Here is a 54722-nt window from a genome sequence, read left to right on the forward strand (position 1 = left end):
TCGGTCATGGCCTTGGGGGTCTGCCATTTGTTGTCACTCTGGCCTTGGCCTAATACACCTGAATCCAATAATGAATGTTTCACTAAGATCCTAAAGCTGAGTGGGGTGTGCTGAGTTGGGGCGCTGCAGTGCGGTGGACCCCTAGGGGCAGGATGGGGCAATCCAGCTATTTTGTGTGCAAGTAAAAAGAGCTCAACAGTACTATTAGGCCTATATGATTTACAGTGCCCTCTGTAATTATTGGGACAGTGAAGCATTTTTTATTATTTTGGCTCTATACTCCAAGTTTGGATTTGAAATCAAACAATGACAATGAAGTTGAAGTGCAGACTGTCAGCTTTAATTTGAGGGGGTATGTTTATCAATATCGGGTGAACCGTTTTAGAGATTAGAACACTTTTTGTACATAGTTCCCCCATTTTAGGAGATTAAACGTTTTGGGACAAATTCACTTGTATGTGTATTTAAAGTAGTAAAAAGTTAAATATTTGGTCCCACATTCATAGCACGCAATGATTACATCTAGTTTGAGACTCTACAAATTTGTTGGATGCATTTGCTGTTTGTTTTGGTTGTGTTTCAGATTATTTTGTGCCCAATAGAAAATAATGGTAAATAATGTATTGTGTCATTTTGTAGTCACGTTTATTGTAAATAAAAATGTTTCTAAACACTTCTACATAAATGTGGATGCTACCATGATTACGGATAATCCTGACTGAATCGTGAATGATAATCAGTGAGAAAGTTAGACACACAAATATCATACCCCCAAGACATGTTAACCTCTAACCATTACAATAACAGGGGAGGTTAGCATTTTTTATGGGGTATGATATTTGTGCGTCTATAACTTTCTCACTCAACATTATTCATGATTAATTCAGGATTGTCTATACAGTGCCTTTAGAAAGTATTCAGACTCTAAAATGGATTAAATTGTTTTTTCCCCCTCATCAATCTACACACAATACACCATAATGACAACGCAAAAACAGGTTTGTAGAAAATTTTGCAAATTTATAAAAACAAAAATATATATATCACATTTACATAAGTATTCAGACCCTTTACTCAGTACTTTGTTGAAGCGCCTTTGGCAGCGATTACAGCATCGAGTCTTCTTGGCTATGACGCTACAAGCTTGGAACATCTGTATTTGGGGAGTTTCTCCCATTCTTCTCTGCAGATCCTCTCAAGCACTGTCAGGATGGATGGGGAGCGTTGCTGCACAGCTATTTTCAGGTCTCTCCAGAGATGTTCGATCGGATTCAAGTCCGGGCTCTGGCTGGGCCACTCAAGGACATCCAGAGACTTGTCCCAAAGCCACTCCTGTGTTGTCTTAGCTGTGTGCTTAGGGTTGTTGTCCTGTTGGAAGGTGAACCTTTGCCCCAGTCTGAGGTCCTGAGCGCTCAGGAGCAGGTTTTCATCAAGGATCTCTCAGTACTTTTCTCCGTTCATCTTTTCCTCGATGCTGACTAGTCTCCCAGACCCTGCCGCTCAAAAACATCCCCACATTAAGATGCTGCCACCACCATGCTTCACCATAGGGATGGTGCCAGGTTTCCTCCAGATGTGACGCTTGGCATTCAGGCCAAAGAGAGCTGTCATGTGCCTTTTACTGAGGAGTGGCTTCCGTCTGGCCCCTTTACCATAAAGGCCTGATTGGTGGAGTGCTGCAGAGATGGTTGTCCTTCTGGGAGGTTCTCCCATCTCCACAGAGGAACTCTAGAGCTCTGTCAGAGTGACCATTGGGTTCTTGGTCACCTCCCTGACCAAGGCCCTTTTCCCCCGATTACTCAGTTTGACCGGGCGGCCAGCTCTAGGAAGAGTCTTGGTGGTTCCAAACTTCTTCCATTCGATGCCTCGACATAATCCTGTCTCGGAGAGCTACAGACAATTATTTCGACCTCATGGCTTGGTTTTTGCTCTGACATGCACTGTCAATTGTGGGACCTTATATAGAGTGGTGTGTGTGCCTTTCCAAATCAAGTCCAATCAATTGAATTTACCACAGGTGGACTCCAAGTTGTAGAAACATCTCAAGGATGATCAATGGAAACAGGATGCACCTGAGCTCAATTTCGATAGCAAAGGGTCTGAATACTTATGTAAATAGGGTATTTCTGTTTTTTATTTTTTATAAATCAGGAAAAATGTCTAAACCTTTTCGCTTTGTCATTATGGGGTATTGTGTGTAGATTGCTGAGGATTGTTTTTTAAAATCCATTTTAGAATAAGGCTGTAACAAAATGTGGAAAAGGTCAAGGGGTCTGAATACTTTCCAAAGGCACTGTAATCATGGTAGCATCCACATTCATGTAGAAGTGTTTCGAAACATATTATATTCTTTACAATAGAAATGACCCCAAAAAGGTCATATTAGATTGTGTAGAAATGCAGGAAATTAACTTTAGATGCCCAAGAAAAGTCTGAGGGAGGACCACCAAACCCCCCGCCAGGTTATGTCCCCCCCCCCCACTTTTAAAACCAAAGTTGCGCCTCTGGTCACGTGTCCTACTTATATCAGTACACTTGTAACAACCTAAGCATTACGAAACTTCTATTTGAGCAAATAAGCCATTCAATTTCTTGTTGACCAAATTCGACACTCTTATTGACCACCATACAAAAACTCCTCGCTTGGTTAGCAAAAGAAACGAAACAACGGCACCTGCTAGAGAAGACAGACTTTTGGCCAAGTTGGGACTCTCGCTTTGCCTCTTCCTCTCTGACCCCCTTTGAATCAGCTATTGTTTTCTTGAAGTAGAAAAGCATGCTAACATTTAAAAATGATATGCTACTTGTCCTTATATCCCAAAAGAATATTGCACAACTAGCTACATTTGTTTTGATATCTTTATGCTGTACATTTATTTTGGGATTCCACCCTCTAAACATAATTTAGCTAATGACATGCGGTTGGAGGAGTCTCTCATTTCATACAAGCACATTTTCGCCCACTTTCCATCTCCTCATCAACTCTCAACTTTCTTTGACCTATTCCCAAAAAGGCCAGAGAGGATGGAGAGAGGACGCAGGAGTTGAGCAAATCCAATTGAGAAAAGCCCTAGGGTGAGGGATGGAGGTTTACAGCTACCCAGTCGTCTCAGGTTTGTAAAGGGGAGTGAAAAAGGGCAGGGGATGCTATAAAATAAAAAAATTAAATGCAACCCAGACTTTAAGACATTCCCTCAGTCCCAGAACAACTCAGCTCCACACAGAGCCAGACATTCCAGTCTTACAGGCAGGCTGGCTTCTGAGGAGCACAGGGAGAATTCCTCTCTCTAGCATTCCTTCACCCTGTAACAGCGAAATCAATGTTAGAAATATGCCATCATTCGCAGTAATGGAGCCTACGGCATTCTCTTCCCAGGCAGAGACTTGTAGGAACGGCCTACCGCTGTGGTTGCGGTGCCACCACTTACCCACTACCACAATCCTCACCGTTGTTTGGCAAAAAGAAAAAGAAACAATTTTACAATCTTTGGATCTTTCCCATGAACGCATGGATCATTTTGTGTCTTGAAATCCACAAAACATAAGCCATGATGACTCAAATAACGACGAGGATGCTTCAATTTTCTTATCCTTTATTCTCATACATAGGAAAATAGCTTTTCTGATATTTGAAAAAATAGAACCTGTATTTCAGCAGACATACAGTACAGTTGAGTGTGTGTGTATACTTCGGATGATATAGTTATTGGGAGAGAGAAACCCATAGTTAAAGGTAAGGCAGGAAGGGGAACACACAACAGGACTGAATCAGAGGGACTAGACCAGCCATGGACACACAGCTGGGTCAGACTTCTGAGTGGGATTGTGTGGTCGTGATCTATTCGAACTAGTCATGCTCAAAGAACAACAAACTGTTTAAGAGGCCATGTGATGGTGATGATAATTGCCAGCGATGCTGTTGATGAAGGGCGGTGGTATGTTGGAGTGCTCAATTCTGAGTTTACCCATCCAAGGGCAACGCGTTTTAACCAAAAGTTCTGAACCACTGTGATGGGTGGCAAATGTGAGTACAGTTCTCTCAAGGGATGTTGGCCAAGACTCTGCTACCCTGAAAAGTCCATAGTTCTCTATATGATTTACTAAGTGCAGTAGCCTGTTGAAAAATTACCTTTTACCATCTTAAACCCAAACCCATAGATACAGCTTACATACCATAACAGAGCCCTCCAGTCCTTGGTATAGCATTTATCCATGCTAAACCCCCTCCTGCTGAAATACCTGCTAACATACAGTAAGTGCACTTGAGAACAGAGGGCTCATCTTGATGTTAACTCAATGTTAGTGGGTCTCATAATTAATTCCTGTCTGGCTGACCTGATAACCCCTCAATAACATTCTACAGGTTCACCAAGCTACGCTACATGAGAGAATCAAGCACAGACACCACTGGATAGCTTAATATACTGACGGGGGTTGTCTCTGGATAGGAGCTTCTACATGTTCTGTAAATGTGATATTTGACGGATAAAGATCAGCTGCTCTTTTCAGGTACAGTTGGCTACTATACTGTAAATGATTAGCTTTGCTTGCTGGCCTAACCTACTAACCTATACTACTGTAAATTACTAAGCAGTTCCTTACAAAATCGGTTACTTTGCATTGTAAAGCCAATGTATAAAACACAGTATACACAACTAGCTTTAGCCAAGTCACTTTTGTCATTTCAACACTGATTTCAAAGACATAGAAAGAAAGTAAAATAGCTGATAGGTTCTACATCATACAATGTGTGAGCAGTTCGCACAAAAAGGTGACTGAAAAGTCAAATAGGACTTTTGGTTTGGCTTCTTCTTTTTTACTCATACCAGTCGTTTAAGAGCATGGACCAGGACGGCTGCGGTGTCTGCTGGTTTTCACTCAGTCACTCTTACCCTTCAATCAGCATCTGATGCAAACCTGGGAAACCAGGTGGGTGTGAGTGGACTCTTAACTAACCAGTTATTACATAATGGAACAGAGCAGCACCATGGTGAAAACCAACAGACTAGTCTGCAGCCCCGAGGTCTTTTGTGGAGTGGGAGGAGGCACGAGGTCAGGGAAGCAGTGGTAAAAGCACTGGATTGGCCCTTGTAGGGTCAGGTAGGGATGTGATTGGGACAGAGGTTTAGTACTGTGGGGAGCAGGAGGGGATATGTAAGAGATTTAGACTCATCACCTGTTCTCTGAGAGAATCTCTAAACTCACATATCAACACAGTACTTCCAACTGGGCTAATAGCACAGATTATAGGCTAGAATGAGCTGGGTTATTTACGGTGCATTGACCTCTAAAACCGTCTTGAAAAGGGAGTAACTCATGAAGCAGATTCACAGAACAATAGAATATGTAGAATAGAATGTGTGAGTGACCGTGTAGGGTTTTAAACTCAAATTACATTTAAAACACTGTTATACAGTGAGCAACTGCCTGTCACATATTTGTCATCTGCTCAGGGTAACGAGGTGTGTGTATATGTATGTGTATGGCGGGGGGGGGGGGGGGGGGGAGCAAGATGCAATTTAGCCTAAAGGCCTGAAATCCGCTTTAAAGGAGAAGTTCACTTTATTTGAACCAAATCTGTATGTAAATAGCATGTTATAGAAGTGCCCAGACAGTTTTGTGCAATCTCAGTTGTTTTTGAGAAACTTACACCACCAGCGATATACTTCCTCATGCTCGTTCAGCAGTTGCAGGGTTGCAAATTAAACATGAACAAAAGCTCCAAAAACACTCAAATCCGTCATTTTAGAAACTGCAACGCTCTCAGTATAGTGATGCAGGTCTTTTAGATGTTTTAGACATGAAATTGTGTAATTGCGAACTTTATCCACAACGTTATATTCCATTTTGTGCGACTCGTGCGATAATTCTCTGTGTAACCCACAATACTTTTCCATGTACGCATGTGCGTGCTACACGGAGAAGCAGCACAGCTGGATCAGGGAAACCGCTTGAGTCACACAAAATTGAATATAACGTTGCGGATAAAGTTTGGAATGACACAATTTCATGTGTCTGGGCACTTTTACAACATGCCATTTACATTCAAAATACAGATTTGGTTCAAATAAAGTGAACTTCTTCTTTAAGCTGAACAATCGCATCCCTGAGATGGCCGTTACCTGTTAGTTCACTGTGTAGCACCAGGACAAGCCCTCATCTGCTCCGGCTGAATCAGATTCAGAGCCCTACTCCAGGGTTTCCCAAACTCGGTCCTGGGGCCCCCTCTGGGTGCACGTTTTGGTTTTTACCCTAGCACTACACAGCTGATTCAAATAACCAACTCATCATCAAGCTTTGATTATTTGAATCAGCTGTGTAGTGCTAGGGCAAAAACCAAAACGTGCACCAATGGGGGGCCCCAGGACCAAGTTTGGGAAACCATGCCCTACTCTACGTTCTGGCCCAGGTCTGCTTCTGTAGCACCAGAGTCCTGATGAGGACTCAAGACTCCCTGGCGTGGCCTCCCTGGGGCAGGGCTGGGTGGATGAGTCTGATGAGTCTGTCAGCCCGAGGTCAGGTTGAGATTGGACTGAGCTAGGTTGGGCTGGGCAGGCACAGCCAGGGTAAAGGTAGGGGACCAGGCTGCTCTGAATTCTGGATGCAGGTTCTTATAATTCTGCCATCCTGGTCAAGGGCTGCAACAGGTTTAAGGGTGAGTGAGAGTGGAATCAGGATCCCGACTGGGCTGGCTGGGTCAGACGGTAGTTCTGATGTTTTTGCCAGGCCGGGGGCTGCGGTGCACCTTGGTGTGTTTGGAGAGGTGGTCGCTGCGGGCAAACTTCTTCTCACACAGAGAGCACTCGTAGGGCTTGACCCCAGAGTGGGAGCGCCGGTGACGAGACAGCTCATCAGAACGAGAGAACCTACAGAGATAGAGGAGCACAGGTCAACACCCAAACACCCTGAGAAAAGTCCTGAGATAAAACACATTGGTGTTTTGATCATTTCTTTTAATTCTAATTGTTTCTAAGTTAAACAGCCAAGTGTGTCAGGAGGCCGGTTATTCCCACTGTTTGATAGCCCGCAGACTAGCGCTCAGACTCAACTCTGGAGGTAAATAGGAACACTAAATGGTGGGTCAAACAGTATTTACAATATACACAGTGTACAAAACATTAGGAACACATTCCTAATATTGAGTTGCAGCCCTTATGTCCTGAGAACAGCCTCAATTCATCGGGGCATGGACTCCACAAGGTGTCGAAAGCATTCCACAGGGTTGCTGGCCCATGTTGACTCCAATGCTTCCCACAGTTGTGTCAAGTTGGCTGGATGTCCTTTGGGTGGTGGACCATTCTTGATACACACAGGAAACTGTTGAGCATGAAAAATCCAGCATTGTTGCAGTTCTTGACACACTCAAACTGGTGCACCTGGCACCTACTAAAATACCCCGTTCAAAAGCCACATAAATCTTTTGTATTGCCCATTCACCCTCAATGGCACACATACACAATCCATGTCTCAAGGCTTAAAAATCCTTCTTTAACCCGTCTCCTCCCCTTCATCTACACTGATTGAAGTGGATATAACAGTTTACATCAATAAGGGATCATAGCTTTCACCTGGATTAACCTGGTCAGTCTATGTAATGGTAAGACCAGGTGTTCCTAATGTTTTGTACACTCAGTGTACAAACAACATATCCTCTAACTACCTCAATAACCCGAACCCCAATCCTTTCCTTAGGGAGCTCACTGCAGTTGCTTATTGGGATATTAGAAACTGTGAGTGTTGTAATATCTCATATTTGCGGAGCCTCTATATTGTTACTGTCTTATACCAGCTCTATTCCCTACCTCCGCAGACAGATTTTTTTTTCTTCTTTATGTTAAATTTACAGTGGAATACTGTGTCAATATCCTAACAAGGGGTATAGAGCATATTTTCTACTGTCATCATTATACCCACTTCATTTTGAACCAGTCATTACAGGCTTTTCTTTCTTCTCTCAGTTGTATTATCCTATCACGTTAATGACTAGGCTATATGATAATGAACTAAACAAACCTAAGCTTCCTGTGTTTTCTGCATGTTGACTAGCATTGTTATGATATAACCCACCTCCAGCCACAGTCAGGCCAGCTGCAGGTGTAGGGCTTCTCTCCTGTGTGTCTGCGGAAGTGGGCCTTCAGATGGCTGCTCTTGGTGTACATCTTCTCACAGCCTGGATGAGAACACTTGTGCACCCTCAGCGTCTCTATAGGAGGGTGTCTGTTCACCCTATGGGGGGCCACAGCTTTCACCACAGCCCCTCCACTGTGACCCCCAACCACCGTTGCCCCAACAAGCCTCACAGTGATCGGTAGAGGGGCAATCTTCACGTACTTCTGGTCTGGAGCTCCGGCGTCCATGCTGGCTACGTTGAGAAGGGTGGCTGGGGCGGAGGGCACCTGTGAGGCAAGCAGGGTAAAGTTCTGCCCTCCGTGGAGCCCCAAGACCAGGTGGGCCAATCTCAGCCCGCTGGACGCCCCAGGAGGAGAGCCTGTCTGGGGGAGAGGCTGTGCCAGCGGCAGCGACTGGACCTGGAGTAACAAGGGTGCTCCCAGGAGCACTGAGGGGGTGGAGGGGGACGGGGAGGGGCATGGGGCTGCTGGGCTGTGAGGGATGTTGGGGGTTTGTGGGGTGGGGGGTGACAGGGCAGCGCTGGTCCCTGGGTCACTTTGTCCCCCTGGGGAGGAGAGAGGATGTTCCATGGAGCTGGAAGGGGAGGGAGCGGGCTCCTCAATGGGTTCACTAGAGAAGAGAACCCCCTCTCTCACCAGCTCCATCTTCTCCCTGAGGAATTCCTCAATGTCCTCAAGGGTGGGAGAGAAGGGCGAAGGCAGGCGGGGGCTGAAGTTAGGCAGCCTGGGGTCCTGCAGCATGTCTTCTTCTCGCTTCTCTCTATCCCGCTCTGTGGGGGTCAAATAGAGTCGGAGCAGGCCCCCTTCATCATCCTCCTCCTCCTCCTCTCCAGGGCTGAAGCTGAGCCGAGCACCCATGTCCCCGGCATCTGGGCTGTAACCGGAGGCAAAGCTACCCCCCTCGCTCCTCCCCTCACTGCCCTCTCCCTCCTCAAGCTCCAAGGAGACCAGGCTAGCACTGTCCCTAAAGAGGTCATTATCAGGGACCAGCGCTCTGCTGCTTAACGACACCATTGAAACAGTCCATATACAGTCCAAATAAACAGGAGATGAGCAGGGAACCACACTTCTCACTACACCTGCACAGAAAATGTGAGGGATACCACAGTTAAAAATGTGAATAGTTAAACATGAATAAGAACGTAATATTTAATACTGAAACGCAGTTTAGGAAGGTTGCACCTAGCCGTATTTGTAGGAACAATGGAAATGTGGAATGGTCCAATGGAAATGCGAGTGCAAGGTGAGAGGATGTGTCATAGCCAAGGTGGTGTGTGAAAACAGCAGGGTGCAACTTTGCGAAACTGTGCACTGTAACAGAGCTAGGTAATAATAGGCTAACTGAAAGCTGACAATCAACAAATTATTAGGCCAAACATCTCATCCGAATGGGATCAAGGCCTAAACGCATGTACTGAAACAGAGCAAATATATCTGTCATCAAATGAAAAATAAACCTATCAGTGTTATTTAATATAATTAATTCGACCATCATCACAATGCAGCAACAAGCGGGATAATTAAATGGATACATTGTGCATAATGACGCGTCCAGCGTAAACACTGCCCACATGACGCCCGTATGTGTCTCGGGCGCAAAACAACATGGTGCAGAACTGTAACAAGTGCGTAATTACACCAAAGTGAATAATGTTATACAATCGATACGTTCTTCGAAGTCAGCAAACACTATTATTTAAAACTTCAACTGCTTTTAAACTCAGCGCATGGGCAGGCGAGGCGCATGGCAAGCCACCTGACTACAACAGCCAGACAGGAATTCACGAGTCTCAAACTCGAAGCGTTCTATAAATACAAATCTAAGCATCCAGCGCAAAAGAAAAGAGCAACTACCACTAGTAATGGCGAACTTACCGTCTATAATCATGAAATATATTAAGCGCTTTCGAAATGCACCGTCCTCGAAGTTTTTCTCCGTCGTGTTATTGTTGCAGAGAGAGATCCCGTCACTGCCAAGGTTCCATGTTGGCATTTTTTATGCGCCCATCACATGACTGCATTTCTGTACGCTCAGAGGCAAGGATCCAATTCCGGCGGTCTGGTTGGCTAAAGTTACGGAGGCTCGCCCTAAAACAAGGGATTTAATTGGTTTCCGCTTGATGGACGCTGTTTTTCCCCCAATATTTTGGAAACGTCATTGATCTAGGCCTACTGTCCCTATGCCACCGGGAAAATTACAATTAAAGCCACCACAGTTATGTATCCAGTGTTCTCAAAATGATATCACACATACAACGTAGCTCATTTAGAAACCATGTCAGTCATGAACTGAACAAGATGGCAGAGCATTGAACTGCAGCAGGTGGTACAATGGACATTTTGTTTAATTAAAGCCTATGCATTGCTTAATTAGGATTAAGAATGATAGCCTTTTTCATGGTTAACAAAATGTTGGGGTGTCTGTCAGCCCTTTGGAGAGCACATGTATAAACACTAGACTCAGACTGGTCTCATAGACTAGACGTAGCATAGTTAATGTAAATCCGGGATACTCAAATTATTATGATATGTTAGGTTTGGTATGGTTACATAAGATAGAAGGTTACTTAAGGCAAAAACGAAAGGAGAGTGGTTGGTCGGGGTGGGTGGGCGTATGACGCAAACATCTAGCAACCCTCGGGTTGGGTTGGGGCGTAATAAAGCGATTGACAAGCAAGCCAAAGGTTGCATGTTCGAATTTCATCACGGACAATTTTAGCTAATTAGCAACTTTGCAACTACTTACTACTTTTTCGCTACTTTGCAACTTAATTAGCTGTTAGCTAACCCTTCACCTAACCCTAACCTTAACCATTTTATCTAACCCGTCCTCTAACCCTAACCTTACCCTAACTCCTAGAGCTAGCTAACGTTAGCGTTAGCCACCTAGCTAACGTTAGCCACAACAAATTGGAATTCATAACATATCATACATTTAGAAAATTCGTGACATATTGTATGTTTTCAAATCACTAACATATTGTACGAATTGCAATTCATAAATATGATACGAATTGTAAATCATAACATATCATACGAAGTGGATGATGGACATCAACAAATGAATACATACCATAGGAAACATAAATATCATATTAAATGGATTGTCACTGATTTACGTACAGAATATTACGAAATGCTTTGAGACCACATTCCAAGACTAGAGAGCCTACCTCCATTATCGTGTTTGGGAGTGTGGTAGCGATACAACGGGGACCTCTGCTGGGGATTCAGGATATTGGCCACAATGATCCAGAGTCAGCTGGGTTTTTAATCCCTTCATTGTGTTGGTGTGGATTTGGGTGGTGTAATCTGATTCCAGACAAGTCCTTATGAACAACTTCTGTATCAAACATAAAGGACAGTCAAACTCATATAATTTAGTTTACATATGAAAAATAATGTTTGATGTTTAAAATATTGTATTCAGGAAGGAGAAATAATGCTTGCATATAAAAATGAAATAATGTAAGGCACTACTACCTACTATCACCTTGTGTAACAACTGAACCTTTCCCTTGATACAATTACAAACGATTTAAAATCATAAAAAGCTATAAAACAAACCAATATATTATTAAAAAATATATATTCCTCTTTTTTTTTTTTTTACGTTTGCGCATTAGGTAAAAACACGTCCAAGACAAGAAAACATTGAATAACTACATGTTCAACATGATGACAATGTATTGTATTACATTCAAGTACATGGTTTAAAAGTAAGGCATGCAGCAGCCTACAACGGAAACTGATTTACCTGCACTGACTTCCCTGAGGAAAACAATGTTATACTTCATGCCCAATACAAACACACAATTTCACTCATTTCAAGTAATTATGATATCTTATCATAGTGTATAAAAACAGAAGATTTTCACACGTTGTGTTAAGACATAGAGGGACAAAGACATTCTCTAGTATCGTATTATCCAAAGCACAATTGGCACTGTTCATATGACTACCTAGTTATTTATGTCGGAAAGTATTCAGACCCCTTGACTTTTTCCACATTTTGTTACGTTACAGCCTTATTCTAAAGTCGATTAAAGAAATACAACTCCTCAGCAATCTACACACAATACCCCATAATGACAAAGTGAAAACAGGTTTTTAGAAATGTTTGCTAATATATTACAAATAAAAAACAGAAATACCTTATTTACATAAGTATTCAGAACCTTTGCTATAATAATAAATAATAATATGCCATTTAGCAGACGCTTTTATCCAAAGCGACTTACAGTCATGCGTGCATACATTTTTGTGTATGGGTGGTCCCGGGGATCGAACCCACTACCTTGGCGTTACAAGCGCTGTGCTCTACCAGCTGAGACTCAAAATTGAGCTCAGGTGCATCCTGTTTCTATTGATCATCCTTGAGATGTTTCTACAACTTGATTGAAGTTTGGAACCACAAAGAGCTGGCCAAACTGAGCAATCGGGGGAGAAGGGCCTTGGTCAGGGAGGTGACCAAGAACCTGATGGTCACTCTGACAGAGCTCTAGAGTTCCTCTGTGGAGATGGGAGAACCTTCCAGAAGGACAACCATCTCTGCAGCACTCCACCAATCAGGCCTTCATGGTAGAGTGGCCAGACGAAATCCACTCCTCAGTGAAAGGCACATGACAGCCCACTTGGAGTTTGCCAAAAGGTACCTAAAGACTCTCAGACCATGAGAAATAAGATTCTCTGGTCTGATGAAACCAAGATTGAACTCTTTGGCCTGAATGCCAAGCGCCACGTCTGGAGTAAACCTGGCACCATCCCTACGGTGAAGCATAGTGGTGGCAGCATCATGCTGTGGTGATGTTTTTCAGCGGCAGGAACAGGGAGACTAGTCAGGATCGAGGGAAAGATGAACGGAGCAGTACAGTGAGATCCTTGATGAAAACCTGCTCCAGAGCACTCCGGACCTCAGACTGGGACAAATGTTCACCTTCCAATAGGACAACGACCCTAAGCCCACAGCCAAGACAACGCAGGAGTGGCTTTGGGACAAGTCTCTGGATGTCCTTGAGTGGCCCAGCCAGAGCCCGGACTTGAACCCGATCAAACATCTCTGGAAAGACCTGAAAATAGCTGTACAGCAACACTCCCCATCCAACCTGACAGAGCTTGAGAGGATCTGCAGAGAAGAATGGGAGAAACTCCTCAAATACAGATGTGCCAAGCTTGTAGCGTCATACCCAAGAAGACTCAAAGCAATTTCTATTTATTTATAAATTAGCAAACATTTCTAAAAACCTGTTTTTGCTTTTTCATAATGGGGTATTGTGTGTAGATTGATGAGGAAAGAAAAACAATTTTATCAATTTTAGAATAAGGCTGTAACATAACAAAATGTGGGAAAAGTAAAGGGGTCTGAATACTTTCCGAAGGCACTGTATGTAACTATAACAATATGATTCTATTGCTGGAAGAGAAAAGTATGTGAAGAAAAAACGGTCTGAAATTTCTGTTTTTTTCACTGATATACAGTACCTATCTGATGTGGTTGAGGACGTACTTTGATTTCCTCAGATATCAAAATTAAGAATGGGACACTATTGTATGACTGACTATCTTATTACTACCCACCCATAGTAACGCCTCTGGCAGTAGGAACCAGCAAGTCACAAACAGTGAACATTCCCTTTGCTATAAGTTACCAATGACTTACTAACACAGTGGTTCCCAACGTTTTTATGTGGTATTTAGAATGGTATGAGTGGACGTGTTGTGTATCTCATAGCTGGAATGTGGTGAACCTGGCTCTGACTCCTGCAGCTACATCCCGTCAGGATGAAAATGCCTTAACATCAGGGGTTGGAATCAAAATTATTTTCCAATCGTTTCGTTCTGAACAGAACAATATTTTTTTCCTACTCCGACCAGCAAAATAAAGTTCTGAACTGGTTCGAACCCCCAAAAATATTGGTTTATATTGTTCCTTTCTGTTCCTTTTATAACCTATGGAAATATACTTTTTTATTTTAACATTTGGCTCGACATTAAATTACTTCCCCCATCAGAGCGGATAGAGCAGCTTGCTGTGGAGCGGGTTTGTATTTAATCTGTAGCCTATAGGAAAGTCGTTAAGAGCTAATTGTATTTTGCCGTAACAGCATGGTTTAATCATAATGAAAGACAAACATACACACTGCTGCCAGTCACAGTTTAGGGTGCGAGATGCATCTGACATTTTGAGGGTGTAGATAGCGAGAGAGGATGGAGGAAGCTTGCCTAAAAGCCCTGGGAATCTTGTTATGACATGCATTATCTGAATTAGGCCCACAGAATTACCCTTACAAAAAAATATTGCCGTTTTGAAACTGCAGTAAAAGTGCAATCGACTGTGGTATTTTGGATGCAGTAATTGCAGAATAACAGCAGTGTACTGCAGTTATACTGCACTCTAACTGCAGTTACACTGCAAAATTACTGCAGTAAAAAAACAGTTATTTTGGAAGTAGTATTTGCAGCATACTGCAGTTATACTGCACTCTAACTGCAACCTTTTTTCGTAAGGGTATACCTACGGAGGAGCGGCTTCTATGGAGGAACTTTTAATGTCTTTGAACTTCTGAGTTGGTTTATCCTTTAACACATTTTGGTTCTGGGAACGTACCCTGAAAGTTGTGAGACCGTTCCCTGAACGTTGCACCAATGTTACCTAAAGGTTCAAACAGATCGTTTTCTTAATGTTCTTTGAACGTTCTCTTTTGGTTGTATGAAGGTAGTGGGGAACGTTCTGGGAATGTTCTCTAAATGTTCTCTGACGGTTACCAATGTTCCCTAAAGGTTCCAAAGGATGGTTTTCTTAACGTTCTTTGAATGTTCTCTGAAGGTAGCGGGTAAAGTTCTGCGAACGTTCTCTGAAGGTTACAAAATTGGGAACACACACGCCCAGGATTACACAATTAAATATGAGCAATTAACACAAATATAATGTAAGTTATCCATTTGTTTTACAAAACGGGTTCGTAGAAATCTGCAATCTGATTGGCACACACACACACACACACACACAAGCTGGCACAATTAAATATTAAACGTTAGTTCTTATATTTATTCTCGGAAGACATGAAAAAAAATAAGTATACTCGGTCATAGCTGACTTTGCATGTGCAAATTAAACTCATAGAATAAAAAGGAAAGTTTTAAGTCTTCCAAGACTTAAAAATAACTGATGTTGGCACAAGATGGAAGGAATGTTGGAACATCACTAACGAAATTACACTTAACAAAAATGTACACTTAATCCAGTATTAACTAATGTATAGAATTTATTATACAAGAGAAAAATCACAAATTGTACAGCACAACGGCAGAGTCATGTCTTAAGTGTAAAACTAACAATAATTCAATAATCCATGCCTTCTGTGAATGTCATAACTATCACAATGTACTATAAATGTACTTTTAATCCGTCTGTCTGCATATTTCAAGACATGGCATATGAGTGAGCAGTGAGATACCCAACGGGTTAGACGATACTTTTCTCATCAATCATCTTGAAAAAATGCACACTTAACTGGAAATCAACCAATCCTCCATCACTAACACAATGAAAAGGTCAAATACTTTATCTAAATGTTGAAAGTGCGTGGGCGACAGAGGGACACAAAATGGTGCCGCTTGAGACCATGTGGCGGAGAGTGATGCCAGCCGTGGAGATGGATGGAGGTGTGAACAGGTGGGTCTGGCCAGGTGTGATGTCGTTGATGTTTGTGTGCGTTTGTATGCTGTCGTTTGTATGTTCATGTTTTGTATTGTTTGAAAAAAATTAATACAGTCTTACAAAAAAAATGAAATGTTAACAGTTAACACATTCATATTTTTAGTTAACAATTCAGAAATCTGCAATCTGATTGACACACACACACATAACACATACAGGATTACACAATTGTCCTGTCTGAACACCGTCTATGGTACAGGGGAGTCAAGAGCTCACTCCTCCACAACCTCCTCTGCAACCCTCTCTGCAACCTGTAAAACAAAGAGTTTGTAATTAGTTCAATACTATTATCAGGGTTCTTAAGGGTATTGTATCCTTCCCAAAAGTTTTGCATTGTATATTGGTAGTTCATTGGTATTTAGCTTTTGCTTTAAAAAAATTCAGTGCTTTGATCAGAAAAATCTGAAATCATATGCATTTGCTGCGTTTTAAATCCTAACCAGAATAGAAAAATAAAACATGACTCAATCCAATGCTTTAATGAGGGGTGCCATTGGTGCACACTTAAGGAGGTAGAGCAGTGTTTCTTAAACTAAGTGGGCCCTGGGTATGTAAGAGGTGGATCTCAAGTTAATACATTTATAATCACATATAATACTATTTCTTCTTAATTTGGGTAGTTGGAGGACAGTTAATTCCAAATTTGGGTCTCAAACTGAACCCCTGAGGTAGATAATTGGGACATAACACAAATCATGTCACATCCACATACACACAAAGGTGATGAGAGAGAAAATGCTGTACTGATCAGAAAGCAGACTGGGAGCAGAACCCTGACCGGGAAAGACGGTCACCACCTGGGCCAAATTATTGTCACTGAATGTTGGTGTACTTTGTAAGAGTCATTTTGCCAGTCGTGATTCAAGAAAACTGCACAGCGCAGTGAGGATGATGACTTTCTGTGCAGCAGTGACATTGGTTGTGATGGCAGGGTGTCAAATTCTGCAATCAAAGGATCAAGGAGGGGAAGCCTTTATCCTGCATCATCAAAAGTCTCTGCACTCACAATGACTAAGGCAGGGATGGCAACTCTTGCTGTACATGCTCCTGCTCTTGAAGATAAACTTGTGTTGAAGGAATAAGAGAGAAAACAAACAGAAGGAAAAGTAGGCAGCTTGAACTGGACATCAAATACAGTATCTAGGAATAGTAGTGCCCCCAATGCCCCCAATGTTTAAAAGCAGTGAGGAGAGGAGCGACATGAGGGGCGACATGAAAGCTCCCACTAGGATGGACTCACAACAAAAAAACTCATTGCTCAATGGCTAACACTGAGAAGAAAAAAAAAACAATCTGTGTCACACACTCAGAATGTGCAGCCTAAGGATTGGATATACACACAGGAGGACCAAGGACAATATTAATCCTCCTCCAGACCCCCTGACTCTCTTAGGCCTCTGGCCCATGTCTCAATCAGACCCCCAGAAATGTTTGGGCTCAACCATGTATCAGCCAGAGCCCTTGATTCCACCAGTAGACTTAGGCCTCTCTTAGACCACATAAGTCAAACTCTCCTAACGCTAACTGAAAATACACCCCATGTATCTAGTTTAATTTGTGAAGATGGTCACTCAGTGGAGCAGTGTACAAAAGAAATGAAATGCACAAGGAGAATATCACCTTTCTATAGGAAGGGGGATCTATTCTGGCTGCTCATAGGAATCTTGCTGCCTGCCTTTCAACCAAACTAATAGCCAATAGCCCTTGCTAACCAACAAACATCTGGTCATGTTGGGGACAGGAAGCAAGTGTAAGAATTGGACACGCACTGAGGAAGGCGCAAGCTGAAACATATCTGTGTAGTGTATTAAGACATTCTGCTACTATGAATTTAAGAAAATAAACAAAGCTTTAACTTCAAATCATATCAAGTGAGTGCTGGTCCTTTCCTAATTTTTATCTGAGCAGGTTAAACCATTTGCTAGACCAGCAGGATAACACCCTAGAGTCGATTGACACACCAGCCCAGTACAGCTTAGCTTGGCTCAGTTTTTGTTCTGTAGTGTGAAAACGAACCTTTCTGTTTCTTCCCTCCATTTCGGCAGGGCACCATCTTCAGTAGGGCTCCAATGACCTCCTCCCCTTCAGCGTTCGGAACTTTTTAAAAGTTAAGTTGCCACATTCCTATAGTAACAACATACAGAAGGGGAGTTATAGAGACAGGATTGTAGGAACAAATGAGAAAAAAACTACAGAAAAAATGATCTTTCTATTACGTTCTGTAAAAAAAATACACTACCTTCGGAAAGTTTTCAGATCCCTTGACTTTTTCCACATTTTGTTATGATACAGCCTTATTCTAAAATGGATTAAATAAATAAAAATCCTCAGCAATTTACACACAATACCCCATAATGACAAAGCATTGTGTCGAGTACTGAGTATACGAAGAGGCAGGATTTTTTTATTATCTTAAATTTTTTCAGGGGGTAGATCAGCTTTAATATTTCAGATAGATTGTAACTTCCATCAATGTAATTGTCTGCATCACTTCCAATCCCCCATATGTTTTTTTCTCTCGCATAAATATATATATATATATATATATATATATATATATATATACATACACACACACACATATACACACACGTACACACACACATATACATCCAGACACACACACATATCCTTTTTTAAATTATATTTCCCTTCATTACTTTCCAACCCCACCACCCCTTCCCCAATTGGAGTAAACTAGTGAATAACAACGCTTAGGCCTCTACTTCCAGCCCATATATTTTACAATAATTATATTTTGTTTGTTTTTACTCCTGAACTTCCTCCGATCATTTTCATGATGTCCATCTGGTTTGCTTCTATATGCCATATTTTTCTAACTGTGCTCTTTCACAAAAGCTCTCAACCTATAACCTATATACTTATTATGGACGCAGTATGCTTTACATTAGTTATCTTGTTATTAGTTGTTGTTATTAGTCCCATCCTTCAGCTCCATTCAATACCTCCCATCTATCTCTTAACACCATCCATATTCGATTTCTATTTGCCATATATTTTTCAACTGTACTGTGATGTTTTACAAAAGTTCTGAACCTTTCTATTGTCATTGTTTCTACAGATCGTAAATTGAAAATAAACATTTTTGCTAAAAGTATTATTATATTATTGATCGATTGACTATGACTTTTCAGATCACCCAGTAGTGCTATCTGCAGGGTTAGGTCCAGGTAAATATTGCAATCCTTTAGCCATTCCTGGACCTGTGTCCAAAAACAAGTTACAAATGGACAGTACCAAAACAAATGATCTAATGATTCTGTCTCTTCGCAGCAAAATCTGCAGAGCTGGGAAGATTGTATCCACCATATAAATAACATTCTATTGGTAGCAAGAATTTTATATAATCATTTAAATTGAAAGATTCTAAGTTTTGAATCCGGCGTATTTTGCGTATCAATTCATAAACACTATGCCATGGAATCGGTACGTCAAAAATCTCTTCCCAACTATTTTGCAATCAATATGGGACGGCTGTCAATCCTTTGGTCCTTAAATGAAACTGGTATAACGCAGGAATTAACAAGGTCAAGGTTTACTAAAACAATGACAGAGGGAAATAACAAAGATAGAGTACACGACACGAAGCTAAACAACCACACACAACATCATAAGGAACAGTCCAGGGCTAAATTGGGGTGGTGATGAGATGATGAGGTGCAGGTGCGCTGGAGGTGATTGGGTTTCCATTCCGGTGTTGCCGAGGTGGTGCGCTCAGACCGGTGGCTCAGTAGACCGGCGAATCAGAGCACCGGAGGGGAGCAACGGGAGGAGACGTGACAAGCATAAACAGGTTTTTAGAAATTTAGCAAATGTATTAAAAATAAAAAACAGAAATACCTTATTTACATAAGTATTCAGACCCTTTAATATGAGACTCGAAATTTAGCTCAGGTGCATCTTGTTTCCATTGATCATCCTTGAGATGTTTCTACAACTTGATTGGAGTCCACCTGTGGTAAATTCAATTGATTGGACATGATTTGGAAAGGCACACACCTGTCTATATAAGGTCCTACATTTGACAATGCATGTCAGAGCAAAAACCATGCCATGAGGTCGAAGGAATTGTCCGTAGAGCTCAGAGACAGGATTGTGTCCGAATGGGTACCAAAACATTTATGCAGCATTGAAGGTCCCCAAGAGCACAGTGGCCTCCATCATTCTTAAATGGAAGAAGTTTGGACCACCAAGACTCTTTCTAGATCTGGCCGCCCGGCCAAACTGAGCAATCGTGGGAGAAGGGCCTTAGTCAGGGAGGTGACCGAGAACCCGATGGTCACTCTGACAGAGCTCTAGAGTTCCTCTGTGGAGATGGGAGAACCTTCCAGAAGGACAACCATCTCTGCAGCACTCCACCAATCAGGTCTTTATGGTAGAGTGGCCAGACGGAAGCCACTCCTCAGTGAAAGGCACATGACAGCCCACTTGGAGTTTGCCAAAAGGCACCTAAAGACTCTCAGATCATTAGAAACAAGATTCTCTGGTCTGATGAAACCAAGATTGAACTCTTTGGCCTGAATGCCAAGCGTCACATCTGGAGGAAACCTGGCACCATCCCTACAGTGAAGCATGGTGGTGGCAGCATCATGCTGTGGGGATGTTTTTCAGCGAAAGGGACTGGGAGACTAGTCAGGATCGAGGGAACGATGAACAGAGCAAAGTACAGAGGGATCCTTGATGAAAACCTACTCCAGAGCGCTCAGGACCTCAGACTGGGGGCGAAGGTTCACCTTCCAACAGGACAACGACCATAAGCACACAGCCAAGACAACGCAGGAGTGGCTTTGGGACAAGTCTCTGAATGTCCTTGAGTGGCCCAGCTAGAGCCCGGACTTGAACCCGATCGAACATCTATGGAGAGACCTGAATATAGCTGTGCAGCAACGTTCCCCATCCAACCTGACAGAGCTTGAGAGGATCTGCAGAGAAGAATGGGAGAAACTCCCCAAATACAGGTGTGCCAAGCTTGTAGCGTCATACCCAAGAAGACTCAAGGCTTGCGTACGATGGTGTTGAGGTCCCTTCCCCCCAGGGAAAGGAAGTAATGGATCTAAAATGACAGACAAAATTGAGTGGCAGTTATCCCATCATCCTGAATACTGTGATTTACAACAGATCGTTGTGGGAAGTTCTGGGAACATTTTCAAAGATTAAGATACTTACCATCTCTTTATGTCTTGTGGTGGCCTCCTCCAGACTTTTGCAGAGGTCCTCTAACTCCTACTACTTGGTCCTACAAGGTCTATGCAGGACCTCTCCCGAGCCCGTTGGGGAGTTGCAGCGATGATACAAGATCATGAAAAAGGGGGTAAAATTACAACAAATAAAAAGCTCTCCACCCTCTGGAGAGCCCTGCGGTTGTGTGCGGTGCAGTTGCCGTACCAGGCGGTTCTTTATTCCTGTCTGCGCGATGTACTGAGAACCCAGCTGGCTGTATGGACAGGGACAGTATATCCGGAGAGAGCCATGATTCCGTGAAACAGAGTATGTTACAGTCCTTGATGTCTTTCTGGAAGGATATCCTCGCCCTGAGCTCATCTACTTTATTGTCCAAGGACTGAACATTAGCGAGTAAAATACTCGGAAGCAGTGGATGGTGTGCACGCCTCCTGAGTCGGACTAGAAGTCCACTCCGAATACCTCTTCTCCGCTGGTGGCGTCTTGGAGCAGCCTCTGGGATAAGTTCAATTGCCCTGGGGGGTACGAACAAAGGATCCAATTCAGGAAAGTTGTATTTCTGGTCATAATGCTGGTGAGTTACCGCCGCTCTGATATCCAAAAATTCTTACAGTCCTTGATGTCTCTCTGGAATAAGGCTGTAACGTAACAAAATGTGGAAAAAATCAAGGGGTCTGAATGCTTTCCAAATGCACTGTATTTACATGACGGGTCATGTGACTTGGTTACCATTGTCAGGTACTAGCCAAGTAGCCTAGTCATTCAACAAATCAAATCTATCGTCATCCGTTTCAAAATACTCAAATTATAACCCAATTTATGACATAGCAAGAGGTTTATCAGACCTCATTTGTCACTCTCCATGGAAACACGTTTTTAAAATAGTTAGCTAATTTAGGCAACAACCAAAAAATCCTAAATACCTTTGTTACCCCCTAACATCCCAGGTAACAAGGAACGTAACTGAGACATTTGTAACATTCCCCTTAAGTCTTCCAGAGGTACTGAATGTAATAGCGCGTTTGGGACATTATAGGCACATTCATAACGTTTCTAATAAGTATTATAGAGGTTATAAATATCCGGTCGCTATACAGACATCATGGGAACATTAAAAACGTTCCTTGTTAGTCCATGAAAGGTTCTGAATATCATGTTATTTTGGAGATATCATAGGAATATTTAATAACGTTACATTTAGAGCTATGGTTTGTCTTCATATAACGTTTCAATTGGAATGATAGAATACATTTTGGAACATGGTCTGTATGTCAAGTGGGGGTACACTTGTAACGTTGTCTTTCTAAGTGTGTAGGAACATTTGTTACGTTGGAAATAAGTACTTTAGAGGTTCTGAATGTCAGGAGACTTTACAAAGAGACATTTGTAACATTCCCCTTAAATCTTCCAGAGGTACTGAATGTCAAAGCCCGTTTGGGACATTATAGGCACATTCATAATGTTTCTAATAAGTATTATAGAGGTTATACATATCTGGTTGCTATACAGACATCATGGGAACTTTTAAAAAGTTCCTTGGTAGTCCATGAAAGTGTCACGATCGTCTTGAGAAGTGGACCAATGCGCAGCGTGGAATGTGAACATACTTATTTATTAATTCACCACACGAACAAAACAACAAACGATACGAAACTTGAAGTCCTTGGTTACAATACAAACCATACGGAACAAGATCCCACAACACACTGTGGAAAACAGGCTGCCTAAGTATGGTTCCCAATCAGAGACAACAAGCAACAGCTGATACACGTTGCCTCTGATTGAGAACCACACCGGCCAACATAGAAACAAAAGAACTAGATAATAACCCTAGCACACATAGAAACAACACACCCTGGCTCAACATAACAGAGTCCCAGAGCCAGGGTGTGACAGAAAGGTTCTGAATATCATGTTATTTTGGAGATATCCTAGGAACATTTCATAACGTTACATTTAGAGCTAGGGTTTTTGTCTTCATATAACGTTACAATCGGAATGATAGAAATACATTTTGGAACGTCGTCTGTAAGTCCAGTGGTGGTACACTTATAACGTTGTCTTTCTAAGTGTGTAGGAACATTTGTTACGTTCTAAATAAGTACTTTAGATCCCAAGATATTGGGGCCAGCATACTTGTGCTTGGAGTAAAGGAAGTGGATCCAGCTCTTCCCCTCCGCAATTTATTTTTTCCATAATTCTACCGATGTAATAAATGTATGGAAATCCATAATGTAATTTTGACCTCAGTATAGGCCTATGGAAGAGGGAACGATACCTACAAATAATATGTTTTATTATATTAATTTATGAATGTAGCCTATAACAATAATAACAATTTCCTGAAAATTTCCTTTTGACTCCATTATCTGTAATTGCAAATATAAAAGTGGGTGTGGCAACTAACAATACTGAGGCTGGAGCCAGAAAGAAACACCTACGGTACTAATTGGTCAAAGTGAAACAACAAAGCTGAACAGCGAAGACGCCATCGACTCCGACTGACCGAACACAGTTCACCTCTTGGAAGTTTTTACGAAAGGTAAGTTATCCAGCGTGTACTATTTAAACCAAGTAAGTTAGTGTACTCCCAGCTCCCCAGATAAAGACATTTTGATGATGTCAGGCTATCTAACTAGTGAGGAAGCTTGCCAGTTAGCTAAGTAGCCAGTTGGCTAATAGATAGTTTAGCCTAGCTACGTTACTTGGATAGTGCCGCGTGTAACCACAGCCTGTGTTACAGGGTTCAGTAATCGTGTTCTTAGGTCCTGATGAAGAATAATATTGACAAGTGTTCTTGGTCTATTACTAGCATAAGCACGTAAAAAAATATAATGCAGGATATGGCTTGATACAGTGGGGAAAAAATGTATTTAGTCAGCCACCAATTGTGCAAGTTCTCCCACTTAAAAAGATGAGAGAGGCCTGTAATTTTTATCATAGGTACACGTCAACTATGACAGACAAATAGAGAATTTTTTCTCTCCAGAAAATCACATTGTAGGATTTTTAATGAATTTATTTGCAAATTATGGTGGAAAATAAGTATTTGGTCACCTACAAACAAGCAAGATTTCTGGCTCTCACAGACCTGTAACTTCTTCTTTAAGAGGCTCCTCTGTCCTCCACTCGTTACCTGTATTAATTGCACCTGTTTGAACTTGTTATCAGTATAAAAGACACCTGTCCACAACCTCAAACAGTCACACTCCAAACTCCACTATGGCCAAGACCAAAGAGCTGTCAAAGGACACCAGAAACAAAATTGTAGACCTGCACCAGGCTGAGAAGACTGAATCTGCAATAGGTAAGCAGCTTGGTTTGAAGAAATCAACTGTGGGAGCAATTATTAGGAAATGGAAGACATACAAGACCACTGATAATGTCCCTCGATCTGGGGCTCCACGCAAGATCTCACCCCGTGGGGTCAAAATGATCACAAGAACGGTGAGCAAAAATCCCAGAACCACACGGGGGACCTAGTGAATGACCTGCAGAGAGCTGGGACCAAAGTAACAAAGCCTACCATCAGTAACACACTACGCCGCCAGGGACTCAAATCCTGCAGTGCAAGACGTGTCCCCCTGCTTAAGCCAGTACATGTCCAGGCCCGTCTGAAGTTTGCTAGAGTGCATTTGGATGATCCAGAAGAGGATTGGGAGAATGTCATATGGTCAGATGAAACCAAAATAGAACTTTTTGGTAAAAACTCAACTCGTCGTGTTTGGAGGACAAAGAATGCTGAGTTGCATCCAAAGAACACCATACCTACTGTGAAGCATGGGGGTGGAAACATCATGCTTTGGGGCTGTTTTTCTGCAAAGGGACCAGGACGACTGATCCGTGTAAAGGAAAGAATGAATGGGGCCATGTATCGTGAGATTTTGAGTGAAAACCTCCTTCCATCAGCAAGGGCATTGAAGATGAAACGTGGCTGGGTCTTTCAGCATGACAATGATCCCAAACACACCGCCCGGGCAACGAAGGAATGGCTTCGTAAGAAGCATTTCAAGGTCCTGGAGTGGCCTAGCCAGTCTCCAGATCTCAACCCCATAGAAAATCTTTGGAGGGAGTTGAAAGTCCGTGTTGCCCAGCGACAGCCCCAAAACATCACTGCTCTAGAGGAGATCTGCATGGAGGAATGGGCCAAAATACCAGCAACAGTGTGTGAAAACCTTGTGAAGACTTACAGAAAACGTTTGACCTGTGTCATTGCCAACAAAGGGTATATAACAAAGTATTGAGAAACTTTTGTTATTGACCAAATACTTATTTTCCACCATAATCTGCAAATAAATTCATTTAAAATCCTACAATGCGATTTTCTGGAGAATTTTTTTTCTCATTTTGTCTGTCATAGTTGACGTGTACCTATGATGAAAATTACAGGCCTCTCTCATCTTTTTAAGTGGGAGAACTTGCACAATTGGTGGCTGACTAAATACTTTTTTCCCCCACTGTACATTTTTACTAAAGGGCTGACTAAATTTAAACAATCCAGATAATGAAAAGTGCAATTTATCTGTTCTATAACACCAACATTATTCAAATACCTTGCAGTGTCACGATAGCCTGAGAAGCTGTAGTCACCTCTTTCCTCATTTAAGTTCTGATTCAAGATGGATATTATGGATAAAGTCTTGGGTAGTAGAGATTAATGTTCTTTCCGTTTATTTACTTAGTGTTCTGAAGATTGAAAATGTCTTCAAAAAAGGTAAACCTATGTGTTGTCTAACTGGTTATTCATTTTAAATTGACAAGTCAGGCAGTCCAATTTCATTTTGTACTGTATGTGTAGAGCCATTGTCATCATTGTTTAATCATTTTCAGACTGTTAAATCCGCTGGTGTAACACGGATGTCGAGTACTTCAAGAAAGAGAGAATACAATAGAATCTGGACTAAATTGTCAAGGGAGAAAACCAACCTTAAGAAAAAAAGGGTAGAGAAGGAAGACAATGAAAGTGGATCTAGTCTCATCAGCCAGTCTGACACCAAGAGTGAAGATACCAGTTCTACTGAATCTGAGAGCAAAATTGAGTCAGATAGTGAAGTTGAGGCAGTGGAAGGTACTCCTCCAAGACTGCCAACACACACTGAGGAAGAGTCAGATGGTGAACATGAGGCAATAGGTGGTACTAAGCCAAGACTGCCATCACACAGTGACATAGATTCAGAGACTGAAGCCAATGCTGGTTGTGCAATTCAGGAGACAACTGACTCTTACAATGATGATGTTGAAAAAGATTATACCTTCAGAGAGGACCTGGCAACCTGGATAAGTGATTTCCAAGTGAAACACAATGCTGTTGATGCACTTCTGAAGATGCTGCAGTCTAAAGGTCACCCAGATTTGCCTTCCACTGCTAGAACTCTCCTAGAAAAGACCAATGTTTTTGTTGAAGTCAAGTCTAATGTGGAGTTTTTCAGATTTAAAGTGAAGGTGGAGTTAGTGAAACATCTAAGTGTCTATCCTCAATCTGTTGTTGGAGATTTGAATGTTTTAGAAATATCCCTTAATCTGGATGGTCTCCCTTTGTTCAAAAGTACCAATAAGTCTTTATGGCCACGCTTGTGCTCCATCAAATTATCACCACCCACAGTGTTTCCTCTGTCACTTGCAATGGCATCATCGAAACCAAGCTCCCTGGAATTCCTCAATGACACTTTGCTGGAGCTTAAAGAGTTGATGCAGATTGGCTTGAAGTGGGGAGACACAACACTGCAAGTGAAAATGTGTTCTGTAACGTGATGCACCTGCAAAAGCCATGGTAAAATGCATAAAGATGTATTCTGGCTACTATTGCTGTGACCGGTGCACACAAAAAGGCAGGTATGATGGGAGGATGACGTACCCGCAGGTAAAAAACCTGTGTCTCAGAACTGACAAATCCTTCAGGGAATTGGTACAGCCAGAACATCACCATGAAGGGAAAACCTCTCAGTTTTTCATCCTCCTCATTGATATGGTGAAGTCATTCCCAATTGACTATATGCACCTTTGTTGCCTCGGAGTAACCCGGAAGCTCTTGATGATGTGGACTAGGGGAAAGACTGGGGCCAGGTTGTCGTTGGTGCAAGTCAAGGAGGTCACTCAACAACTAAACCGACTAAAGGATTCAATTCCAGACTGCTTCGCTCGGAAATCACGGGGATTGGATGACCTTGACCATTGGAAGGCCACAGAATTCAGACAGTTTCTAATCTATACTGGGAAAGTAGTGCTGAGAAGAATCTTGTCTAAAGAACAGTACACACACTTCATGGCCTTCAGTGTGGCCATGTGCATTTTGGTTTCTCCTCAACTTTCTTCAATCCACAGTGCCTATGCTCATGCTTTACTGTACGTCTTTGTGGAGCAGGGAAGGGTTTTGTATGGAGACACATTTCTCGTGTATAATGTTCACTCCCTCCTACACCTCACTGCTGATGCTGAAGAACATGGCTGCCTTGACAACTGTAATACTTTCACATTTGAGAACTACTTGCAACAACTAAAGAAGATGGTCTGTTCAGGGAGGCGGCCACTTGTGCAAATTTGTAAAAGAGTGCAAGAACGCACAGTTGGAGCTTCTCCCCGCCAACAGGTCATCAAAATGAGACGGCCAAACAATGCCTACATACTTAATGATAGGTCATGCTGTGAGGTAGTGAGCCAAGAAGATGCCTCTGATACTTACCTCTGCAGGGTGTTTCAGCATTTGGAATCTTACACGCTGAGTCCTTGTGACTCAAGACTGAATTGGACTTTCCGCAACACTACGAGGAGCACACAAATGCATCTCATTGCAAAGAGCAGTCTTGTTAAGCAAGCTATTATACTTGAGGAGGACCATGGCACTCGTGTTGTGCTTACCATCTTGCACAGCCTGTAGCAAGCCCCATTTAGCTACAGCCAAGTTTTGCAAACTATCTTGGCTGGTAAATCAAGAGACTGAGCAGTGTGGAATTGGTGTTTAGTTTTTCTGCACAGGGCACACAGCGTTATTATGTTGTACATTTTGTAAAAGAGAACACTGTTGAAGTTGTACCAGAGCAGTGGGTGGAGAAGAGAGATGAGATGAGTTGATCAGTTAAATGGTTTGCTCTTTTCAGGCAAAGAGATGGATAAATAGTTAACTTTAAACAGTGTCTCATATCTTGCAGGTCCTGTGTTGCTACTGGCCAATAAATGCCAGCGCAACAATGATTAAGAGAGGAGACCGGCCTGACAAAATATTATGGGAGAAGTACAGAATTTCCATCTTTTCATCCACTGGTAAAATAATATTTTACTGTATCCATCCACTCCCGTTGATATTGCAATGTATGCTTGGTTGTGTGGCTCTGGAGCAGGTTGCATCAGTTGAACATACTCCTATACGTAAAGCTAGTTCCAACGTAGAATATGTTCTAAGCCAGGCGTAAATCTGTCACCACCTGGTTGTAAGTAATAGCTTTTGCTACACCAGGGTGTAAAAACTAAGTGTAATGTGGGGTAGACGTATAGTATACATCTATAACTAGTTTCCAAGGTAAGTGTTTCATGACTAGTAATGGCGCATCTTGTTCAATTTTCTAAATCATTATGTTGGGCGTAGGTAGGCCCAACTTCTCTTATACCTTATTAGCGTCTAACTGGTGCAACCCACTCCTGGTCAGTAGAGTCAGTAACTTCCCCCTCTTAAGTACTATATGTATTTGCTGAAAGTATTACTATGTGAATTACAAATACTCAATACCCTGTTTTGCCAGTGTTAATAGGAAAGTATTTATGACTATGTTTATTGCACGTACAGACAATTACTCTATGGCAGAGCAACGAGCAAAACAGGGGGTTGACACCTCCAAAGTTGAATCTGACGAGGAACCAGCGAAGAGGGCGGTGACCAAACCAATCAGATTCCGTGTAGAGCCACCTGGTGAGGATTTCTTAACTACTCTTATTCCATTGTGTGTATTACATGCATCAGGAAGTAGATTAAATAAATTACTTTTTTTTTGTATTGTGCTTTGTAAGATGATGATGATGGAACTGAAGCACTCCAGAAAAAGACAAATGAACCCAGACAAGCCCAGCTTACAGTTCCCCAGCTTCCACCAGCCCCTAGTGGTATGATCCTGCATTAGGCTACTAGGTCATTAAATGTATTATCAGCAAGTTGATGGTAAGTTTGACACACATTCAAGTATGTGGGTGAAGAAAAGCTTACAGTTAATGCAAGTACTAGTCTTAAATTGAGACGGCATGAAATCATAACCTAATGACAGTTGATATGACAAGAAATTACCACACCCATCTGATCTTGACATACTTGATTATTAGTCACATTACCAAAGTGTAACAGTTCTTTACTTTTTATTTTTTTTAACTTCAAGAGCCAGTGTCTTTGAAAAGACCCTACAAGGTACATAATGTTTCAAGTCTGATAAACGATAAAGTTCTGTTCCCACCAACTGTATGGGATGAAAATGACAATCTGTTAAGTATGTACTGTAAATAATAAATGTGGTAACGGTTTGACATCTGTGATATTCTCTGAAGTTGCAGATGCAGAGGACTTGAGGCCATGTGCCACCTCAAGCCAGAGCGACAGTAAGTGTCTGGTAGTAGTTTGTTAGGGTAAACAATTGAATTGTATGAAGTATTATAGCTTTCAAAGCCACTCAATAGAATACAATTACCATCACATTTTTGCATATTAGGTTATTTAAAGGCTTATTACTACTTTGTGCATACTGTTAAAACTTTACAAATACTTGTGGTGCTGTGTATGGGTGAAACTTGTATTTACAACAGTAGTGAAATCACCCTATTATTCTGGGGTAAAACACAAGTGTAATGCCATGTTTGTAAATATCTGTATGTATTTGCCATCAAACTAAAAGCATTATTTAAAACAAAAAATTATGCTTAGCATTTATTTTTGTTGGGATTCATTAACCTTCCCACTGAGCTCCTGACTGACATCCCTTCACTTTTGGTTCTGTGCCAGTTTCAAAAGCATGCAAAGTATGTCTTCATTTTTTCCCTTCTGTTTTCTCAGTTAGTCCAAGTGGCAGCCAGGAAGAAGCTGGACAAGACAGAGCATCAGAATCAGGTTTCTTTAGCCATCAAGATATTGATCTCGAAATCGTAAATGTAGAAAGTTTATTTTTTACTTATATTTTAGACCAAGAGCTGCCATCCTTGCTTGATGAGCCTGTGGCTTCTGAGATGCCCGCTGGATACATTAAAGGTATATTATGCTAGCCTATATGTTACAAAATGTTGCTTCTCTTGTATTATCAACATCAATTCCAAATTGTATGGCTGTCAGCAGATATATGGTTATCAATACTACTAATATACACTGCTCAAAAAAATAAAGGGAACACTAAAATAACATCCTAGATCTGAATGAATGAAATAATCTTATTAAATACTTTTTTCTTTACATAGTTGAATGTGCTGACAACAAAATCACACAAAAATTATCAATGGAAATCAAATTTATCAACCCATGGAAGTCTGGATTTGGAGTCACCCTCAAAATTTAAGTGGAAAACCACACTAAAACTGATCCAACTTTGATGTAATGTCCTTAAAACAAGTCAAAATGAGGCTCAGTAGTGTGTGTGGCCTCCACGTGCCTGTATGACCTCCCTACAACGCCTGGGCATGCTCCTGATGAGGTGGCGGATGGTCTCCTGAAGGATCTCCTCCCAGACCTGGACTAAAGCATCCGCCAACTCCTGGACAGTCTGTGGTGCAACGTGGCGTTGGTGGATGGAGCGAGACATGATGTCCCAGATGTGCTCAATTGTCCATAGCATCAATCCATAGCATCCAGTCCATAGCATCAATGCCTTCCTCTTGCAGGAACTGCTGACACACTCCAGCCACATGAGGTCTAGCATTGTCTTGCATTAGAAGGAACCTAGGGCCAACCGCACCAGCATATGGTCTCACAAGGGGTCTGAGGATCTCATCTCGGTACCTAATGGCAGTCAGGCTACCTCTGGCGAGCACATGGAGGGCTGTGCGGCCCCCCAGAGAAATGGCACCCCACACCATGACTGACCCACCGCCAAACCGGTCATGCTGGAGGATGTTGCAGGCAGCAGAACATTCTCCACGGCACCTCCAGACTCTGTCACGTCTGTCACATGTGCTCAGTGTGAACCTGCTTTCATCTGTGAAGAGCACAGGGCGCCAGTGGCGAATTTGCCAATCTTGGTGTTCTCTGGCAAATGCCAAACGTCCTGCACGGTGTTGGGCTGTAAGCACAACCCCCACCTGTGGACGTCGGGCCCTCATACCACCCTCATGGAGTCTGTTTCTGACCGTTTGAGCAGACACATGCACATTTGTGGCCTGCTGGAGGTCATTTTGCAGGGCTCTGGCAGTGCTCCTCCTGCCCCTCCTTGTACAAAAGCGGAGGTAGCAGTCCTGCTGCTGGGTTGTTGCCCTCCTACGGCCTCCTCCACGTCTCCTGATGTACTGGCCTGTCTCCTGGTAGCGCCTCCATGCTCTGGACACTACGCTGACAGACACAGCAAACCTTCTTGCCACAGCTCGCATTGATGTGCCATCCTGGATGAGCTGCACTACCTGAGCCACTTGTGTGGGTTGTAGACTCCGTCTCATGCTACCACTAGAGTGAAAGCACCGCCAGCATTCAAAAGTGACCAAAACATCAGCCAGGAAGCATAGGAACTGAGAAGTGGTCTGTGGTCACCACCTGCAAAACCAGTCCTTTATTGGGGGTGTCTTGCTAATTGCCTATAATTTCCACCTGTTGTCTATTCCATTTGCACAACAGCATGTGACATTTATTGTCAATCAGTGTTGCTTCCTAAGTGGACAGTTTGATTTCACAGAAGTGTGATTGACTTGGAGTTACATTGTGTTGTTTAAGTGTTCCCTTTATTTTTTTGAGCAGTGTATATGAAGGGTGGATATTTTGATCGAGGTATTTCACATGGCCTTGATACATGTCCTGCCTGGTACTCATGGCATGTATCGTCACGCTGCTTGAAGCTAAACTGTTGAGTCTTTATTATTTTGCAGATCTTCAAGCAGTGGAGATGAGGATAATGGTGAAACTGGAGATGATCCGTACAGAGTTCAAGACTGCTCTCAACCAAGTTGGCCATAGAGGCCCGGCAGCCAAAGGAGTCGGAATCCTTGGGGCATCTTGAAATGCTGCAAAGCCCTGCAGAAACAAATGAGGAACTGAACAGGGACGGCTTGTTCAATAGGGCGATATGGGCGACGCACTGCCAAACGGGAAAAGGAAGGGATTTTTTTTCTAATCAATTATAAAAAAAAAAAAAAAAAAAATATATAATTTTTTTAAATAAATTTATAAAAAATTATATCACGGCAACAGCAGTTATCAGTGTTCACGTCTGATCTGCCAGCCACTAAATGTCAAATCAGGCTAAAGTCGTGCTTCAAATGGCCCCGCCCGTTTTTTGGGCGATTTCAGTCAGGTTGAAAATCGCCCAGAAGTCTCTCATAGCCTGTCATGTAAAATCTATTTTTTTCACATTTCAAAGCTTTCAATACATTCTCTATGGGTGTCTGTGTGCATGCACTTACGCGCTTTCGTCATACGTGACGTAACGTTGAACGTAACTAAGACAATGGCAGCTATCAGCGTCTATGTTGCGACCTGCAGTGTGGCGTTATTTTATGTTTTTAATTTGTAGACTTAGTTTACAAACATTCTGCAAACATTCTGCTTTGGACTGATCTTCGGTTTTGGACTGATCTTGTTGATCGTGTACATACCCGCTACGAACGGACTAAATAATGAAAACGCTGCTGGCAGAGAGGTGGAGCCGGCCACCTTCACCCTGGTCAGAGCGGACCGCGATCCTGGTAAGAGAGCGACTGTACCCCGACATTGAACTGCTTTCTGTGTCATTGAACCTTACTATTGTTGATAAAACAAGTTTACTGGAGAACGGAGAAAAAGTAGAGACTTTTGGACAAGGTGGATAATTGTATAATATAAGGCAGTTTATTCAGAGGTAAAGATATCTGCAATCGCGTTCACGGACCCGTTCGTCAAACTCTTAGGGAGCTATAAATCAAGCCCCATTACTTACCATATCAGATAAGAGAAATTGCTGCAGCTACATATATTTTACATCCTGGCCCTACATAGTTCACTATTTGCATCACTTACCAAAATATTACATGTGGTCATATATGCTTGGAAAGTGGAGATGCCATAGAACGTCAAAAAAGTAAACATTGCTGGAGACACATTGCGTTTGCTAGCGAAGAGATTTGTTGTGGCAAATGAACTTGGGCTGGGAATTGCCAGGAACCTCACGATAAGATATATGCATCAGCATTGCGAGTCTCATGATTCTATACGTATTGCGATTCGATACTGTGATTTTATTGCGCACCATATGTCTGTTGCAGAGGGATCAGAAAGCCATGAGAACGAGTTTTGATCAGTCATGGAAATAAAAGTGCTGAAAACAAATTGGCTCCCAATGTGAAAAGATTGAGAACAAGCTATGAAGGAACAATAATGGTGTTTTGGTGCAGGTACAGCCAACTAGCGCTAAAATATTGCGATATTGTCAATACAGTATATCGTAAAGTATCACTATGTAACTCGATTTCTTTCACCCCAATCCCTCAAATTTCGGTAAATAACTGAATTGTTTGCCCCACATTTAGCTAAGATGATTAGCTAGCCAGCTAAAATGTTTTATTTAGTTAGCAGTCGCATCTACAATAGTTTACTGTCAATAACATGTCTCCAAAAATGACGTGGTGTCTCCAATTGTGTTGACATTTTACAATTGCAATGCGCATCCATGAGTATCCACTTTCTGTAGCTCAGCTGGTAGAGCATGGTGCTTGTAACGCCAAGGTAGTGGGTTCGATCCCCGGGACCACCCATACACAAAAATGTATGCACGCATGACTGTAAGTCGCTTTGGATAAAAGCGTCTGCTAAATGGCATATTATTATTATTATTATTATTATTATCTGAAGAGAGCCCCGAAACATTGTGTGCAGACATTTTATGCAATAAATGAAGTAGGTTCAATCTAGTAGTTCTGATCTTCTGATTGGTCCTGATGAGTTGGGCGAGGTCCCCTCCAGGCTACTGTCACTGTTGCATTGGCTCTGAGTCGGGTTCTCTGTCTTCAAATGTTCAGCCTAAGAGAGGGGATTTTTGTGTGTGTGTGTGTGTGTGTGTGTGTTTAACAGTGATGATGTGTGTGTGTGTGTGTGTTTAACAGTGATGATGTGTGTGTGTGTGTGTGTGTTTGTGTGTGTGTGTGTCCTCAGAGCAAGAACTCGTGAGTTGGAAGAACTGAGAGGCCTATGGCGTGGGTGTTGTCCTTGGCCACCTGCTGACAAGGCTGACAAGATAGGACCCTTTTGTCCATTGTTATTGGATAGGAACATAACTTATAACCAGCTCCTGACCTAAATAGATCTTAGCACAACATTTTACTCAACATATCATATTCCATATTCACTATAACAAATATATTTACTACGACATTAGCAAGAACCGCCACATCCTCAGCCGGCTAATCCAGTGTGTGAAGTTTTGCGGAGTGTTTGAGTTAGCTTTGCGAGGCAAAGATGAAACTGAGGGCTCCACCAACCCTGGTAAGCCAACACTTTTGAGATCAGTCAATAAATGCTTCTGGTATTGACTTATATGCTGCCCCTGTCTTCATGTTGTTGCTGGACATATCTTTTTTTAAATGTGTGTAGGTCACCTAAATCATCAGAAAAATTGCCCCTCCTGAGAATTTTTTCAGGAGCCGCCACTGGAACTGAAGGATATCTGTGAAACACTTAGACTCCCACTATCGAAAGATATTGGTAGGGATGGCCATTTAAAATGTATCTGTTTGTAAAAAATGTGAAATCTACATAAAGTAATTTAACAGCAATTGACAAAAATAAGTTAGCTGTTTATCAAGAGCCCCTTGAATGCGTCCAGATTTGAGAGAAGATTGCAACCTGCAATATTATTGATTCCAAATATCTTAATGTCAACGAAATGCAGTTGTCATAAATGCCATATACCTATTTAGTGTTTGGATTGATTTCCCAATTAACACTTAACTTATCTTAAGGAGAAACGATCAGCCCTCTGCCTGTTTACACAAGTTTTAGCCCATGATTACATGATACACTACAAAAATGATTTCTCATTACTATCAATCAGAACTGTATGGCCAGCTGTTTTAGCTGAGGAACACACAAATGAGTGGTAATGTTTTTTTGTTTTTTGTTTTTTTTATCAGATCCGATACCCGACCCTCTGCAGTGGCCTGGACCTGGGCTCAGGAATCAGACGAATGATGAGAACATTTGGAACAGAGGAGCTGTGGACAGGCTACTCCTTGAAGGGCAGGAAGGGGAAGAGGGCCTTTAATGAGCTATCAATCTATGATGCTGTCACAAGTAAGTAAATGCACAAGTTTAGATCGTTATTTATTATTATTTAGTAGATAGTATTATTGGTCAAGTGATGCTAAGTGAAATGTGTATTTATTAACATTTCAAATGAATTAAATCAGTAACAAGGCAGTTACAAACTAAATATGATATCCTACCACCTGTTAAGATCTGAGAGAGAGGACAAAGGAAAGGTGAAGGAGAGAGGTCTCATGGCCAAAACTGCCTATGAGGGACGAGAGGGACAATACCCAACCTCTGTCTCAGCCAGCATAGGTGGAAAAGTAGTGATATGACATGGGATGTACCATTTCAATTCTTTTTCACAACATAGGAGCGTCCCTGAAAGCACACCCCAAGGCTACCTACCAAGAGGTAGATGACAAAATAGCAGACGCTCTCAAACATGCACCAGCTCGGCTCAAGAGTAAGAGAAAGGTATGATTTAAAAATAACACTTTATGATTTTTTTTACTTCACTTTAATCCAGTCGGTCAGTATAGGTAAATTATTGTGCTAGTACAAAAGGAATGTAGTAGGGAGTCGACGTTAAACCAGCATTTTGATAATTTGTTTACGAAAAATAATGACCAATTTGTGTTATTGTGACTTCCAGGAGCGGGTCAAAGAAGCGACAGTGGATGAGGATGGAGCAGCAGCACCTGAATAAACATAACATAGTTATTCACTTTTAGCTTTAAGCAGTTTTACAGTTCTCTTAATTACAATGACAGCCTACACCGGCCAAACCCGGACGACGCTGGGCCAATTGTGCGCCGCCCTATGGGACTCCCAATCACGGCCGGTTGTGATACAGCCTGGAATCGAACCAGGGGGTTTGTAGTGACACCTCAAGCACTGAGATGCAGTGCCTTAGACCGCTGCGCCACTCGGGAGCCCAATAATTAGATGTATCCACCAATCCAAAGAAAGGATAGGCGGGAGCTAGACAGCCCTCCATGCCGCTTTGTGGACAACGACTCCCATTGTTATGGCGGAGAGACATGTACAGTGGGGAAAAAAAGTATTTAGTCAGCCACCAATTGTGCAAGTTCTCCCACTTAAAAAGATGAGAGAGGCCTGTAATTTTCATCATAGGTACACGTCAACTATGACAGACAAATTGAGAAAAGAAAATCCAGAAAATCACATTGTAGGATTTTTAATGAATTTATTTGCAAATTATGGTGGAAAATAAGTATTTGGTCACCTACAAACAAGCAAGATTTCTGGCTCTCACAGACCTGTAACTTCTTCTTTAAGAGGCTCCTCTGTCCTCCACTCGTTACCTGTATTAATGGCACCTGTTTGAACTTGTTATCAGTATAAAAGACACCTGTCCACAACCTCAAACAGTCACACTCCAAACTCCACTATGGCCAAGACCAAAGAGCTGTCAAAGGACACCAGAAACAAAATTGTAGACCTGCACCAGGCTGGGAAGACTGAATCTGCAATAGGTAAGCAGCTTGGTTTGAAGAAATCAACTGTGGGAGCAATTATTAGGAAATGGAAGACATACAAGACCACTGATAATGTCCCTCGATCTGGGGCTCCACGCAAGATCTCACCCCGTGGGGTCAAAATGATCACAAGAACGGTGAGCAAAAATCCCAGAACCACACGGGGGGACCTAGTGAATGACCTGCAGAGAGCTGGGACCAAAGTAACAAAGCCTACCATCAGTAACACACTACGCCGCCAGGGACTCAAATCCTGCAGTGCTAGACGTGTCCCCCTGCTTAAGCCAGTACATGTCCAGGCCCGTGTCACGCTCTGGCTCCGGGACTTTGTATGTTGAGCCAGGGTGTGTTCGTTTTGTTGTGTTTTGGTTGGTTGTCTTTGGGTGTGTTGTCTTGGTTGTTCGTGTGACTCCCAATCAGTGGTAACGAGTGTCAGCTGTCGGCTCGTTATCTCTGATTGGGAGCCATATTTAAACAGTGTGTGTTTTCACCTTGGGGTTGTGGGTTTTTGTTCCGTGTTCAGTCTTTGTTACTGTGGACTTCACGAGTCGTCTTTTGTTTTGTATTTTTTTGCTTTATCAATTAAAGTCATGTTCATTTCACACGCTGCGCCTTGGTCCACTCCTTCTCGTCAAGACGATCGTGACAAAAAAAACCACCAAAAAAGGACCAAGCAGCGTGTCCAGGAGCAAGGAGACTGGACGTGGGAGGAAGCGCCGGGTAAGGAGATCGAGAGGCTGGCGATGGCCCAGGTGGGCAAATCGTGGTCCTGGGAGGACATGCTCGGGGGCAAGGGACCTTGGGGGAGGATCAAGGCCCTGGCGAGAGAGGAGCAACGGCGTCAGCAGGGCCATCGTCGGAGGGACGAGAGGCAACCCCAAAAAGTTTTTGGGGGGGGGCACATGGCTTGGGCGGCTGGGCAGCAGGAGGCTGCCACAGGGAGATGTGGAGAGAAGGCTATCGGATTACGGGAGCCATTGGCGAGTAGAGGGAGGGAAGTTGTTGTGGCACGGCGTGAGAGACTGATGTGTGTTACCAGTCCGGTCCGGCCCGTTCCTGATCCCCGGTTAAGGCCAGTGGTGTGTGTTCCCGGTACGGACCGGCCTGTTCCTACTCCACGCACCAAGCCCACGGTGTGCGTCGCCAGTCCAGCCCGGCCTGTTCCTACTCCACGCACCAAGCCCACGGTGTGCGTCGCCAGTCCAGCCCGGCCTGTTCCTACTCCACGCACCAAGCCCACGGTGTGCGTCGACAGCCCTGCCCGGCCTGTTCCTGCTCCACGCACTAAGTCTACGGTGTGCGTCGCCAGCCCGGTCCGGTCTGTTCCTGCTCCACGCACTAAGTCTACGGTGTGCGTCGCCAGCCCGGTCCGGCCTGTTCCTGCTCCACGCACTAAGTCTACGGTGTGCGTCGACAGCCCTGCCCGGCCTGTTCCTGCTCTACGCACCAAGTCTACGGTGTGCGTCGCCAGCCCTGCCCGGCCTGTTCCTGCTCTACGCACCAAGCCTACGGTGTGCGTCGACAGCCCTGCCCGGCCTGTTCCTGCTCCACGCACTAAACCTACGGTGTGCGTCGCCAGCCCAGCCCGGCCTGTTCCTGCTCCACGCACTAAACCTACGGTGTGCATCGCCAGCCCTGCCCGGCCTGTTCCTGCTCTACGCACCAAGCCTACGGTGTGCGTCGACAGCCCTGCCCGGCCTGTTCCTGCTCTACGCACCAAGTCTACGGTGTGCGTCGCCAGCCCGGTCCGGCCTGTTCCTGCTCCACGCACAAAGCCTACGGGGTGCGTCGCCAGCCCAGCCCGGCCTGTTCCTGCTCCACGCACCAAGCCTACGGGGTGCGTCGCCAGCCCAGCCCGGCCTGTCCCTGCTCTACGCACAAAGCCTACGGTGTGCGTCGTCGGCCTGGTCCAGCCCGTTCCTGCTACTCGCACCAAGCCAGGGGTACGAGTCGTCGGCCTGATCCAGCCCGTTCCTGCTACTCGCACCAAGCCAAGGGTGCGAGTCGTCAGCCTGGTCCAGCTCGTCCCTGCTACTCGCACCAAGCCAAGGGTGCGAGCCGTCAGGCTGGTCCAGCCCGTTCCTGCTACTCGCACCAGGCAAAGGGTGCGTATCGTCTGCCAGGTCCGGTCCATTCCTACCTCACGCGCCAAGCCAGGGGTGCGCGTCGGAGGTCCTGATCCAGCAAGCGGGGTCAGATCGGACCGGGGCACTACGGGGGAGTGAAGTGGGGTGGTGGTCAAGCCCGGAGCCGGGCCGCCTCCGAGGAGCAACACCCACCCAGCCCTCCCCTATTTTGGGGTGTAGGCGCGGTCGGAGTCCGCGCCTTTAGGGGGGGGTACTGTCACGCTCTGGCTCCGGGACTTTGTATGTTGAGCCAGGGTGTGTTCGTTTTGTTGTGTTTTGGTTGGTTGTCTTTGGGTGTGTTGTCTTGGTTGTTCGTGTGACTCCCAATCAGTGGTAACGAGTGTCAGCTGTCGGCTCGTTATCTCTGATTGGGAGCCATATTTAAACTGTGTGTTTTCACCTTGGGGTTGTGGGTTTTTGTTCCGTGTTCAGTCTTTGTTACTGTGGACTTCACGAGTCGTCTTTTGTTTTGTATTTTGTGCTTTATCAATTAAAGTCATGTTCATTTCACACGCTGCGCCTTGGTCCACTCCTTCTCGTCAAGACGATCGTGACAGCCCGTCTGAAGTTTGCTAGAGTGCATCCAGAAGAGGATTGGGAGAATGTCATATGGTCAGATGAAACCAAAATATAACTTTTTGGTAAAAACTCAACTCGTCGTGTTTGGAGGACAAAGAATGCTGAGTTGCATCCAAAGAACACCATACCTACTGTGAAGCATTGGAGTGAAAACATCATACTTTGGGGCTGTTTTTCTGCAAAGGGACCAGGACGACTGATCCGTGTAAAGGAAAGAATGAATGGGGCCATGTATCGTGAGATTTTGAGTGAAAACCTCCTTCCATCAGCAAGGGCATTGAAGATGAAACGTGGCTGGGTCTTTCAGCATGACAATGATCCCAAACACACCGCCCGGGCAACGAAGGAGTGGCTTCGTAAGAAGCATTTCAAGGTCCTGGAGTGGCCTAGCCAGTCTCCAGATCTCAACCCCATAGAAAATCTTTGGAGGGGAGTTGAAAGTCCGTGTTGCCCAGCGACAGCCCCAAAACATCACTGCTCTAGAGGAGATCTGCATGGAGGAATGGGCCAAAATACCAGCAACAGTGTGTGAAAACCTTGTGAAGACTTACAGAAAACGTTTGACCTGTGTCATTGCCAACAAAGGGTATATAACAAAGTATTGAGAAACTTTTGTTATTGACCAAATACTTATTTTCCACCATAATTTGCAAATAAATTCATAAAAAATCCTACAATGTGATTTTCTGGATTTTTTTTCCTCATTTTGTCTGTCATAGTTGACGTGTACCTATGATGAAAATTTCAGGCCTCTCTCATCTTTTTAAGTGGGAGAACTTGCACAATTGGTGGCTGACTAAATACTTTTTTCCCCCACTGTATCTTGTCAGTATATCCATAATCTTTGGTGACAGTGTTAGGGCATTGCATAGGCACTTTGTTGCAATTTTTGTGGGACTGGAAAAAAATGGCCGGAACTTAAAATAACTTTATTAACTAGTTCCCATGCTTGTAAATTAACAGTGCTGTTCCAGAACATTATAGATCACTTTCGTTTTTGGTTCGGGTTCTGTTCCTCAAATAATTTCGTTATTTCTGGTTCAGTTCCAACCCTTGCTTACCATATAATTACAATCAGCAGAATGGACATGCATGACAGACAAGTGTGATTGAAGAGGAGTCTCTGCGAGTACTGTACCACAGAGTTTTTAAACCTAGAGGCGCAACATCACGAGACTTCCGGCAACGCTTGCAAAACAGACAAAACAGATGAGAGAAATGAAAAAGTATTTCTTAGTTGCTCATTTTCTTGAAATCTATAGCCACATAATGTCTTAAATAGTTACACATGTCATTACTCCAACCTCGTGAAAGTGACAAGCTGACACGTTTTCATGTGCAGCCGTGTTTCTATGCTAGCCAAAGTCGCCATGACATCGCCTGTGATTCGGGATTTCTATTAGAGAAGCAGTTTTAGCCTATCTTCATATTGTACTGTATTTAACTGTACTATGTTACATGTGGCACCCCTTATGAGAGTGGAACCAGAGTGGTTCCCTAGCAACAGAGCACAGCAGGATCAGATCAGACCAATGATGTGTATAAACCCTGGATGACTAACAGGGGGCGTTGTATTGAAGCCACCGGGCAGCCATCTTGGCACTACTCAATTGTAAAAAATATTTTGGAAGCTATAGAAATGCATTTATTAATGTCTACTTTCTTTTTTGACACGTTTATTCTATTACAGACACCTTAATGCAATTTGTTTTTACAAAATATATAAAAACATTTTCTACTAATATTACTGTACTTAAATGTAATGTAATTTTGTCCTTGAAATATTTAATTGAAATAATGTAGAACTCCATTCCATCCTAAGTATACTGCTCCTACTAGGGAATGCCAATATGGCCTACCGATGGAGTTCTACATTATTTCAATTAAATATTATCAAAACCTCTCAATAGCCAATACAGCATCATAGCATCATCAATCCAGGGTTTATGTCCATCATTGGATCAGACACACACTGAGAGGAGTCCCCCAACGCCCCCCCACACACCAGGAATTATAATTACCATGGAAACATGGAGGAAAAACACACACAAAAACCAATCACCTCTCCTCCTTAGCCCTCAACCCCAATGCAAATAGTAGAGTGGGAGTCATACCCCAACTCTCCCTCTGGCCCTGGGGCTCACATAAATAAATACATCCATAAATACATCCAGTAAACTTACTGTACACAAAGGCTTAACAGACTTCAGAGTCCTCTTATGGCCTCACATAGCAATCATGCTACATTTTAGTTATAGAAGTAAACAAAGTGTACTTTGAAACATGTTAGATTACAGTAACCAATAGCAAACGTACTACATTTCTGACATAGCAATAAGCAGTATCACTTTATCCTCCTTTATCGTATCAGAGGAACAGTAGCCTGTCTCAGTATTCCCCCTGATATGTCCCAGCATATATGGTGACCAGTCTAGGAAGGAAAACTATTTTACTGCCCATTGTAGTGTCAACGGACAGCCAAAATCCAATAGAAATGTGCAATTCCACAACACAGATACATCCACAATGGGTTAACTCTTTAGTCCAGTCAGCGTTGGAGCGTTGCCCTTTGACCCTGTGAGCTTGTGGAGGTCAATGCGTGTGAAGACGACACCGGTGGAGCAGAGCAGGGCCATATAGGCACTGACACTGTGAGATTGCTGCACTATGGAGCCCAGATGCAGAGCAGGCAGCACCTGGCCAGAGAACAGAACACAATAGAATAACCATTATTGTTGAGGCAAATAACACACACCAGTCTGGTCACTGGTCAAACCTGTAGAGCTTTTGTGCTTACCTGTGACAGCAGGTAGGCACTGTCCAGTATAGCCATGTCTAGACACATCCTTCTCTGAGGCAGTGGTATGGGCTCTCCTTCTCTCTCCAGGGGAAGGGACACGTGGAGGGAAGTGGAGGAGGAGAAGAAAAGGGGGGCCCCGGGGAGAGTGACCCCTTCTGGATAGCTGTTGCCATGGATATGAACAGGGTCAGGTGGAAGGAGGGGCTTGGAGTGGATGTGGTCGTCACTTTCTCCTGGGTGAGAAGGTCTGGATTTGGAACTGGAGAAGAAGACCTGAAAGAGAGAGAGAGACAGAGAGAGAGAGAGAGAGAGAGGGATGGGAGTAAAAGACAGAGAGATGGAAGAGAGAGAGAGAGATAGCGAGAAGAGGGAGGGATTGGGTTTATCTATTGTGATCACTTCTCTGTCAGAACATGTAGTGTCTCACCTGTCTGTCAGAGTGGTACAGACACAGCAGGGTGTAGGGCAGGACCTGCAGCACACAGAAGGTATATCCAGTAGCTGCGGCCATGACAGTGACCATCACTACACTCTTTGAGAAGCTCATCTGTCACGCCCTGGCTCTGGGGACTCTTAAATGTTGAGCCAGGGTGTGGATTTTTCCTTGTTTAGTTTTCTAGGTTTTTTGTTCTAGATCGTGTATTTCTATGTTGGCCAGGGTGGTTCCCAATCAGAGACAGCTGTAGCTCGTTGTCTCTGATTGGGGACCATACTTACGCAGCCTGTTGACATGTTACGTTGTGGGATCTTGTTCCGGAAGGTTTCTGTTAACCTAGGACTTCACGTATCGTTTGTTGTTTTGTTCGTGTTGTGAGTACTGAATAAAATGTATGCATATCACGCTGCGCCTTGGTCTGCTTCATCTATCGACGATCGTGACATCATCACAGCTTTAGCTAACGCTAGCAGGACCACAGTGCTAATGTACACAGCCCGGGTGCCTAGCAACACTATCCAGTGCTCCATCAGGATGGAGCAGACCACTGAGGTCAGGCACTGCAGGAATAGAATCACACTCGCCATGTGCACACCTGGGGAGATATGGGGGAAAGTAGGTGTATGGGTGCATTGACAATCTTTTATGAAAATGTTACAGGGGTTTAAGATAAGGAGTGGAAAGGAAAAAAGGAGTGGACAAATTCGCTGCAAAACATTGCAGTAAATGAAAAGATAAGAATCAAGTAAATGTCTGTCCATCCTACCTTCATCGTATTGTAGTCTCTCCTATGTTCCAGGTGTAGCGTTGGGTATTCCCTGGTACAGCCCCACTCCCATAAAGTCTGTGTAGAATAGCATGAAGCTCATCAGAGCCATCCAGCTGAACAGTTCCGCTACAAACAGCCTGCGTATGACTGCCGGCACGTGCATACACACACTGTACATGCGCGGCAGTGCCGACACACACAGCGACAAACTCCGCCCCACCGCCAGCCGCACACACTTGGGCCGCGGCGGCAAGGGGTGTGCACAGTATCGGCTCAGGGCGGAGCTAATGCTAGCATCCTTCCTGGTTGTCTCTCCCCAGCCGGTGCATCTTTCCTCTGAGATGAAGACTGTGCTGAGGAGGCAGGTGAGGAAGATGAGTGTGAGCAGGGCATAGATGAAGGCCTCCTGGCCGCCCACGTAGGCTGCTGTGGGGGCATGGCTCCAGTCCAGGGCTGGGAGCAGGTACCTAGGATGAGACAGAGAGGGATCACATAGGTGGACTCTGGTCTCTTGTATGATATGATCTCTGTCCAATCCACTATCTCAGAGAGATGGAGAGAGGTACCCTGCCCCAGTAAGCACCTGAGGCTGATCTTTAAGGAATAGACTGAGAGAGAGAGAGAGAGAGAGAGAGAGAGAGAGAGAGAGAGAGAGAGAGAGAGAGAGAGAGAGAGAGAGAGAGAGAGAGAGAGAGAGAGAGAGAGAGAGAGAGAGAGAGAGAGAGAGAGAGAGAGAGCAGAGAGAGAGAGAGGAGAGAGAGAGAGAGAGAGAGAGAGAGAGAGAGAGAGAGAGAGAGAGAGAGAGAGAGAGAGAGAAGGGGAAGGGAGAGAAGGAGATCTACTTCAGAGCTGGAGAACAAATGATTTATTCCAACCATGGTCATACAGTGTTCACACTACGGTCATTCAAGAATGACAATATGGTCATAGAGTGTTGACTCACCCAGCACCATGGTCATGTAGCGTTCCTCCATGCCGGCCTGCAGCAGTAGAGGGGGGATGTAGAAGGTCCCTGCAGCCATACACACCTCCAGACCACTGGTCAAAGCATTCAACAGCAACAGCTGATACACACGGCCCTGCATGACTCTGTCTATGCCTCTTTATCGATCTATCTCGCTCTGGTCTCTCCGCTACTTTCTGTCTATCTATCTCCCACACAGTTTCTGAGACAACTGTGATACAGGGGTTTATAGTGACTGTGTGGACAGGACAGAATGCTCTTCTCTATCCATGTGATCTAAGGGTCTAGGCTTACAGGGGGTAGTCCTTGGGTGACCTGCATATGTAAATGAGTAGGTGGGGCAGAGTGAAAGGAGGCAGGGTTCTGGCTGGTGTTTGTGTCCCATGCTGCTGTCCGGAGGTTCCAGTGTCGCTTTACTCAAGATAGTGGATAACAGAAAAGATAGCTGACTGGACAGCTTCCCCATGTATAGTGTTGTCTGTGCTCACATTGCTCTTCTGTCAGACAGAGGTAGTGGGAGAGTTTTATTTCTAGCTCCGTCTATTTCTCTCTGTCCTATGGAGGTAGTAGAGAAGGGATCAGTGGAGATAAAAGGTTCCAGTCTTGAGTCATGCCTGGTGAGGGTGGGTGTAATTAACTCAACTCTGCCCATCAACAGAGAAATCCACACATGGAAACATGGGCCCTGAGAGAAGTGAGGGAGAACAGACTAACATGAATAGAGCCACAACATGATAAAGGATCAAATAAGTCAAACAGTCATTTATAAATGTGTTTCCCTACTGGTGGGTCTAGACTCGGGACTCATTGGTGGGCTTTAGATGGGTCACAATGCTGAAACTTTAGTAACCACTGGAATAAACTGGTTATAAACAGGTGTGGACTTAAGCTACAGCTTAACACTTATGACAGAGAAGAGGGGGGAGAGCAGGGTTCCATTTTCCTAGCTGCCTCATCCTGTAACTCGCAGGGAAAACAGGATGGAAAACCGGTTGATTAAGATTCCAAGATGTGGTATAATAAGACACTTCAGGTGAGCTGGAATATACTGTACCTTCCCAGGAAGGGAATCGATGAAATCACTGTGTACATACACCCTGCGAGTTTTGTATACCTTCAGTCATCCGACATTTAACTTACAACACATTGTCCAGACAGAAATGTCTGCTTTACAGAACTGAGGGACAGGATTTACAGTTGATCCAAAGTGGGAGTGTTGTGTGTGTGTGTGTGTGTGTCAGTGTGTGTGTGATACTTCTGTGGATCAGCTATCAGTCATTTGTCTCTGTAATCAGTAGATTACTGTCACGGTTTCGGCCGAGGCTGCTCCTTCTCCTTGTTCGGGCAGGCTTCGGCGGTCGTCGTCCCCGGAGTACTAGCTGCCACCGTTCTATGTTTCTATGTTTGATTAGTTTTGTCTGATTGTTACACCTGTTCATTGTTAAGTGTTCATTATGCGTCCTATTTAGTTCTCTTGTGTTTGGTCAGGTGTTGTGTGTAATTGTTCGATGTCACGTGTAGTAGTTGGTTCGCTGTTCTGTGCTCTCTGTATTTCGTTTTGTTTGAGAGAGTCCTGCACGTTGTGCGCATTTACTTTGGTTCTCACCAGTGTGCGTATATTTCGCTTGTGGCCTGTTGCCGTGTTTGGCTTGTATTTTCGGACTTCACTAAAGACATCTGTCACGATCGTCGTAAGGAATAGACCAAGGCGCAGCGTGATGAACGAACATGGTTAAACTTTATTATCGTTAGTGATAATAGACCACAATAACCAAAACAAGAAACGACTCGTGAAGTCCACGGTAACAATGACCAAAACGGAACAAAAACCCACAAACACAAAGGGAAAACAGACAGTTTAAATATGGCTCCCAATCAGAGACAACCAACGACAGCTGACACTCGTTGCCTCTGATTGGGAGTCACTCTAGCCAACATAGAAATAAACACAACAGAAATGAACACACCCTGGCTCAACATATAGAGTCCCAGAGCCAGGGTGTGACAGTACCCCCCCCTAAAGGCGCGGACTGCGACCGCGCCTCAACTTGAACAAAACAGGGGAGGGCTGGGTGGGCATACCTCCTCGGCGGCGGTTCTGGCTCCGGCCTTGCCACCCACCCTCCAATAAACCCCCCATAGCGCCCCTGGTCCAGTCTGGCCCCGCTGGCTGGAGCTGAACTGGACTTAGCAGGAGCGGTTAGCTTCAGCTCCATAGTGGAGCAGTTGACCGGTACCTTCCCAGGCACCGGTGGCCCAGGCACGGGTTGTGCTGGACTGACGACGCGCACCCCGGGCTTAGTGCGTGGAGGAGGAACGGGCCTTACCAGGCTGACGACTCGCACCCCTGGCTTGGTGCGAGGAGGAGGAACGGGCCTTACCAGGCTGACGTCTCGCACCCCTGGCTTGGTGCGAGGAGGAGGAACGGGCCTTACCAGGCTGACGTCTCGCACCCCTGGCTTAGTGCGAGTGGCAGGAACAGGCCGGGCCGGGCTGGCGACGCGCACCGTAGACTTTGTGCGAGTGGCAGGAACAGGCCGGGCCGGGCTGGCGACGCGCACCGTATACTTGGTGCGAGTGGCAGGAACAGGCCGGGCCGGGCTGGCGACGCGCACCGTAGACTTGGTGCGAGTGGCAGGAACAGGCCGGGCCGGGCTGGCGACGCGCACCGTAGACTTGGTGCGTGGAGCAGGGACAGGCCGGGCCGGGCTGGCGACGCGCACCGTAGACTTGGTGCGAGTGGCAGGAACAGGCCGGGCCGGGCTGGCGACGCGCACCGTATACTTGGTGCGAGTGGCAGGAACAGGCCGGGCCGGGCTGGCGACGCGCACCGTAGACTTGGTGCGAGTAGCAGGAACAGGCCGGGCCGGGCTGGCGACGCGCACCGTAGACTTGGTGCGTGGAGCAGGGACAGGCCGGGCCGGGCTGGCGGCGCGCACCGTAGACTTGGTGCGAGTGGCAGGAACAGGCCGGGCCGGGCTGGCGACGCGCACCGTATACTTGGTGCGAGTGGCAGGAACAGCCGGGCCGGGCCGGGCTGGCGACGCGCACCGTAGACTTGGTGCGAGTGGCAGGAACAGGCCGGGCCGGGCTGGCGGCCAGCGCACCGTAGACTTGGTGCGTGGAGCAGGGACAGGCCGGACGGGCTGGTGACGCGCACCGTAGACTTGGTGCGTGGAGCAGGGACAGGCCGGACTGGGCTGGCGACGCACCCCGTAGGCTTGGTGCGTGGAGCAGGGACAGGCCGAACCGGGCTGTGGAGACGGATAGGAGACCTGGAGTGAAGAGCGGCCACAACCCGTCCTGGCTGAATGCCTACCCTCACACACTCTGTGTGAGGCATCCGCACAGGACGTACAGGGCGGTGTACCCGTAACCTGGTGGCCTTCTGAATCCGCCCCTTTTCTGCCTCCGTCAGCCCCGTCGTCCATGCCGTGTGCCCCCCCCTAAAAAATTTCTGGGGTTGCCTCTCGCCTGTCCGACGTTGACACTGCTGACGCCGCTGCTCCTCTTTCGCCTGGGCCTCTCCCGGCGCTTCCTCCCATGTCCAGTCCAAGTTCTGCCCCGGGACACGCTGCTTGGTCCTTACTTGGTGGGTTTTTCTGTCACGATCGTCGTAAGGAATAGACCAAGGCGCAGCGTGATGAACGAACATGGTTAAACTTTATTATCGTTAGTGATAATAGACCACAATAACCAAAACAAGAAACGACTCGTGAAGTCCACGGTAACAATGACCAAAACGGAACAAAAACCCACAAACACAAAGGGAAAACAGACAGTTTAAATATGTCTCCCAATCAGAGACAACCAACGACAGCTGACACTCGTTGCCTCTGATTGGGAGTCACTCTAGCCAACATAGAAATAAACACAACAGAAATGAACACACCCTGGCTCAACATATAGAGTCCCAGAGCCAGGGTGTGACAACATCTGTTTCGAATCTCTGTGTGTCCTGCGTGTGATTCCACGTTACCTCTACACTCAACCCTGACAATTACATTTCACTTCCTTATGTTAGAAAATACATTTTACCAAGAGAAATATGATTCTTTATGTTCTGAATCATTCAGTGTGGCCTTTCTCTAACATATCATTAACATTATATCCCAAAAGTCGGATTTCGATAATAAGCACCGAGCTCTGTTGACAGTGAGGTGCTGCTTTTTCGCAGTAACGTTTGAGGGTTTTACATGTTGTGGTGGTCGTCTGCAAAGTTGTTTCAGAGGGTCGCAAAAAAGCTAAATCAGCATGACACGAGCTGAATTAAATGTAAAAGGCTTTGAAAATAAAAAGCTTGCGGTATGCTCAGTGGTCCGTTGACATTTCACAGAGATAAGCTTGTTTTTGTGAGAAATCCTGCATTGTGTACACTGAGGTGTGTCCTCCTCTTTCAGTCTGGCTGCCAGCTCACCTCACACACAACGATCAAACCCTGACACAATACTTTGATACCTATGGGCGGCGCACAATTGGCCCAGCGTCGTCCAGGGTAGGGGAGGGAATGGCCGGCAGGGATGTAGCTCAGTTGATAGAGCATGGCGTTTGCAACGCCAGGGTTGTGGGTTCGTTTCCCACGGGGGGCCAGTATAAAAAAATATGTATTCACTAACTGTAAGTCGCTCTGGATAAGAGCGTCTGCTAAATGACTAAAATGTAATGTAAATGTAGTATTCCTAAATATGTGTACTGTGCCTAGATAAAGCTGTCTGACTTGTATGTGGAACAAGAAACAGACTTCTAAAGACCTCACGTCACAATTAAGGCAACTTGACAAATTAGATGAGGAATATACATAGTCCTGTCAACTATAATATGTTCTTGTTAGTGACATTGAGAAAGAGTCAGGAACATCTTAGCAGATCTCAGAAAGCAGCTCTCTGCTTGAAATGAAGATGTAATATATATATATAATAAGATTTCACAGTAAGCTCTCTGTGTCTATCATTTCATTATTATATACAGGTAAATCAATTATTTATTACAAAACATCTTGACATTTCTAATTACCACACTTAAATGATTAAATGAATAAAGACATTTTATAGCCTACACTTCTTCAATTCTGTTAAGTATGGCCTAATCCATCACTGAATATTTACACTGTAAAGTCAATACAAATACAAAACTCACAGTCTAACCTTAGATCTTTCCTCTGGGTCTCACGTAGAGCTGTTTCTGTACACTCCTCATGTGCCTATGTCCGTCAACTCTCAGGAGGAATTAAGTCCTATGTGTGTGTGTGTGTGTGTGTGTGTGTGTCGTTTCTGATAAGCCACACAATGCTAGGCGTAATCAGAAATTGACCCATATTCCCAGGTAACACACCTGTTGTGATGTGTGTCGCACCTGTGGTGAGGTAACACACCTGTAACAAGCCTGTCTTCAGCTGAGGTGGGAGCTGTCAGGAGTGCCAGGGTCAGGCTGGGAACTTGAATATCAGCATTTCCATTACGGGAGAAATGACTTGTAGGGGCGGGGCTTACAACCACAACACAGTGTCAGCCAATAGCAGAACAGCGGCCATCACTGATAGTAGAAAACACACTCCTCAGGACATACAGTGGGGAAAAAAAGTATTTAGTCAGCCACCAATTGTGCAAGTTCTCCCACTTAAAAAGATGAGAGAGGCCTGTAATTTTCATCATGGGTACACGTCAACTATGACAGACAAAATTAGGAAAATAAATCCAGAAAATCACATTGTAGGATTTTTTATGAATTTATTTGCAAATTATGGTGGAAAATAAGTATTTGGTCAATAAGTAAAGTTTCTCAATACTTTGTTATATACCCTTTGTTGGCAATGACACAGGTCAAACGTTTTCTGTAAGTCTTCACAAGGTTTTCACACACTGTTGCTGGTATTTTGGCCCATTCCTCCATGCAGATCTCCTCTAGAGCAGTGATGTTTTGGGGCTGTCGCTGGGCAACACGGACTTTCAACTCCCTCCAAAGATTTTCTATGGGGTTGAGATCTGGAGAATGGCTAGGCCACTCCAGGACCTTGAAATGATTCTTACGAAGCCACTCCTTCGTTGCCCGGGCGGTGTGTTTGGGATCATTGTCATGCTGAAAGACCCAGCCACGTTTCATCTTCAATGCCCTTGCTGATGGAAGGAGGTTTTCACTCAAAATCTCACGATACATGGCCCCATTCATTCTTTCCTTTACACGGATCAGTCGTCCTGGTCCCTTTGCAGAAAAACAGCCCCAAAGCATGAGGTTTCCACCCCCATGCTTCACAGTAGGTATGGTGTTCTTTGGATGCAACTCAGCATTCTTTGTCCTCCAAACACGACGAGTTTAGTTTTTACCAAAAAGTTATATTTTGGTTTCATCTGACCATATGACATTCTCCCAATCCTCTTCTGGATCATCCAAATGCACTCTAGCAAACTTCAGACGGGCCTGGACATGTACTGGCTTAAGCAGGGGGACACAGCTGGCACTGCAGGATTTGAGTCCCTGGCAGCGTAGTGTGTTACTGATGGTAGGCTTTGTTACTTTGGTCCCAGCTCTCTGCAGGTCATTCACTAGGTCCCCCCGTGTGGTTCTGGGATTTTTGCTCACCGTTCTTATGATCATTTTGACCCCACGGGGTGAGATCTTGCGTGGAGCCCCAGATCGAGGGAGATTATCAGTGGTCTTGTATGTCTTCCATTTCCTAATAATTGCTCCCACAGTTGATTTCTTCAAACCAAGCTGCTTACCTATTGCAGATTCAGTCTTCCCAGCCTGGTGCAGGTCTACAATTTTGTTTCTGGTGTCATTTGACAGCTCTTTGGTCTTGGCCATAGTGGAGTTTGGAGTGTGACTGTTTGTGGTTGTGGACAGGTGTCTTTTATACTGATAACAAGTTCAAACAGGTGCAATTAATACAGGTAACAAGTGGAGGACAGAGGAGCCTCTTAAAGAAGAAGTTACAGGTCTGTGAGAGCCAGAAATCTTGCTTGTTTGTAGGTGACCAAATACTTATTTTCCACCATAATTTGCAAATAAATTCATAAAAAATCCTACAATGTGATTTTCTGGATTTTTTTTTCTCAATTTGTCTGTCATAGTTGACGTGTACCTATGATGAAAATTACAGGCCTCTCTCATCTTTTTAAGTGGGAGAACTTGCACAATTGGTGGCTGACTAAATACTTTCTTCCCCCACTGTATATCAGCCCCCAGTGTGCAGTGAAGTGTTTAGATACACAACTGTAGCCCAAAGGCCATCATCTGAGTTGTGACTTTCTGGCTATACTAGAAAGGACAGAGGTCTGGCACTCTCTAGCTATAAATGCCAGTAAATCAAGACAGACTGATAAAGCAGAGAGAGTTCGGTAAAGCAGAGATGATGGATGGCCCAGCCACTGTCTGAGTAAAACATTTCACTCATCTCAATATATTTGCCAACATTCATATGGAACATATTTACAGCCTATAATAGTCCACTTGACTGTAGTTATAGCCTACTTTCTGTAGCCTACATGTGAAATGAGCACAACTCACATTAATTTTGAAGACTAGCCACCTTGTGTGCTTACAAAGCTGTTATAAAACACTTGTTTTTAGTTCCTCATTCACACAGACAAGAGCTCATTCTGGAAATGGTAAATCGTGATGTCAAGACATTATACACTGAGTGTACTGCTCTTTCCATGACATAGACTGACCAGGTGAATCCAGGTGAAAGCTATGATCCCTGATTTATGTCATTTGTTAAATCCACTTCAATCAGTGTAGATGAAGGGGAGGACAACTTTGATGGGGGTGGGGGCCACAAATAAACTGGAACTCATCATGAGGGGCCATAGTGGCTCATGGGTCTGCATACCCACATCCAGTAAAAATAAAAAATAAATCTAAAAAATGTTTTGCTGACATTGGCTAATTGAGTGACTGCTGTGCTGATGAACAACCACATTTTGAAATTGCACCTTGTGTATTCTATTATTCTAATTCTCAACAGTAAGTTGAGAACACAACTGAGTTCCCCCCCCCTAAAAAAAAGGTCTGCAGACCTACAAAAGTGGGGTGTTCCTAATGTTTTCTACAGTGTATAGGCTAATGCATTATAGAAACACGCCTAATAAACCAAGATCGCAAACAATACATCAAAACTAATGAAGAACAAAATCGCTGCCAGTAAATTGATAATAGACTGTTTGAGCTCTAGGTTAACTGACTGACTGAAGTGCAGTATATCCACACCACATCAAACTCTTCAAAATTAGAGATGCGTTTAAAGTTACTGTACCTTTTAAACCCCAGTGGTTGAACCTGCAGCTTCATTCTGCGGAGGTCGTGGAGACAGTCTGCCTGACTGTCTACTGCAATGGGATTGGACAAAGAAAGTAAGCTAGATAACAAAATATTTTCCATATCAATATGCACAAAACGTTTGATATTGATAGGCCATTATAACAGAATGATTGACATACCGGTACATTGTCTGCAAAAGCAGAGCTTCTGTATAGTGGAATGCCCTCTTTATGTCCAGGCCTATTGATGTGAAATGTCCACCAATGTATTTGCAGCTGCCAATCAGATGTTTGTGTTTCATGATTGTTCAATCATGTTTAATGATTCAGATACAGATTGGCAGGGCATAGAGGATTCTAGTCTATTGATAGGGTGCATCTCAATAGTCTATTCAACAGTGGTTTGCTCTTCTTGTCTCCACTCCTTCCCTTCATCTGCACTGATGAAAAGGATTAGACAGGTGACATTTCCAGTGGGAATCCACCATATTGTTTTCATCTATTCTGTGACTACTGTCACGAACCGGCTCAAGTTCGTAACAAAAGGGAGACACGTGGAGACAAGGAGTACTCAAAGTATATATTTATTAATTAAAGTAACTAACTGAAATAACAATGGGGTGTGTAATCAGTAATGTAAGTGAGTGTTTGCTTGCATAAATGTAATATAGAAAAGTGTTGATAAGTGCCAAAGCAAACAACCCAAAAAGGCCACAAAAATATCACAACCAAAATCAAAGTATCTGCCTGGAGAGAGTCTCCCTAATGAATGTGGAAGAGGTCCATTTATCCTGGGACACACCCGGCCCAGGTGTTTCCCATGTAGCTGACGACCCTCCCAACTCCGCCCACCGGCATCCTAACAAGGAAACAAGAACAAAGAGAGAATACGGCAGACAGAGTGGGAGGGTCGTCACACCCCCCCCCATAAGACCGGGGACCAACAAGGACCCCGGACCAACGTACCAGCCCCTGCGTCCCAAACCGACAAATTGTACATGTTCACACCTCCACTTGCCCCACCCATCATCCTCCTCTCCAGACCTCAGCAACCTTTACACAGGAAGCAACCTTTAAGAGGAAAGAAGAACACAAGACTAGGAGGGGACAAACAGGAAAGATAGAACATGACAAAATCAAACAATGGTCGGTCACATCAATATTCATGAACAGGGCGCACGTCACCCTGCCCAACCACCTTTCCAAGGTATACAACAGTCGCCTGAGCAAACTCACATTCAGCCAAATTCATCGTGAGGCGACCCGCAGCCAGACGTCCGAACAAGGCCTGAATACGGGACAGATGCTCCTCCCAAGCATCTGCATATATCACTACATCGTCCAGATAAACAGCGCAACCGGCCAGACCAGAGACAACCCTGTTCATAAATCGCTGAAAAGTGGCAGGCGCATTACGCAGTCCGAAACGCATAACCGAATACGAGTACAGACCAAAAGGTGTAATAAAGGCAGAGATTTCACGTGCCCTACTCATCAGTGGCACCTGCCAATACCCCTTTAACAGGTCAAATTTGCTCACAAACGTAGCTGCGCCGACTTGACCAACGCAGTCCTCCATCCGAGGAAGAGGAAATGAAGGTGTATCCGAAAACAACCCTGGAAATCTCCGAATCAAACCAACCCTCTCTTTCCGCTCATCAACAGGTAGATGAGTAAGAAGGCTATCTACAATCTCCAGTGTCTCTGAATTTTTCAATCTACCCTGCAGTATGCAATCGTCAGGACCAGAAACATCTTCCTGCTCCTGCACAGACCTAGCATGACCAGAACTCAGGGAATAAACAATATCAGCCAAAAGAACAGCCTTACCGTCCTCTGTAGACTCCCCCTGTTCAGTCT

General features: G+C 44.2%; 2 protein-coding genes across 2 annotated transcripts; both read right to left on the reverse strand.

Moving 5' to 3' along the window:
• Nucleotides 1-6310: 6310 nt before the first annotated feature.
• Nucleotides 6311-10122, reverse strand: LOC121578542 (Krueppel-like factor 15). The gene is made up of 3 exons (XM_041892909.2): nt 10005-10122; nt 8068-9208; nt 6311-6866 (listed from the first exon to the last, which is right to left on the reverse strand). Exons 1-3 carry the CDS (start codon nt 10120-10122, stop codon nt 6698-6700), a joined length of 1428 nt encoding a protein of 475 aa, XP_041748843.1. The 3' UTR covers nt 6311-6697.
• Nucleotides 10123-41396: 31274 nt separating this feature from the next.
• Nucleotides 41397-43850, reverse strand: LOC121578541 (solute carrier family 45 member 3-like). The gene is made up of 3 exons (XM_041892908.2): nt 43641-43850; nt 42436-42711; nt 41397-42334 (listed from the first exon to the last, which is right to left on the reverse strand). Exons 1-3 carry the CDS (start codon nt 43644-43646, stop codon nt 42170-42172), a joined length of 447 nt encoding a protein of 148 aa, XP_041748842.1. The 5' UTR covers nt 43647-43850; the 3' UTR covers nt 41397-42169.
• Between the last annotated feature and the right edge of the window lie 10872 nt (nt 43851-54722).

This window comes from Coregonus clupeaformis, chromosome 12 (genome assembly GCF_020615455.1).
Source record: "Coregonus clupeaformis isolate EN_2021a chromosome 12, ASM2061545v1, whole genome shotgun sequence".
NCBI lineage: Eukaryota > Metazoa > Chordata > Actinopteri > Salmoniformes > Salmonidae > Coregonus > Coregonus clupeaformis.

What these genes read in the sequence shown, in the direction of transcription:
- LOC121578542 (XM_041892909.2), bottom strand. Translation starts at nt 10,122, where the DNA reads ATGCCAACATGGAACCTTGGCAGTGACGGGATCTCTCTCTGCAACAAT. An exon ending in ATATTTCATGATTATAGACG is followed by an intron (nt 9,209 to 10,004) that starts GTAAGTTCGCCA and finishes TTTTCTGTGCAG; the next exon opens with GTGTAGTGAGAAGTGTGGTT. An exon ending in TGGCCTGACTGTGGCTGGAG is followed by an intron (nt 6,867 to 8,067) that starts GTGGGTTATATC and finishes CTATCTCTGTAG; the next exon opens with GTTCTCTCGTTCTGATGAGC.
- LOC121578541 (XM_041892908.2), bottom strand. An exon ending in GTGCCTACCTGCTGTCACAG is followed by an intron (nt 42,335 to 42,435) that starts GTAAGCACAAAA and finishes TTCTCTGGCCAG; the next exon opens with GTGCTGCCTGCTCTGCATCT.